The 72,089-nt window shown below is 44.6% G+C and overlaps 2 non-coding genes and 1 pseudogene across 2 annotated transcripts; all 3 read left to right on the forward strand.

Annotated features, from left to right (window-relative positions):
- The first annotated feature begins 25,904 nt into the window (after positions 1-25,904).
- On the forward strand, positions 25,905-26,077 carry LOC134346026 (U2 spliceosomal RNA; annotated as a pseudogene).
- A 14,518-nt stretch (positions 26,078-40,595) lies between these two features.
- LOC134346059 (U2 spliceosomal RNA) lies at positions 40,596-40,787 on the forward strand. Its single transcript, XR_010017820.1, has one exon. It is a non-coding gene; the product is annotated as a U2 spliceosomal RNA (small nuclear RNA).
- Positions 40,788-47,097: 6,310 nt separating this feature from the next.
- On the forward strand, positions 47,098-47,289 carry LOC134346023 (U2 spliceosomal RNA). The gene has a single exon (XR_010017794.1). It is a non-coding gene; the product is annotated as a U2 spliceosomal RNA (small nuclear RNA).
- The last annotated feature ends 24,800 nt before the right edge of the window (positions 47,290-72,089 follow it).

Genomic DNA, 72,089 nt, shown 5'->3' on the forward strand with positions numbered 1-72,089 from the left:
TATTCGCATGTGTGTTTGTGAGTCACTCTGACTGCAACTGGAGTGTGTAATGATCACCTCTCCCGTCTGTATGTGACTGATTGGGTTCTCTCCCCGGGTCATAGCACCCGACCTGGTTTTGAGCTTGTTACAATAAAAACAGTTGCTGAGTTAAACAAGCTTTCTCGTCTGTCGTCATGGATCAAATGCTCGCCACACTACTATTCCATTGGGTAGAGGGATGAAGATAACTCTCTGCCAAAGGAGGTGCAAGGTGTTCTTTCCCTCCACTAGCCCGCAGGTCATCCTTGGGCAAGGTGTAGCATCTGCTTAGTGCCGCACCCCGCCACCCACCCCGCCCCGCCAATCAGAGTCACATGAAACCTAGAGAGCAGGTAGTGGATGGTCGTATGAGCAGTTGGTGCATATTACAAGTCCTGGTTTTGCAACCACTGACACCAGGCAGACAATTTCTGAAGAATATTGATAACAGTTGGGGTCACCCGTCTTGGAAAGACACTGCCCAGAAGAAGGCAAAGGCAAACCACTTCTGTAGAAAAATTTGCAAGAATATTCATGGTTATGGAAAGACCATGATCACCCACACCATACGACACAAGGCATAGAGAACAAATGGACCATTCCCAGCCTACATAATGTACTGTACTAATAGTCAGAAAATGGAACAGCCAATGCACATCCCACTGATACCAATGTGCTCATTTCCCAGTATAAAACTCAAAGCATTCACAGCTTGGTGTCAAGACTTCCAGTAAACTAAGAATAGTTTTAATTGCCATTTCTCATGATTGACATACAAAATGCTGGAGTTTTGCTGAAGGGTCTCAGCCTGAAACGTCGACTGTACTCTTTTCCGTAGATGCTACCTGGCCTGCTGAGTTTCTCCAGCATTTTTTGAGTGTTGCTTGTATTTCCAGCATCTGCAGATTTTCTCTTGTATCTCATGTTTGACAGTCTACTTCAAATCACTTTGTAATGAATTGATCTGTATGGAATTTTCACTGTGCCTCTGTACATGTGACAATAATAAACCAATTCCAATTCCAAAAGGTGCAGACTGTGAGCTGTGACGCTAACAATGGCATTGTTAGGCAAAGGAGTGGCCATTGGAGTGGTTTGTGATCTGAAGAAAATTTGTAAGGATACCCAATATGCACTCTGTGGCCACTTTATTTTGTAGAGGAAGTACAAAGTTCATGGTTTTCCGCTGCTGTAGCCCATTCACTTCAGGATTCGATGTGTTGTGCATTCACTGATACTCTTCTGCACAATAATTTTACTATTTTGTCCCGCAATTAGGCTAGGGTTGTTGGTGGTGTGGTTCAAAGGGCCTATCTCAATAAATAAATAAATATTAAGTATACCTAGCTAGCCATAGGTATACCAACCTGATGACATGAGTATTGATTTCTCCAATATTCAGTAATTTCTTCCTCTGCCCCTTCCCTCTTCTTCATTACCTCACTCTGACCCCTTACCTCTTGTCCTCACCTGTCTATCACACCCCCGGTGCCCTTCCTCCTTCCCTTCCTCCCTTGACCACTCTGCTCTCTGATTAGATTCCTCCTTCTGCATTTTCTCTATCCCCCACCTATCACCTTCTAACTTGTACTTCTTCCCCTCCCACCACCTTTTTATTCTGCTTCCTTTCCAGTCTGGATGAAGGGCCTCGGTCTGAAATGTCAACCTATCACTTGCCAGTCCTGGCTCCACCCTTTCCTCCACTTCTTCTATTATTATGATTACGATTATGAGGACACACAGTCCCCGTTTATTGTCATTTAGTAATGCATGCATTAAGAAATGATAAAAATGTTTTTCCAGAACAATATCACCAAAACACATGACAAACCAACTTAAAAACTAACAAAAATCACATTATTATAACATAGTTACAACAATGCAAAGCAATACTGTAATTTGATAAGAACAGACCATGGTACAGTAAAAGTCTCAGAGTCTCTCAAAAGTCCCATCATCTCACGCAGACGGTAAACCTCCTGCGCCGCCAACTTGCCGATGCAGCATCCCGGAAGCATCCGAGAACAGTCCGACTCCAAGTCCGTCGGAAAAACTGCGAGCCTCTGACCACCTATTCAACACCGAGCACCGAGCACCATCTCTGCCAAGCGTTTCGACCCCGGCCCCGGCAACAGGCGATATGCAAAGCCGAGGATTTGGGGCCTTCCCCTCCGGAGATTCGATCGCAGAGTAGCAGCGGCAGCGAAGCAGGCATTTCGGAAGTTACTCCAGATGTTCCTCTGCGCTTCTTACGGCTGTCCCCTTCAAATCCGGATTGTGCACGGCAACCCTGGTTATACATATCGATATTCATTTGGAACGGCTGTGCGTGCTGCGTCGCGCCGCCATCTTCTCCTCCCTTAGCATCTCCCTTCTTTATTTCAGTATTGAGATGAAGGGTTTTGACCCAAAGTATCCCCTATCCACTTCCCTCCATAGATGCCACCTGACCTCCAGCATATGTTGCTCTGGATTTTGGCATCTGCAGTCTCTTGTGCCTTCATTCTTTGGTAGTTAGGCACCTCCAATTGCAGTCTGGTGAATGAGCAGTTAACGTTTTTTTCTGAATATTGATGGTATTTTGGCAAGGACACTGGGAAAGTTCACAGCTCCTCAAATAGCCCCATGGAATCTTTAACATCCACTTGTTTAGACAGATGTTTTTATAAAGTGAATGCTTTAGATCATTTCAGAGAATTTAGTAAGTTACATCCAATCTACAAAATGTAATAGCATCCCCAGTCATCTCAACACTCAGGACAGACTAACTCATAATAAAACTTTTGTTCTTGCAAGGTGAGAGAGAGACACACAACTTCCAATATTTTCCTGTGACATGGAAGGATGCCCATTGAGTTGATGCCAGATCACACAGCAATCCTATTCCGTATGAATATTCCCTGTAACGTATTCTTCCACATTCCCACCAATTCCTCCAGATTCTTCTACCCACCAACACACTAGGGGCAATTTAAAAGATCCAATCACCCTACACCTCTACTGTCTTAGAAGTTTGCACAGGTTTAACATGTCATCTAAAACTTTGAGAAATTTCAATAGTTGCCCAGTGGAGAGTATCCTGACTGGTTGCATCATAGCCTAATAGGGAAACACCAATGCCCAATGGACGGTCCAATCCATCTTGGGAAAAGACCTCATCACCATTGAGCACACCTACAAGGAAAGCTGCCAGAAGAAAGAAGCATCCATCTTCAAGCACCTCCCATCATCTAGGACATGCTCCCTTCTTACTTTTGCCATTGGGAAGGAGGTACAGGAGACATAGGTCCCACACCACCAGTTTCAAGAACAGTTATTACCTTTCAACCACCAGGCTCCTGAACCAGAGTGGATAACCTCACTCACCTCATCCCTGAACCGATTCCACAACCAATGGGCTCATTTTCAGTGTTTCTATAACTCATGTTCTCGATATTATTTATTTACCTATTTATATTTTTTATTTGCACAGTTTGACATCTTTTACATTTTGGTTTGTTTTTCACTCTTTCTTTCTGTGTAGTTTTTCATTGCTTTTATTGTATTGCTCTGTTCCACTGTGAATGCCTGAATCTCAGGGTAGTATATGGTGACATATGGTATATGTACTTTGATAATAATTTGCTTTGAACTTTGAAATAAGCCTGCATTTAAGATGTTTATCTTACTGAGATACAACACAGAATAGGCCCTTCCGGGCCCCTGGAGCTGTGCTGGGCATTTAGCAATCCCGCAACTTAGTCTGAGCCTAATCAGACAATCTACAATGAGCAATTAACCTACCGATCGGTGTGCCTTTCGACTGAGGGAGCCAACCAGAGCTCCTGGAGGAAATCCATGAGAGAACGTACTAACTTCTCACAGGCAGCGGCAGCAGCTGAACCCGGGTCGCTGATACGGTAACGTGCCTCGCTAACCACTGCACTACCGCGTCGCCCAAGAAGTAGCAGGAAACCCACAGGAAGAAGGTGTGGACTCCACAGACGCAGCACTGAATCTGGATCTGGGAGGCAGCAGGTCATCTCAGCCGCATCATTGTGCCAATCACCAAAATGAAATGTTCATCCTTTATAATGTTGGGGGTGGGACTGTCCGCTTTAATAACTCACAACTGGAAGCAGACTGAAAGTAAGAAAAGGAATAGTCACCTTAGCAGGTGATTCCTGATGAAGCGTCTTGGTTTGAAATGTCTTCTGTTTATTCCTTTCCATAGGTGCTGCCTGACCTGCTGAGTTCCTGCAGCATTGTACTCATAGTGCTGAAAGGGTCCTTTCGGCCCAACAAACCTCACTGCACTGCCTAGCAACTCGCCTTTGCTCAGTCACAGAGTTTAGAAAGACCAATTAACCTACTAAGTGGTACATCTTTGGATTACGGGATGATACTAGAGCACCCGAAGGAAACCGACGCACTCACGGGAAGAACGTACGTTCTTCTCACAGAAGGTGCCGGAATTGAACTCTGAACTCTGACGCCCCGAGCTGTAATAGCGCTGCACTAACCGCTATGCTGCCACGGTGCCCCTTTTGGTGTGTGTCGCTCTGTATTTCCTGCATCTTTAGAATCTCTTATGTTCACGATTCACCTTAACAACTTACTTGTATGTTGCATTTTTTAATGCAGCAAAACATCTAAGAGGGGTAGAACATGGAACACAGCACACACGAGAACAGGCCCTTCAGCCCATCACATTGTACTGAGCTAATTAAACTAGTCGTTAAAAAGCCCTATTGCCCTATTCAAAGTGTTGAAAGATTACAGGTCTATGAAACTTGAGAAGTCTGGCCAGGAGGGTGTGAAGAAGTTATGATATAAGAAAACGAAGGTTGAGGATCTCAGCAGAGATTAAACCAGGGATTGCCAAACTTTTTTATGTCATAGACCAATACCATTATGCAAGGGCTCCGTGTACACCAGGACAGGAACCCTTGGAGTAAAGCGAGACACCGCAGATTAGCACTGGGAAAAACACACAAAAGACTGAAGGAATTCAGAGGGTCAGGTGGCATCTATGGAGGGAAGTGGACATTGTAAATTGGGATCTTTCAGCTGGATTGGAGAGATTAAAGGAATACCTGTTGGTCTGCTATGACAGATTTGGGTAATCTAGGAACAAAATGAGATTTCATTAACTGATAATCAGAATCAGATTTATTTCAATATTTTGTGAAATTTGTTGTTTGCAGAGCAGCATGATGCTGAGATGCATCCTAGGATACGCTTGGACATATCATCAGTGATGTAACCTGGGGTCATCGGGTGTTTCAGGTCTTTTAACATCAGACCCCGGCTTGTGTCCTGCTGCACTGGTCCATGGGTTGCACCTACTCATTCATAGACATCTGGAGGCTCCCTCAGCAGCCTCTGTGACGGTCCTGATGGCTCTTTTCTTTGCAAGCCACCATAATGCCAAGGAGAGGGTAGGTTCTGTACAGCAAAACCTCTACACCTCATCTCTCTAGGCTCACTTTGTGCTTTCCACCCCTGTCTCTGGCATTGCTCTACTAGCCCCTGGTATTTGGCTTTCTTACACTCAAACGTGTCCTTAATCTGCTCTTTCAAAGGGACTGTCACGTCTACCATGACCAGCTACTTTGAGGTTTCTGACAAAATGACCATGTCAGGCCTCAGGGATGATAATGTGGTGAACACTAAAAATTACTATAAGTTACAATAAGAAATATATAAAAGATAAATAGTGTGAAAATGAGAAAAAAGTGTTTATGGGTTCATTGATCATTCAGAAATCTGATGGCAGTAGGGATGAAGCTGTTCCTAAAATACTGAGTGTGTGTCTTTAGGGTTCTGAGTCTCCTTCCTGAGCGTAGTTTTGAGAAGAGGGCATGTCCCGGAGGCTGAGCGTGCTTCATTGTGGATACTGCCTTCTCGTGGCATCTCCTTTTGAAGGTGTCTCCGATGCTGTGCCCATGAGGAAGCCAGTGGGGTCTCCAACCCTCTGCAACGGTTTCCAATCGTGTGCAATTGTTGCCTCCATGACAGATGGTGATGCATCCAGTCAGAATGCTTTCCACGGGACATCTGTAGAAATTTGCTAGCGGGGTTGGTGACATACCAAGTCTCTAAAACTCCCAATGAGGTATAGCTGCTGGCATGTCTTCGTTGTGATTGCATCATTTAATTTGTTTTTTTTTAAATTTTGGGGGCAAAGCATTTCCAACCCAATGATCAAGTGCCGCCCAATAACACCCATTTGACCAATTAACCTACTAACCTATACACACACCTTTGGAATATGGGAGGAAACCAGATCACCTGGAGGAAACCCATGTGGTCACAGGGACCACGTACAGTCAGCAGTGGGAATTGAACCAAGTCTTTGGTGCTGTAAAGCATTACATTAATTGCCACACCATGGTGCTGCCCCACACTACACTACCTGTAAAGGGGAAATAAGAGAGTTGTAGCTTTCTGAGGAGGAAATTTTGACTCAGCAGGTATTACTGAGCTGCAACTAGTGATGGAAGAGTCAACCATCACATAGGGGAAATGAGGGGAAGCAAACGCACTGGCTACAAGGGTAGAGATTGGTTGGGTTCCTCTGCTGCAAGTGTTCCCAACCTGGGGTTCACAGACTTCTTGCTTAATGGTATTAGTCCATGGCATAAAGGAAGGTTGGGAAGCCCTAATCTATGGATTGTTGAGATGTATAGACAGAGTCTGTAAAGGGAAGGCTGGTTTCCATGCTTTTTTCTGTTTTGCACACCTGTCTTTCGCACATTGGTTGTCAGTCTGTGTGTGTCTATAGTACTTTTCATTGATTCCATTGTCTTTATTTGCACCTGCTGAGAATGCCCACAAGAAAATGAATCACAGAGTAGTTTGTGGTGACATTTATGTACTTCGAACTTTGAACTTTCATGTATTGATCTGTGTCCACAACACTGCAGTTTCTTGCGGTCACAAGCAGAGCAGTTGATATAGCAAGTCATCATGCACCCAGACAGAATGCTTTCTATGGTGCATCGATAACATCTGGTGAGGGTCGATGGGATATATTGAAGGTACTGCTCTGTGCATATGTACCTGAGTGAATGTGATTAAAATCCTGTCACTTAACAAGCAGCCGAAGGGAACTAACACATAACCTGGAAGTGCAGCTTTAAGACGAATCGTGCTTCACCAAAACAAAAGGAAGATGTGGGCAGAGACAACAGCTTTCACAGATGGGGTAGGCTGCTCACACTGAATAATGTATCACCACTCAACCTTGGCCAGTGTCTTTGTGTTCCTCAGCATTCCCAGTCAATATTGTATAAACTTCTGTGACTAACACATTGGCACGTGGCACTGATGTGATTCTTTCAGTGTTCTCTGCAGCGTGATGCACTTGTGTTAGGATATTTTTTCTACCTTTTCCCGGGAGAGGGAGTTACAATTATCATTACTTCGCAGCCCCTCATGTGGGAGGACCGCATCTCCTTCATTAACAAAAAGGGTCGGCAGGGGATCTACTTCTTGCAGCAGATGGTAAGATTCCATCTCCCCACAACGTACTGGTGCAACTCTACACTGCCCTCACAGAGAACGTCCTCACATCAGCCATTACTGTCTGGTCTGGCACAGCATCCTCTCACAATACACAAAAACTACAGTGAACTGCCAGGACAGTAGGAAAGGACATTGGCTGTGGTTCACCATCACTGCAGGACTTGTGTGTGTCCAGGACAAAGAAGTGGGCGGGAAAAATTATTGCAGACGCCACTCACCCTGCAAACTGCCTTTTATAAAAGCGCTCTTCAGGAAAGCACAATAGGTCCATTAAAACAAACATCTCATGCCATCTTCAATTTTTCTTCCCCCAGGCAGTTAATCTAGTTACCCCCTCACCCCCCCATTACCTCAGTCATTGCACTGCACTAAAAACACTTCAAACCACATTTTATAATGCTGTTTACATAGTAATATATACTATTTATGTATTTATGCACATTATGCACATCTCCATACTTCTTTGTTTCTATATAATTCTTTATGATGTATAATTGCTGAATTGGTGTCAAAATGGTTGTTGTGATGCATCTAGTCTGGGAGTGTCGTGGGTAGTGCTTGTCACTCTCACTTTCAGCTTCCACTGCTGGTTAGCAGTCTTGTGAAAAGGAGAGCTGAATGAGTAAGTCTCTCCCTGCCAGTATAGAGCCTCTCCAGCAACAAGCCTCATGTAGTGCCTCCTCTCCGGAGAGCCATACGGAAACTGAACTCCTTTTGGACTCAGGATGAACTACCGAGCATGGGGAGGAGGTCTGGCCCCGCACACGTAGCACGCAAGCCCATTGGTGTGTGGACGTGCCCCTGGTGCTCGAGAGCCAGATCCCCAGCTACGGGTAAATGGCCCAATTGCCTTGTGGGCAGCCTTGGGAGAGATGAAGGCTAAGGGAGTAAACTCAGACAGCAAATCCAGAATGGATCCCCTAAGGCGGCTGGACGTCATTGAACATCCTTCCAGCAGCTCCTGCAGCCAAGCTGGTGCCAAACGTATTGCTTCATGAGCTTTCGTTTGGACTGCACTGGTGAGGCTAAGAGGGGGATCTTGAGGACTGGGCATCTCAGAACCTCCATACCTTCCACCCAGGCTCGTGATGATGATCAACATCACCCATTGTCCTTTGAACCAGATGGATGCCAACCATAACTGTTGAATTGTTGATTTTATTGCAAACACACCACAGGAAATTCTAATACGTGTAAATGTCTATGGCGAATAAAGTTGATCCTTGGTCTTTGTGAGGAATACGTATGTGTCTGCTGCCAGAATCTAGTCGGGGCTGCAGGGAGTTATAAAGGTCATTCTGTTGAATGCCAGCGCTGATGGGGAGCAAGGAGCGTCCCAGGAGAACTCTGTCTTTGTTTGGTCCAAGAGGAGAGAAGGTGAAAGCAGGCCTACAGGAAATAGAAGCAATGATTATAACAGAGGTGATGAGTGGATCTACAGAGAGCAACTTGCAATGAATTGCATGCTTCGGTGCCATATTAGTCAAGGACTTGGTCAGCTACGGTAAAGACAAAGCCATGGTTTAAAGAGGTGATTGGTGGAATCATCAGTCTGGTTACTCCACCAAGCACCCCCAGATAGCAAATCTCTCCAATTATTTCACTTTTTCTATGCCTTCTGTTTGTTCTTTTTGTCTTGTCTGTGTTATGGAAACTGCTGGAGCCTGTGACACACAATTTGGAACTTGATCAAAGGATCCAGCGTTGTTGTGTCCAAAGAAATGCCTCATGAAGATTAGAGACAGGTGGGGGGCCAAAAAGGACTGGGAATGCGAACTGACTCATGGAAAAGATCAGAGACAAAGTGCAGGGTCATGAATGACTGCATCTCGAAGCAGCAAGGAAGATTGAAGCGTTGAGGGGAATGCAGAGGGGGTCAGCGATGGCTCCCTACTTAGACGGTCAGCAGCCAGATTGGCTCATTAAGGCTTGGATCGGTGACATTCAGACCAGGCTCGGCAGTCACTCTTTATGGAAGGACTGAGTTTGTGTGGCAGCTCTCCTCTTATGGAGACAAAAAAGTTTCCAATATTCTGAGATCTATGTGATTATTGGACTGTACTTTATATTGGTTCCCTTCAGTTTTTTGGTGTTTTCTTTCTTGTGGCCAATTGGTGGGTGGGTGATCTGTTAATTTTTTGTGAGTAAGGTGGGGTGCTACTGTCGCTGTTCTTTTCTGCGAATGAGGGGGTTGGGGATTATTATTATCACTTTTTTTGCTGCGAGGAGGGGGGATTTTGGGGTCTGTGAGTTTTTCACTTTTTCGTGCCGGTGGGCGGGGGGTGGTTGATGTGTTTTCTTTCATCAACACCCAAGGTCTTTCTGTATTTAGTGGCTATCTGGAGTAGACAAATTTCAGAGTTGTATTGTACACGCATACTTTGACAATAAAATGAATCTTTGAACCTTGGACTCCTGCCTCACTGCTCCCTTTCTCTTCACTATACCAGTCATCACCCCTCTCCACTCTCAGTCCTGATACAGGGTTTTGACCCTAAACAGCGACAATCCCCCTTCCTCGCTTGACCCGCTGAGTTCTTGCAGCAGATTCTTTGTTGTTCCAGATTTCAGCACCTGCCATGTCTTGTGTCTCCCCTACTTGTAGACCATTCCTAGTTGTTCCTTTCCCACATCCATGCAGAACTCTGCACTTCCTTTCTTGACTTTCCCAAGTTCAAATTTTCTGCAGGGCAGGACTAAAATAGATCCTCTCTTTCCTTCCCTAAGCAGTTTAGACTCCCACAGGATTGGCAGGCTACAGGTCACTGAAATGACTAAATAAACCAGGGTCTTCAATTTCCAGAGAAATATCATTGGCACATAGCCTAAACCACAGGGCTGCTCTGGAGTCATAGAGTCATAGAAAGTACAGCTCAGAGACGGGCCCTTCAGCCCATCTAGACCATGCCGAACCATTTAAACTGCCTACTCCCATTGATCTGCACCGCGACCGTAGCCCTCCATGCCCCCACTGTCCATGTACCTATCCAAACTTCTCTTAAACATTGAAATCGAGCTCGCAAACACCACTTGCATTGACAGCTCGTTCCACAATCTCATGACCCTCTGAGTTTCCCCTCATGTTGCCTTAAACTTTTCACTTTTCACCCTTAACCCATGACCTCTAGTTGTAGAAACATAGAAAGCCTACAGAACAATACAGGCCCTTTGGCCCACAAAGCTGTGCCGAACATGTCCTTACCCTAGAACTACCTAGGCCTACCTATAGCCCTCGATTTTTCTAAGCTTCATGTACCTATCCAAAAGTCTCTTAAAAGACCCTATCGTTTCCGCCTCCACCGCCGCCGCCGGCAGTCCATTCCACGCACTCACCACTCTGCGTAAAAAAATTACCTTGACATCTCCTCTGTACCTGCTTCCAAGCACCTTAAAACTATGCCCTCTCATGCTAGCCATTTCAACCCTGGGAAAAAGCCTCTGACTATCCACATGATCAATGCCTCATGTTATCTTGTACACCTCTATCAGGTCTCCTCTCATCCTCCAAGGAGAAAAGGCCGAGTTCACTCAAACTATTCTCATAAGGCATGCTCCCCAATCCAGGCAACATCCTTGAAAATCTCCTCTGCACCCCGTCTATGGTTTCCACGTCCTTCCTGTAGTGAGGTGACCAGAACTGAGCACAGTCCTCCAAGTGAGGTCTGACCAGGGTCCTATATAGCTGCAACATTACCTCTCGGCTCTTAAACTCAATCCCACGGTTGATGAGGGCCAATGCACCGTATGCCTTCTTAACCACAGAGTCAACCTGCGTAGCAGCCTTGAGTGTCCTATGGATTCGGACCCCAAGATCCCTCTGATCCTTCACACTGCCAACAGTCTTGCCATTAATGCTATATTCTGCCATCGTATTTGACCTACCAAAATGAACCACCTCACACTTATCTGGGTTGAACTCCATCTGCCACTTCTCAGCCCAGTTTTGCATCCTATCAATGTCCCGTTGTAACCTCTGACAGCCCTCCACACTATTCTCAACACCCCCAACCTCTGTGTCATCAGCAAATTTACTAACCCATCCCTCCACTCCCTCATCCAGGTCATTTATAAAAATCACGAAGAGTAAGGGTCTCAGAACAGATCCCTGAGGCACACCACTGGTCACCGACCTCCATACAGAATATGACCTGTCTACAACCACTCTTTGCCTTCCGTGGGCAAGCCAGTTCTGGATCCACAAAGCAATGTCCCCTTGGATCCCATGCCTCCTTACTTTCTCAATAAGCCTTGTATGGGGTACCTTATCAAATGCCTTGCTGAAATTCATATACATTAAATCTATAGTTCTACCTTCATCAATGTGTTTAGTCACATCCTCAAAAAATTCAATCAAGCTCGTAAGGCATGACCTGCCTTTGACAAAGCCATGCTGACTATTCCTAATCATATTATGCCTCTCCAAATGTTCATAAATCCTGCTTCTCAGGATCTTCTCCATCAACTTACCAACCACTGAAGTAAGACTTACTGGCCTATAATTCTCTGGGCTATCCCTACTCCCTTTCTTGAATAAGGGAACAACATCCGCAACCCTCCAATCCTTCGGAACCTCTCCCGTCCTCACTGATGATGCAAAGATCATCACCAGAGGCACAGCAATCAACTTCCTTGCTTCCCACAATAGCCTGGGGAACATCCCATCTGGACCTGGTGATTTATCCAACTTGATGCTTTCCAAAAGCTCCAGCACCTCCTCTTCCATCTACATGCTCAAGCTTTTCAGTCCGCTGCAAGTCATCCCTACAATCACCAAGATCTTTTTCCGTAGTGAATACTGAAGCAGAGTAGTCATTAAGTGCCTCTGCGATCTCCTCCGGTTCCATACACACTTTTCCACTGTCACACTTGATTGGTCCCATCCAAACTCAGTGGAAAAAGCTTGTTTACATTTAACCTATCTATACCCCTCATTATGTTGTATACCTCCATCAAATCTCCCCTCAGTCTTCTATGTTCCAAGGAATAAAGTCCTAACCTATTCAATCTTTCCTCATAACTCAGGTTCTCCAGACCAGGCAACATCATTGTAACTTTTTTCTGCAGCCTTTCAACCTTCTTTACATCTTTCCTCGCAACAAGGAATTGAACACTCTTTGCAAATACTCGCATTTCCAAACCTGGATTAGCAAGTGTTTGTTGATCTGCAACTACAAAGATTTTCATGGTGATGTGTGCTTTTGTAGAAATGAAGGACGCTTTAGTCACATCCTATTACATCCTGTGTGATTGCCTCTCTGTGCTTAATCCCTCGGTTTCTGTAAGCCTAAATATAGGATCAAACAAAATGCCCACAGGACTGCATTAACCTATAATTAAAGCTTGGACTGATGTTTTCATTGAAGTGCAGGCAAGCAATACAATTTCACATTGATCTGTCACTCTGTGAGTAAGAATTGCTTGAGTCATTTACAGTACGACTGCTTGCAATTTAGAAAGGAAAGGCTGAAGACTCCTACAGAACGGAAGTGGACCACAGGCTGTCTGCCATTTCAAGTGCTGTATATGAGAAATGAAAGTTACACTCAGTGGCCAGTTTATTAGGTGCCTCCTATACACTTGCTTGTTAATGCAAATATATAATTAGCCAATCTTGTGGCAGCAACTCAATGCATAAAAGCATGCAGACAAGGTCAAGAGGTTCAGTTGTTGTTCAGACCAAGCATCAGAATGTGGAAGAAATGTGATCTAAGTGACTTTGACCGTGGAACGATTGTTGGTGTCAGACGGGACAGTTCGAGTATCTCAGCAACTGCTGATCTCCTGGGATTTTCACTCACAACAGTCTTAGAGTTTATAGAGAATGGTGCGAAAGAAACAAAAAACATCTACTGAGTGACAGTGCTATGGGCAAAAACATCTCATAATTGAGAGAGTTCAGAGGAGAATGGCCAGAGTGGTTCAGGCTGACAGTGACTGAAGTAACCATGCTTTACAACAGTGGTGTGAAGAAGAGCATCTCTGGATGCACAACACATCAAACCTTGAAGTGGATGGGCTACAGCTTCAGAAGACCAAAAACATGCACTCAGTGAACACTTTATTAGGTACCTAATACAGTGGCCACTGAGTGTATGTGCTCAGTGTGAACAGAGGGGGAAATTGAGTTAAGTATCTGGTCAATGACCTTCCTGAACAGCCCTCTCAATCTTCTTTGCTTGTTGATAGGGATCTACAAAAGAATATCAAATAATTCTGCCACGGCAAATGCCCAGAGCATAAAAAAAGTGATACTTGGGCATAAAACCAAAAAAAAAAAGGCTGAAATGTTAACTGTTCATTCTCTTCCATAGATGCCACCTGACCTGTTGAGTTCCTCCAGCATTTTGGGTGTGTTGATCCAAAGTTTCAGGATCTCCAGTCTCCCTCTTGTCTGATAATGCTTGGAAAGCTGTTGGTTGAGTGGTTGACGAGAGCAGCAGCCATCCGACTCCTGGATCAGCTGCACTCTCCTCAGCTCTGAACTGGCTCCATGGTGCTGGACTCATTTTCTGGGGACTCCTCGGTGTAGTAATTGTTTATTGTTCCATTGTCTTCACAATTGGTTCTTTTCTCGCATGTGTTTGACATTTTTGTTGTGTAGGGTTTTCCTGGATTCTAATGTGTTTCTTTGTTTTGTGGCTGCCTGCAAGAAGATGAATCTCACCGTTATATATGGTATACACTGAACTTTAAACAAAGCTCAAAGTAAAAGTTATTATCTGAGTAAAGTTTATTATTTACCACATACAACCCTGAGGTTCTTTTTGCTGCGGACATACCTAGCAAATCTATAGAACAATAACTGTAAACGGGATCAATGAGCAACAACCTGTGCAAATGCAAATACAAATAAATAGCAATAAATAATGAGTTTGAAATAACATGAAATGAAAGAGAATGAAATAACAAGTCCTTAGACTGAGACTATTGGTCGTGGGAACGCCAGAAATTGGATGAGTGTAGTTATCCTCTTTTGTTCAAGCACCTGATGGTTGAGGGGTAGTAACTGTTCTTGAACCTGGTGGTGTGAATCCTGAAACACCAGTACCTTCCACCTGATGGCAGCAGCGAGAAAAGAGCATAGCCAGGGCAGTGAGGACCTTTGATGGTGGATACTGCTTTCTACAGCAATGTTTCATGTAGAGGTTCTCAATGGTTGGGAGGGATTTACCCGTGGTGTACTGCACCAAATCCATTACATTCAGTAGAATTTTCCACTTAAAGGCAATGGTGTTGCCATACCAGGCCATAATTCTGCCAGTCAGCACACTTTCCACCACACATCTAGAGAAGATTGCCAAGATTTGACAAATCTCCACAGACTCCTGAGGAAGTCGAAGCACTGTTGTGCTTTCTTTGCAATTATATCTATAGGATGTGTCCAGGACAAGTCCTCTGAGATAGTGACACCCAGGAATTGAAAGTTTCTGACCCTCTCCACCTCTGATCCTCCGATGAGTACTGGCACGTGGGCCTCTGGTTTCCCTCTCCTGAAGTCTACAATCAGTTCCTTGGTCTCACTGACGTTGAGTGAGAGGTTGTTGTTATTACACCACTCAGCCAAATTTTCAGTCTCTCTCCTGTATGCTGATTCATCACCACCTTTGATACAGCTCACAAGAGTGATGTCGTCAGCAAACTTGGATATGGTGTTGGAACTGTGCTTAGCCATAGTCATAAGTGTAAAGCGAATAGAGCAGGGGTTAAGCACGTAGCCCTGTTATGCTCCTGTGCTGATGAAGATGGTGGAGATTGATGGAACTAGGATGAAAACAGAAAATGTAAATTCTTAGCGGGTCAGAAAATAACTGTGATAAAAAAAGAAACGGGTATTGGTCTAAATTAGAGACAAAAGATACTGTTGATACTGGAATCTGGAGCAACAAACAAAAATAAAGGATCTCAACTTGAAACCCAACTGTCCAGTTCATACCCCATGGAGGCTACCTGGCCTGCTGAGGTCCTCTCATAAAATGTTGCAGAAATTCAACAGGTCAGGCAGCATCTACGGAGGGAAATGAACAGTCGTCTTTTTCAGTCAACATTCAGGTTAAGTATTCATTTCCCTCCATAGATGCTGCCTGACCATTTGAGTTTCAGATTCAGATTTACTTATCATATGTAGATTGAAACAGGCAACGAAATGCGCCATTTGCTTTAACAACCAACACAAACTAAAGGTGTGCTGGGGACAGCCCACAAGTGTTGCCACACATTCTGGTACAGAATGCCTACCATGTTCAGAAGAACAACACAAGCAACAACAATATAAAACAAAACAACCCTTTCTTCCCCTCCCACCCACTCACTCATGTCAGGACCTCCGGTCCTCCCATCCTTGGTTTCTGCAGAATTTTTGTGAGTTGCTCCAAATTATCAGCATCTGCTGTCTCTCTTGTGTCTGAGCTCCTCCAGCAGATATTGTTTACTGTTGTTGTTTACAACTTAAAACATTGACTCTGTTTCTCTCTTCACAGCTGGTGCCTGACCTGTTGTGCATTTACATTTCCTGCTTTTACTTCAGATTTTGCTTTCTGAGTAGAGTCTATCATGATTCAGGAACCGCACGTATCTCAAACGGCCACTTCAAAAATGAATTAATTGAAAATTTCCAGTGGTTCCAAGATTGCCAGCGGCATGTGTAAAGGACAGGCCTCACATGTTAAAGCTGGTGGAAGTTTTGGAGAGGCAAGAAATAACTCCAAAAGGGGTTAGACACCATCAAGTCAAAAATAGAGGTTGGACACCATCAGGTCCAAACTAAAGGTCAAACAATCTCAGTGAGGAAAGAGGTCTGACACTATCAGGCCAAAATTATGTCAGACACCATCAGTGAGGAAAAATTTCTTGTGAGCTACAGAATTAGTTAGCATGGGGGAGTATTTTTCATTGTTGGTATTAACTAGACAAATTGCTAACCAATTCCTACCTGTAGGAACGATACCAATAAGAGTGCAGAGAAAATTTACAAGGATGTGTCCTTGAGAACCTGAATTATAGGAAAAGGTTGAATAGGTTAGGATTTCATTGCCTGGAGCGTAGGAGAATAAGGGGAGACTTGATAGAGGTATATCTAATTATGAGGGGTGAAAGCAAGTTGGCTCTTTCTGAGGTTGCGTGAAATGAAAACTTGTGGTCATAGGTTAAGGGTGAAAGGTGAAATGTTTAAGGGGAACGTGAAGGGATCACTCAAAGGATGGGCAGATGGGCAAATGAGCTGCCAGCAGATGTATTAGATGTCAACATTTCAAATGGTTCAAAAGGTTCCATTTAATATCAGAGAATGTACATAATTTACAACCTGAAATTCTTGCTTTTCATGGATATTCATGAAAAAACTGAAGACTACCCCAAAGAATGAGTGACAGTAAAAATGTTAGAACCCCAAAGCACCCTTCTACCCCCCCACACAGAAGCAGCAACATAGCATCAATCCTCCCCCACCTATCTCTGCAAAAACCATCAGCACCCACCACCTACCAAGCCCCAAAGACTTTGATCTACAGTACAACAAAAACTTATCGTTCACCCGAAATTTCAACATACCACAGCCTCCGTCTCTCCCTAATAAAGGGGCAGAGAGTTGCCACACAGCAAGAGGGAAGACCAGCAAAACAAAAAAAAAACTCACTGGTAACAATGTTAAAGTCCTCTGGGTCGTTTTTATTCCTAGTCCTCCGACTTGAGAATTGGCAGCAAGGGAGGGAGGGAGGGAGGGAGAGAGGGGGAGAGGGAGAGGGAGAGGGAGAGAGGGAGAGAGAGAGAGAGAGAGAGAGAGAGAGAGAGAGAGAGAGAGAGAGAGACAGAGACAGAAAGAGAGAGAGAGAGAGAGAGAGAGAGAGACAGAGAGAGAGAGACAGAGACAGAGACACAAATCTGGGTACAGAGGCCTCCGATAGCCGTTTTCGTTTTCCGTTTTCTGCAGTGATGCTTCATTCAGCAACACCGGCATGGAATTGGCCTGTCAACAGGGCCACAGGGCCTCAGGACCCTGAAGGCATGCATTTCTTCCAGGCTGTGTCCTTGGTCGGTAAACTCTGGGAATGGGAACCACCACTGTAAAGAATCACAGTTTGAGTGCAGATGTGGATCTCCCTCTCCAAGAGGCACCCATCCACCTACTGAAGGGAAAAAGAGACATTAAAGGGAAGAAATTAAACTGTGTTCACAGACAAAGAAGCTGCTCACTGGTGATATTTTATCTTTTAAGAGAAGTTTGGATACGTACTTATATGGTAGGGATATGCAAAACAACACCCAGGTGCAGGATGATGGGACTAGGCAGAATAGGTTTGTCATGGACTAGATGGACTGAAGGACCTGCTCCTGTGCTGTGGGTACATGGGTACGAACAATTTAGAAGGTCTGGCTCAGATGGACACCTTGGTTGGAAGGATGAATAGGGTTAAAGAGCCTGTCCATGATTATAATTCCAGAAATCCATGATGCTGCCACTTGCTTCAGATTTCCAGAAACTGCAGTTTTCCTGTAAAAGCCACTCAATGCAGAGTGTTGAAGGCAGTCACTGGAAAACGGGAGAAGGGTCAGGAAGCTAGTGGACTGTGAATGAGGATCCGGGATCCTACAGAAACACAGGGAGCTATTTCGGTGGCCAGAGAATGTTGGCATGATGTGTGGGGCCTGACAGGTACTGGGGTGAGAGTCATTGCTTTTGTACAAAAGTGTCTCAACACATTAGTGGATGTCAGTGTCACATTGCAGTATCACAGATAAGAAGAACAATAAAGTGGACGTGGAAAGGATGTTTCCCATTGTGGGAGACATCTAGGGTTAGAGGGCACAGCCTCAGAATAGAAAGACATCCTTTTAGGACGGAGATGAGGAAGGATTTCTATAGCCAGAGGGTGGTGAACCTGTGGAATTCATTGCCACAGGTGACTCTGAGTATATTTAAGGCAGAGGTTGATAGGTTCTTGATTAGTAAGGGCATCAAAGTTTACTGGCAGAAGACAGGAAAATGGGATTGAGGGGAGTAATAAATCAGTCATGATTGAATGGTGGAGCAGATTCAATGGGCTGAATGGCCTAATTCTGCTCCGATATCTTACGGTCTTAAGCTAAGCCAAGGCAAAGCCATTAAAGAACACATCCATGGAGAGTATTTTTTTGCAAAAAGATTAACTAATCAAGACTGTTTCTATTGCCGGCAGACACAGATCCCAGTAGCGCAGGGGATGCTTTGTCACCAGTTAATGGTGTTGGACTAATTCACCCTGTGGCATTAAAAGTACTGACTATCGGGTTATTCCAGTTGCAGTAATCTTATTTATGTTACATTGATGTTTGACACTTAATTAATTGTGGTAGGCTGTAAGGCAGCTTACATTGGCCGCAAGTAATTCACTCCATTTTACTCCATCACTGAGTAAATTATTTAGAACTTAGCGCAATTGTAGAAATCCTATTCTGTTCAGCACAGCCATATTTATGCAGATATTAAAACTCTTCTAATACGCCATAGGTTGTAACAGATAATACTGGAAATACTCAGCGAGCCTGGCAACTTCTTTGGGTAGAAAAACTGAGTTCAAGAATTCAAAATTCAAAGTAAATTTATTATCAAAGTACATATATGCCACCGTATGCAATCCCAAGATTCATTTTCTTGTGGGCATACTCAATAAATTCATTGAATAATAACCATAACAGAATCAATAATAGACTGCACTGGTGAACCAGTGTGCAAAAGACAACAAACTGTGCAAATACAAAAAGAAATAAATAATAATAATAAATAATCAAGCAATAAATATTGAGAACATGAGATGAAGAGTCCTTGAAAGTGAGTTCATAGGTTGTGGGAATGTTTCAATTCTGGTGCAAGTGAAGTTGATTTATTCCCTGTAGTTCAAGAGCCTGATGGTTGAGAGGTAATAACTGTTCCTGAACCTGGTGGTGTGAGTCCTGAAGCTCCTGTACCTTCTTCCTGATGGTAGCAGTGAGAAGAGAACATGTCCTGGGTGGTGATGATGGCAGCTGCTTTCCTGCGACAGCATTTTGTGCAGATGTGCCCATGGTGAGGCGGGCTTTACTTGTGATGGACTGGGCTGTATCCAATACTTATTGCAGGATGTTCAAAGTTCAAAGTAAATTGATCATGAAAGTGCATACAGTATATGTTACCACACACTACTCTGAGATTTATTTTCTTGTGGGCATCCACAGTAAAACAAAGAAATGCAATAGAATCAATGAAAAAACACTCAAAAACAAAGGCTGACAAACAACCAATTTGAAAAAGACAAACTGTGCAAACAGAAAAAAAAGTAAATAAATAATATTGAGAACATGAGTTAACATTTGAGGACAAAGCTGAGGCTGAGGAGAGCTGACGGAGTTCTTTTTAAAATAAACTTTATTCATAATGAAAAAAAATATTTCCAGGAATAACCGTGTAGTGCCTTTTCATCCTCACATTGATACAGTAGTTAATGCTTTCAGTACTGTTCTATTACATTCCTACACATCAGTAACACTGCCGCCACGCGAGGGGCCCCAGAGGTGGTATACTAAGGCAGGGGTCCCCAACCTTCTTTGCACCGCGAACCAGTTTAATATTGACGATATTCTTGTGGACCAGCCGGTGGTGGGGGGTGTTCAAGTACGGTTGTCAACTTTCTCACTCCCAAATAAGAGACAAAAGTAGCAGTCAGATACGGGACACTTGTGTTTACCCCGAGAAAGACTACTATGACCATGAAGCCTTGCGTGGGCACCTGTGTGCCCATGCGTGACGTGCACATACATGGCATGCGCATGCATGTACGTGCCGATTTTTTTCTACAAATCGGTTTTGGCTTAATCTTCCCGATTCTGTTAAGTGAACTACACTGTACATACATTATTTCTATTTTATATAGGCTGTGTATTTATCATATCATTCCTGCTTTTATTATATGTTAGTGTTATTTTAGGTTTTATGTGATATTTGGTATGATTTGGTAGGTTATTTCAAGTTCAACAGTGCGTGACAGGGAGTGAGGAAAGGTGCAGCTGACTCATATCGTTTCATATCGCCAAATCATATCGTTTCCTCACGGCCCGGTACCGGTCCATGGCCCGGTGGTTGGGGACCACTGTATTAAGGTCCTCTGGTCAGAGTTAAGGCAGCATGATATGGAGAGCAAACTGTTGCCCATGTAGCAAGCTCCCCATCTCCATGCAGCCGATGATTACAAAAGAATGGCATAGACCCATACAGTTTGTAGGATCTTCAGGAGTTGCCGGTCAGCATTGAACTCACTGTCGTTGTTGACTCATGGCAACCCAACAAGGTTTTCATGGCAAGCTACAGCTACACACGCACACACACACACACACATACATACACACACACACACACACACACACACACACACACATACATACACACGCACACACACACACACACACATACACATGCACACACACATACACACACACACACACACACACACATACATACACACACACACACACACACATACACACACACACACACACACACACACACATACATACATACACACACACACAGTGGCCACTTTATTAGGTAGAGGAGTCATGATCTTCTGCTGCCTTAAGGTTTGACATGTTGTGCATTCAGAGATGCTCCTCCATACAATGAAAGCGGGAAAAAAGAGTAATGTCTGGGGCGGGTGGCGTCTTTGATTGAGGTAAATTGTCAGTGCACAGATGAGTGCTTCATGTGGGAAAAATGAAATGGGTTTCAGAAGGATTAGTGGAAATGGTGTTTGATAGTTATTGGAGTCATGATAGCATTCGGGACTCGAGACTCGTGTGTGAGGAGAGGAGAAGATGGCTGTGTGATGCAGCTCGCAGCAGCCACTCCAGTGGTGATGTCTGTATCTGTCAAGTACGATGCCGTGCACAATCCTGATTTGATGGAGACGGACGTGAGAGCACTAAGGAACATCTGGTGAAACTTCTGAAATGCCTGTTTCACTGCTGCCGCTACTGTGTGATCCAGAATCTCCAGAGGGGAAGGCCCCGAGTCCTTGGCTTTGCTTGTTGCTTGGCCACCGGGGAGGGGACGAAGTGCTCGGCAGAGGATGGTGCTCGGAGAGGCTGTGTCGGAGGGCTGGTCGGAAGCTCGAATTTTTTGGACGGACTCAGAGTCCGCTGTGGTCGGGTGCTTCCAATGGTGCGGCATCGGCAAGTTTGAGGTGCTTGGAGGTTCATGGCAGGAAGAATTTCTCCCTTCTACCGTCTGCGTGAGATGATGAGGCTATCGGGACTTTGAGACTTATTTTTACCTTGCCAATGGTCTGCTCTTTATCAAATTATGGTATTGCTTTGCACTGTTGTAACTATATGATAATTATGTGATTTTGTCAGTTTTAGTTTTGGTTTGTCCTATGCTTCTTGTGATATCATTCTGGAGGAACATCGTATCATTTTTTAATGCATGCATTTCTAAATGACAATAAACGAGGACTGAGTGTCCTCATAATCTTAAAAAAAAATCCCAGGAGATTGGCAGTTTCTGATAAACTTGAACTACACTGTCTGGCGCCAACAATCATTCCACAGTCAATGTCATTTAGATCACATTTCTTCCCCATTCTGATGTTTGCTCTGAACAACAATTGAACCATTTGACCACATCTACATTGAGTTGCTGGCACACGACTGGCTGATTAGATATTTACATTAAGGAGCAGATGTAAAAGCACACCTAATAAAGTGGCCATTTAATGGTATAGCATTTACTTGGATATGTAACTTTGTTCAATAGCCTGACAGCTGAAGGGTAGGAACTGTTCTTGAACCTGATGGTGTGAGTCCTGAAGCTCTTGTACCTTCTACCTGATGGCAGCAGTGAGAAAAGAGCAGGGCCTGGGTGGTGTGGATCTTTAGTAATGGATGACGCATTTTTTTTACAATGTTTTGTGTATTGTAGGTGTTCTCAATTGTTGGGAGGGACTTTACCCATGATGTACTGGGCCAAATCCACTACCTTTTGTAGGACAGGAAAGGTGTAGCAGGATATGTGCCTAACGCAGGCAAGTGGAGTCGGCTCGGGCGGGCATGGATACGTTTGGAATATTACTCTACGGCTCTTAATAGAGTAGAACTATGGATCATAAAAGAGATTCATTCCAGGATAATTCTTGTAAAATACCTCTAGACGTTCTCTGCCAGCACATTCTTTATAAGATATGAGGCTCAAAACTGCTCAAAATACTCCACGTTCCTCCCCTTTCTCTCTGCCTCCACCTCTGGAGACAAACTGCCAACCAACATCTTTTATAAAACTACCCATTCCCACAGTTAGCTCAACTATACCTCGTCCCAGCCTATCTCCTGTAAAAATGCCATTTCCTTTTCCCAGTTTCTGCACCTCTATCACATCTGTTCCCAGGATATGGCTATTGATTCCAGGACATTAGAGATGCCCTCTTTCTTCAAAGAACAGGATTTCCCTTCCTCCACTATTGATACTGCCCTCACCCACATCTCTGCCATTTCCCGAACACCCCATCCTCCTGTTGCCCTCATAGTTATAGAGTTCCTTTTTTCCTTCCCTACCACCTCATGAGACTCTTTATCCAACTCATCATTCTCTTCGTTTTCTGTAGGGATCACTCCCTCCGTGATTCACTTGTCCATTCGTCCCTCCAGCATTTATCCCTGTGAGCAACCCAAGTACTACACCTGCTCATTCACCTCCTCCCTCACCTCCATTCAGATCCTCAACAGCCCTCCCAGGTGAGGCAGCACTTTAGCTGCAAATCCACTGGAGTCGTCTGTCGTGTCCGGTGCCTCCGATGCAGCCTCCTCTGCATTGGTGAGATTCAGTGTAAATTGGGGACCGCTTCGTTCAGCACCTCCACTCCATCCGCCAAAAGGGAACTTCCCAGTGGCCAAGGTGAGGCATCCCTCAGGGTCCAGTATCAACACCTTGTATTCCATTTGGGTAGCCTCCAGCCTAAAAGTATTTCCCTACCCCTCCTCTCTTCTATTTCCCACTCTAGACTCTCACTTCTTCTCACCTGCCTACCACTTCCTCCAGATCTCCTCCACTGTTCCTTTCTCCTATGGCCCACTTTCCTCTCCTATCAGATTTCTTCCTCTCCTCTGTGCCTACAAAGACTTGCTGTACATTCCCAAACCAAAAGCCGTGGATGAACCAGGAGGTATGTCATCTGCTGAAGGCCAGATCTGTGGCATTCAAGGCTGGCAACCCAGGTCTGTACCAGAAAACCAGGTATGACTTGCGGAGGGCTATTTCAAGGACGAAGAGACAATTTTGAATGAAGTTGGTGGCGACATCTGATGTACAACAACTCTGGCGGGGTTTGCAAGACATTACTTCCTACAAAACGAAACCCAATAGCATGAACGCTTCACTACCAGATGAACTCAAAACCTTCTATGCCTGCTTTGAAAGGGAGAATATAACTAGAGCTGTGAAGATCCCTGCTGTTTATGGGGAGAAGGCAGTATTATGGTGCTGAGAAGGAAAATATATCAGCTATGATCAAATGGCTGAGCAGACTCGATGGGCCGAATTGCCTAACAGTGCTTATGGAACATTGATCTTTTAGAAGGGGGAAAGGGAGGACATTAAAAATTGGAGGCCCATATCACTCCTGAATGTGAACTACAAGATCCTGTCCAAGGTTATCGCCCACAGGGACTGCTCTGGGACAGGTGATTCACCCAGACCAAACCTGTGCTGTACCGCCATCAAGTCTGGAGTCAGGCAGGGCTGCCCTCTCTCCCGTCTAGTTTGTGTGCTGCATAGAACCCTTTGCTGATGCCATCAGGAAGGTTGAGGGCATAACAGGGGTGACGCTGCCAGGCAGTGGAGGTACCCAAGTCAACACCTCCCTGTACATGGACAACATCTCCATCTTCTGCTCTGATCCGAGGTCAGTTCACAGGCTTTTTAGCTTCTGCGAACAGTTTGAGCAGGCGTCGGGGGCCATGGTCAACCGCACGAAGAGCGAAGTCATGCTCTTCGGCAACTGGCCCAACCGATCTGGTGTCTCCTTCACCATCAGGTCTGATCACCTGAAGGTGTTGGGGATCTGGTTCGGAGGGGCCAAGGCGTGCAGGAAGAACTGGCTGGAGTGGACTGCCAAGGTGAAAAGGAAACTGGAACTGTGGGGAGGGCGCTCCCTGTCGATAACCGGCAAGAACCTCGTCATCAGGTGTGAGGTGCTCTTAGGGCTGCTGTACTTGGCACAGGTGTGGCCCGTCCCCCGCTCCTGCAGCTCAGAAATCACCCGAGCCATCTTCAGATTTGTCCCCAATTTCGTCCTCATCCTGATGGCCAACTTCGTGTGTGGCTGCACCAGGTTGTGCGTGGATCCCAGATACGTGGGCACTAAGTACCGCTGTGTTCCCAGGTTCTACCTGTTGCCCTGGCTGTGAAGGATGGGTCTGGCCCCTTTCCCGTGCAATGCCCCAGTCAGCTGGTCGTTGCCGCCATACCTGTCCTTCGTAGGAAAGTTCTTCCAGGTCAATGCCTTTGACCACAGGGCCCCAGTCAGCTGGTCGTTGCCGCCATACCTGTCCTTTGGAGAAAAGTTCTTCCAGGTCAATGCCTTTGACCACAGGGCCATCAGGCAGTAATGTCCTGCAGGCGAAGGACGAGATAGACACAGTGGGGTGGTTCCCTAAGCAGACCGTCCAGTACGTCTGGCAAAATGCCTCATCGCCAGACCTCACCAACGGGCACCAGGATCTCGCCTGGCTGGCGGTGAGAGGGGCCCTCCCTGTCAGATCCTTCCTGTACGCCTGGAACGTTGTCTCCAACCCTGCTGCCCACGGGAGGACTGCAATGAGGCGGAGTCGGTGACCCACCTCTTTGTACATTGTGGGTTCGCGAAGAAGGTGTGGAGGAGGATGGATGGGCTAGTGTCACGTTTCATCCCCAGCAGCTGCGTAACCGAGGACTCTCTGATCTACGGGCTGTTCCCGGGGACGCACACGGAGACCAACATCCGGTGCTGCTGGCAGATCATCAACTCGGTGAAAGACGCTCTTTGGTCGGCCCGAAACTTGATGATCTACCAGCACATGGAGATGTCCGTGGGAGAATGCTGCCGACTGGCACATTCTCGGCTGCAGGAGTACGTGCTGAGGGACGCACTGAAACTCGGTGCAGCCACCGCAAGGGCCCGGTGGGGAAGGAGCACAGTTTAGGGTTCTTCTCCTGTGGGAATGGGAGGGGTCGGGTGGTGGGGAGTATACCTCTCAACAATGATGTGGAAAGATGAAACAACAGAGTGCCACGTGAGTGGCTAAAAGTGTGGAAACGTATAGAATACAGTGGAAGTGTCTGTAAAGGATTGAGAGTTATTGAATGGTTTATTCTACATAATTTTATTTTTGAATAAAGTATATTTTGTTAATAAAAAAGTTTGTTCTTACCTGTTTAATACCTTGTACGTTCCTTACGTGGGAACAGTGTATTAAACTGATTTTTGCAACAGGGAGTTGGACTAGGATCTTGCTCTGTCCTCTCCAATCATCTGCCTAGTATTGCAGTACTTGTGGGAATGGTGCAATTTCCCTTTGGGGAATTTAAAAATACTTGAAAATTAGATGTTTGAAGTAATACACAAAAGGTGCAGGAGGATCTCAGCCGGGCAGGTAGTATCTATGAACGTGTTAACCAGAGAGTTCTTCCAGCAGATTTTTGGATCATTGCATTCTCATGGGACCTGTACAAAAGGGACAGTTTGCTCCTGAATTGGAAGGGGACTAATATCCGAGCAACTGAGGCCTTAAGACTACAGTTACAGGGGGATAGGAACCCGAGTGCCAAAATATGTGCCTCACTGCTGGCTGGTATTTTGCAGCACCTTTACAATCTGAGACTCAGTCACGAAAAGATACTGGTGCTATGGAACATTTCCTGCTCCCTCCCCTCTGCTGAGTGGTTTGTGTTCCAACGACCCACTCCACCTCCCCCCCCAGACTTGGAGTATCCTGTCTCCATGGGGTTGACCACCCTCCTCTGTCTGACTGTGACTGCCGGTCATGCTGGGAGACAGCTTACCTGGAGAGACTACATCAAGGCAAGGCACTCACATAGGTCCCCGCTATGCCTGCCTGTTTGTCAGCTACGCGGAACAGTCTATGTTTCAAGCCTACACTGGTCTCTGTCCCTGTTCCCCACTTTATCTCTGCTACGTCGACGTCTGCAACGCACATGCTTCCTGCACCCGTGCTGAACTTGTCAACTCGACTTCATAGACTTTGCCTCCAACTTCCACTTTGCCCTCAAATTCACCCCGTTCATTTCCGACACCTCCCATCCCTTTCTCGATCTCCCTGTATCTATCTCCGGAGATAGCTTATCCACCGATGTCTCTTACAAACCCACGGACTCTCACAGACACCTGGACTATACCTCATCCCACCCTGCTACTTGTAAAAACGCCATCCCCTTCTCTCAACTCCTCCATCTCCACCGCATCTGCTCTCAGGATGAGGCTTTTTATTCTTGAACAAAGGAGATGGCCTCCTTTTTCAAAGAAAAGGGCTTCCCTTCCTCCACCACCAATGCTGCCATCAACCACATCTACCACCCCTCCAGCCTCCACGTCCAGCATATAATTCTCCGAATCTTACGGAATTTGCGGAGAGTTATGTGTTGGACTCGGAGTCTGGTGGGGTTGTAGGTTCATTCCAGAATGAAAGAGGGGTCCTCCTTTTTCAAAGAATTATCCGCAGACTTCTGCCATCTCCACCACCAAGCACATCTTTCCCTCCCCCACCCCCCAGCTTCCTGCTTCCTGCTTTCTGTAGGGATCGCTCCCTACGCGACTCCATTGTCCATTCTCCCTCCTGGCACTTATCCTTGAAAGCAGAACAAGTGTTACACCAGCATCTACACCACCTCCCTCACTACCATTCAGGGCACTAAACAGTTCTTCCAGGTGAGGCGGCACTTAACCTGTGAGTCGGTTGGGGTCATTTACCGTGTTCTGTGCTACCAGTGTGTCCTCCTGTATATCGGTAAGAACATAAGAAATAGGAGCAGGAGTGGGCCATTCAGCCCATCGAACCTGCCCCGCCATTCAATAAGATCATGGCTGATCTGTTGGTAAACTCAGCTCCATCGACCTGCCTTTCCCCCAGAACCCTTTATTCCCTTACTATGTAAAAACCTATCTAACTGTTTCTTAAATATATTTAGTGAAGAAGCCTCAACTGCTTCCCTGAGCAGAGAATTCCACAGATTCACCACTCTCTGGGAAAAACAGTTTCTCCTCATCTCCATCCTAAACCTTCTCCCCCGAATATTGAGGCAATGTCCCCTAGTTCTAGTCTCACCTACCAATGGAAACAACTTTCCAACTTCTATCTTACCTATCCTTTTCAAAATTTTGTATGTTTCTATAAGATCCCCTCTCATTCTTCTGAACTCCAGAGAGTATAGTCCCAGGCGACTCAATCTCTCCTCATAGGTTAACCCCTTCATCCCTGGAATCAAACTGGTGAACCTCCTCTGCACTGCCTCCAAAGCCAGTATATCCTTCCTCAAGTACGGAGACCAGAACTGCACGCAGTACTCCAGGTGCAGCCTCACCAGTACCCTGTATAGTTGCAGCATGACCTCCCTGCTCTCGAATTCAATCCCTCTAGCAATGAAGGGCAAAATTCCATTTGCCTTCTTAATAACCTGTCATACCTGCAAGCCAACTTTTTGTGATCAACAAGCACTCCCGAGTCCCTCTGCACAACAGCACGCTGCAATCTTTCACCATTTGAATAATAATCTGCTCTTCTATTATTCCTTCCAAAGTGGATGATCTTGCATTTACCAACATTGTATTCCATCTGCCAGGCCTTGGCCCACTCACTTAACCTATCTATATCCCGCTGCAGACTCTCCACATCCTCCGTACAATTTGCTTTTCCACTCAGTTTAGTGTCATCAGCAAATTTTGCTATGCTACACTCAGTCCCCTCTTCCAAATCATCAATGTAAATGGTAAACAGCTGCGAGCCCAGAACCAACCCCTGCATCACCCCACTCACCACCGACTGCCAAGCAGAGAAATACCCATTTACATAGAAACATAGAAACATAGAAAATAGGTGCAGGAGTAGGCCATTCGGCCCTTCGAGCCTGCACCGCCATTTATTATGATCATGGCTGATCATCCAACTCAGAACCCCACCCCAGCCTTCCCTCCATACCCCCTGACCCCTGTAGCCACAAGGGCCATATCTAACTCCCTCTTAAACATAGCCAATGAACTGGCCTCAACAGTTTCCTGTGGCAGAGAATTCCACAGATTCACCACTCTCTGTGTGAAGAAGTTTTTCCTAATCTCGGTCCTAAAAGGCTTCCCCTCTATCCTCAAACTGTGACCCCTCGTTCTGGACTTCCCCAACATCGGGAACAATCTTCCTGCATCTAGCCTGTCCAACCCCTTTAGGATCTTATACGTTTCAATCAGATCCCCCCTCAATCTTCTAAATTCCAACGAGTACAAGCCCAGTTCATCCAGTCTTTCTTCATATGAAAGTCCTGCCATCCCAGGAATCAATCTGGTGAACCTTCTTTGTACTCCCTCTATGGCAAAGATGTCTTTCCTCAGATTAGGGGACCAAAACTGCACACAATACTCCAGGTGTGGTCTCACCAAGGCCTTGTACAACTGCAGTAGTACCTCCCTGCTCCTGTACTCGAATCCTCTCGCTATAAATGCCAGCATACCATTCGCCTTTTTCACCGCCTGCTTTACCTGCATGCCCACTTTCAATGACTGGTGTATAATGACACCCAGGTCTCGTTGCACCTCCCCTTTTCCTAATCGGCCACCATTCAGATAATAATCTGTTTTCCTATTTTTGCCACCAAAGTGGATAACTTCACATTTATCCACATTAAATTGCATCTGCCATGAGTTTGCCCACTCACCCAACCTATCCAAGTCACCCTGCATCCTCTTAGCATCCTCCTCACTGCTAACACTGCCACCCAGCTTCGTGTCATCCGCAAACTTGGAGATGCTGCATTTAATTCCCTCATCCAAGTCATTAATATATATTGTAAACAACTGGGGTCCCAGCACTGAGCCTTGCGGTACCCCACTAGTTACCGCCTGCCATTCTGAAAAGGTCCCGTTTATTCCCACTCTTTGCTTCCTGTCTGCTAACCAATTCTCCACCCACACCAATACCTTACCCCCAATACCGTGTGCTTTAAGTTTGCACACTAATCTCCTGTGTGGGACCTTGTCAAAAGCCTTTTGAAAATCCAAATATACAACATCCACTGGTTCTCCCCTATCCACTCTACTAGTTACATCCTCAAAAAATTCTATGAGATTCGTCAGACATGATTTTCCTTTACAAATCCATGCTGACTTTGTCCGATCATTTCACCGCTTTCCAAATGTGCTGTTATCACATCCTTGATAACTGACTCCAGCAGTTTCCCCACCACCGACGTTAGGCTAATTCCCCGGTTTCTCTCTCCCTCCTTTTTTAAAAAGTGGGGTTACATTAGCCACCCTCCAATCCTCAGGAACTAGTCCAGAATCTAACGAGTTTTGAAAAATTAACACTAATGCATCCACTATTTCTTGGGCTACTTCCTTAAGCACTCTAGGATGCAGACCATCTGGCCCTGGGGATTTATCTGCCTTCAATCCCTTCAATTTACCTAACACCACTTCCCTACTAACATGTATTTCACTCAGTTCCTCCATCTCACTGGACCCTCTGTCCCTTACTATTTCTGGAAGATTATTTATGTCCTCCTTAGTGAAGACAGAACCAAAGTAATTATTCAATTGGTCTGCCATGTCCTTGCTCCCCATAATCAATTCACCTGTTTCTGTCTGCAGGGGACCTACATTTGTCTTTACCAGTCTTTTCCTTTTTACATATCTATAAAAGCTTTTACAGTCCGTTTTTATGTTCCCCGCCAGTTTTCTCTCATAATCTTTTTTCCCCTTCCTAATTAAGCCCTTTGTCCTCCTCTGCTGAACTCTGAATTTCTCCCAGTCCTCAGGTGAGCCACTTTCTCTGGCTAATTTGTATGCTACTTCTTTGGAATTGATACTATCCCTAATTTCTCTTGTCAGCCACGGGTGCACTACCTTCCTTGATTTATTCTTTTGCCAAACTGGGATGAACAATTGTTGTAGTTCATCCATGCAACCTTCAAATGCTTGCCATTGCATATCCACCGTCAATCCTTTAAGTGTCATTTGCCAGTCTATCTTAGCTAATTCACGTCTCATACCTTCAAAGTTACCCCTCTTTAAGTTCAGAACCTTTGTTTCTGAATTAACTATGTCACTCTCCATATTAATGAAGAATTCCACCATATTATGGTCACTCTTACCCAAGGGGCCTCTCACGACAAGATCGCTAATTAACCCTTCCTCATTGCTCAAAACCCAATCCAGAATAGCCTGCTCTCTAGTTGGTTCCTCGACATGTTGGTTCAAAAAACCATCCCGCATACATTCCAAGAAATCCTCTTCCTCAGCACCCTTACCAATTTGGTTCACCCAGTCTACATGTAGATTGAAGTCACCCATTATAACTGCTGTTCCTTTATTGCACACATTTCTAATTTCCTGTTTAATACCATCTCCGACCTCACTACTACTGTTAGGTGGCCTGTACACAACTCCCACCAGCGTCTTCTGCCCCTCAGTGTTACGCAGCTCTACCCATATCGATTCCACATCTTCCCGGCTTATGTCCTTCCTTTCTATTGCATTAATCTCTTCTTTAACCAGCAATGCCACCCCACCTCCCCTTCCTTCATGTCTATCCCTCCTGAATATTGAATATCCCTGAACGTTGAGCTCCCATCCCTACCAACTTTATACCAACTCTCTGCCTTCTATTGGTTAACCAATCCTCTATCCATGCCAATACATTTCCTCCAACTCCATGTGTCCGTATCTTATTTATAAGTCTCTTGTGCAGCACCTTATCAAACGCCTTCTGGAAATCTAAGTATACGACATCCACCTGTTCCCCTCTATCCACTGCACTCATGTCCTCAAAGAACTCCAGTAAGTTTGTCAAACAGGACCTGCCCTTTCTGAATCCATGCTGTGTCTAATGGAACCACTCCTTTCTAAATGTTTTGCTATTTCTTCCTTATTGACAGCTTCAAGCATCTTTCCGACTACAGATGTTAAGCTAACTGGTCTATAGTTGCCCGTCTTTTGCCTACATACTTTTTTAAAAAGTGGTGTGACATTTGCTGTCTTCCTATCCACCAGGACCTGCCCAGAGTCTAGAGAGTTTTGGTAAATTATTACCAACGCGTCTACAATAACCTCTGTCAATTCCCTCGGCACCCTGGGATGCATCCCATCAGGACTGGGGGACTTATCTACCTTCAGGCCCTCTAGTTTGCTCATCACTATAGCTTTAGTGACAGTGATTTTATCGAGGTCCTCACCTCCTATTTCATCCATAACATCATTCTTTGGCATATTAGACATGTCCTCCACCATGAAGACCGACACAAAATAGTTGTTCAATGCCTCAGCCATTTCCTTATCACCCAATATCAATTTCCCCTTCTCGTCTTCCAAGGGACCTACGTTGACTTTAACCACCCTCTTCTGCTTTATATATTTATAAAAACTTTTGCTATCTGTTTTTATGCTAATTTTGTGCTAATTTACTTTCAATACCATATTTTCCCTTTCCTTATTTCTCATTTAGTTGTTCTTTGTTGCTTTTTAAAGTTTTCCAAATCCTCCAGTCTCCCATTACTCTTTGCGACTTTGTACAAATGAGCTTTTAATTTGACACTATCTTTTATCTCGTTAGTTATCCAAGACTGGCTCTCCCCACACTTACTGTCCTTACTTTTCAGTGGAATATACTTTTGTTGAGCACTGTGAAAAATCTCTTTGAAAGTATTCCACTGTTCCTCAACTGTCCTACCAAATAGCCTGTGCTCCCACCCCCCTTCACCATTTCCCATCCTTTTTTCCCCTCTCTCACCCTATCTCCTCACCTGCTCACCCCTTTTTTTTCTTCTATGGCCTTCTGTCTCTTTCACCGGTCAGCTTCTGAGCTCTTTACTTCATCCCTTCCTTTCTCAGGAAAAGAAAGGTGACTCCACCTGGACTTAATAACTACAGACCAATTGCCCTCACATCTCAGGTGATGAATATGCTGCCGAGGCTGGTCCTGACTTACCTTGGACTGTAGGGGATATCTTCACTGGACTCTCTACAGTTTACCTACAAACCTCATGGGGGGGTGGATGATGCCATCATTTACCTTTTGTAGCGAACTCACTCCACCGGGATGATACTGGTGGCATTGTGAGAATTACATTTTTTTGATTTCTCTAGTGCCTTCCATACAATCCAGCCACTTCTGAGTGAGAAGCTGCAAAGGATGGGCGTAGACAAATCCACTACCTCCTGGATTACTGACTAGTTGACAGGTAGACACCAGTTTGTACAGCTGGGTAGTTCTCTGCCTGAGATGATGGTGAGTAGCACTGGGATTAAAGGTTAACTCCTCTCTCCTGGGCACCAGAGCCCTTTGCTGTTCTGTCGTTGGGTCAATTTAAAAGCCAGCCTAGTTAGACTGAAAAGACAGGGACGAGAGCCAATTTTGTTCGTTCACCGCAATGGTCATCTCCATGGTACTGAGGCTATGAAGACTGTCCCAGCTGCTGTGCTCTGTGCCTGCTAATATGATGAACTGATAAGTGAAGCTTTGGGCCTGCTCCAAGCTGGTCCAGGGTTCAGACCTGAGGACGCATCTTTAGTTCGAAATGCTATTGTTTGCTTCAGTTGTTTACCTGTGAGCAAGCAAATCTCAGGGTTGTATAATTTATACTTTCTTTGATAATAAATGAATCTTGAAGCCTGAACCTTAACCAAGGGAAGAATGATTCTGACTAACTAATAACCTGTATGTTCTTGGAGAGCACAGTAGCATGCCACCGTGATGCCGTTACAGAGCCAACGACCTGGATACAGTTCACACCACTGTCTGGAAGGAGATTGAGCTTTCTTCTCGTGACCAAGTAGGTTTCCTCCAGGTGCTGTGGTTTCCTCCCATACTCCAATGGCATTCAGGTTAGCAGGTTAATTGGTCACATGTTTGTAATCGCTAAGTGCGTGCTCATTGAGTTGGAAGGCTTGTTACTGTGCCGAATCGCTAAAAAAATCATTAGTTGTCACAAATCCACTAATAACTCATTTCACAGAGGTTTGAAAATCCTCTGAAGAAAAGTTAAATGTTTTCTTGTAACTTCAATTCCTGATAACCATGATCACCATGTTTTGCTCCCTATGGTACCCCTCAAGGACAACAATACTTGTCCTATTGGGTAATCAGACTGAGCTTTCAGTACAGTCTGACTGTTGCTGAAACGCAAATAACTCAAATGTAGAACTGTTTGCACTTTTCCCACCTTCCAAAGCTGTCTATCACTTCCACACCGTTTAACAAGGCTGCCGAAATTCCAGTCAAAAGCAATAGTACTTCAAGACTTCAGCAGTATTTGCTGAGCTGCTGTTTGAGTCATCCATATGAAGGATGAAAGCTGGCACCAGAATACTCCATTCTCTTGAGCACCAAGTGTTGCTATTAATCTATGACCAAATCTACCACATATCATACAGTAATGTCTCTGTGACCAGCAATTACTCTTAAAATTATTAACACATCACACAATGCAGAGGAGGGTATCTTTCACTTATTACTTTGTTATTTTCAGAGATACTGCATGGTACCAGGCCCTTCCATCCCAACAACTCCGCAGGAAGTCTGCAGATGTTGGAAACACATACAAAATGCTGGAGGAACTCAGCCCCTACGGTCAGACAGTGTCTATGGAAATGAATAAACGTTCGATGTCTCGGACCGAGACCCTCCATCAGGACTGAAAAGTAAGGGGAATGAAACCAGAATAAAAAGGTGGGGGGAGGGGAAGGAGACGAGCTGGAAGGTGATAGGTGAAGCCAGGTGGGTGTGAAAGAATCAGAGTCGGGTTTATTATCATCGGCATGTGTCGTGAAATTTGTTAACTTAGCAGCAGCAGTTCAATGCAATACATGATATAGAAGGAAAAAAAACAAAAAAAGTAATAATAAGTAAATCAATTACAGTATATGTATATTGAATAGATTAAAAATCATGCAAAAAAACCCCAGAAATAATATATATTAAGAAAGTGAGGTAGTGGCCGAGGGATCAATATCTTTTTAGGAATCAGATAACAGAAGGGAAAAAAACTGTTCCTGAATCGCAGTGTGTGTGCCTTCAGGCTTCTGTATCTCTAACATGATGGTAACAGTGAGAAAAGGGCATGTCCTGTGTGCTGGAGGTCCTTAATAATGCTCGCTGCCTTTCTGAAACACCATTCCTTGCAGATGTCCTGGAAAATTTGTAAGCTAGTACCCAAGATGGAGCTGACTAATGTTACGACCCTCTGCAGCTTCTTTCAGTCCTGTGCAGTAAGCCCCCGCCCCACGTATACCAAAGAGTGATGCAGCCTGTCAGAATGCTCTCCATGGTACATCTTTCAAAGTTTTTGAGTGTTTTTGTTGAAATACTAAATCTCCTCAAACTCCCAATGAAGTTTAGCCGCTGTCTTGCCTTCTTCATAGCTGCATCAATATGTTGGGATCAGGTTAGATCCTCAGAGATCATTACACCCAGGAACTTGAAATTGCTCACCCTCTCCACTTCTGATCCTGTTAGTACCTCCAGTTGAACTCTGTCTTTTTGTGTGTTTCCCCCTAGCTGTCAGACTGTGGTTTTGTATTGCTATGTGCTCCTGTTCCCGTTCCTGCTCTACTCCTGCCCCTGTATTACTGAGTACTCCGTCTCTCACCTGTTTCTCATTATTACCTGTATTGCTGACACCTGTGTCTCATTGTGCTCCACCTATCATCTGCCTCTCTGTTTATTGCTCAGTGTATTTCAGTCCTGTGTTTTCACCTGTTTGTTGCCAGATTGTGCCAGTGAGTTTTCCTGAGCCTTTCCAGCATTCGTATCTGTACTCTGTCTGTCTGTCTGTCTCCCGATTCTGATTTTTGGATTTCTCCGGATGTTTTGATCTCTGCCTAAACTTTGACACTGACTTTATTTGCAACTTGGGATTTGTTACTCAACTACTATCACTGTGTGCACAGTACTGGGTCTGCGATTGGATCCCTGCTCCAGCATCCTGACAGATCCTCTGTGAGGACTGGTATGTGTTCCTTTGTCTTGCCCTTCCTGAAGTCCACAATCAGCTCTTTTGTCCTACTGATGTTGAGTGCAAGGTTGTTGCTGTGACAGCACTCCACTAGTTAACATATTTCGCTCCTGTATGTCCTCTTACTTACATCTGAGATTGTACCAACAATGGTTATATTGTCAGCAAATTTATAGATGGTATTTGAGCTATGCCTAGCCATACAGTCATGTGTATAGAGAGAGTAGAGCACACACTAAGAACAAACCCGAGATGTACCAGTGTTGATTGTCAGCGAGGAGGAGATGCTATCAGTAATCCGCACAGATTGTGGTCTTCCAGTCAGGAAATCGAAGATCCAATTGCATAGGGAGATATCCTATGCATAGAGGCCCAGGTTCCATAACTTATCAATCAGGATTGTGGAAATAGTTGAACAGCATCCTGACAGGTGTTTGTATTGTCCAGGTGGTCTAAGGCTAAGTGAAGAGGTATTGAGATTGCCTCTGCTGTTGACCTATTGTGGCGATAGGCAAATTGCAGTGAGTTGAAGTCTTGCTGAGGCAGAATCTCAGTCTCATCATGACCAACCTCTCAATGCATTTCATCACTGTAGATGTGAGTGCTACTGGGTGACAGTCATTAAGGCAACTCATATTATTCTTCTTACATACTGGTATAATTGTTGCATTTTTTTACGCAAGTGGGAAATTGCACCCGTAGTAGTGAGGGGTTGAAAATGTCCTTGAATACCCCCGCTAGTTGGTTGGCACAAGTTTTCAGAGCCTTACCAGGTACTCCATCGGGGCCTCCTGCCTTGCAAGGGTTCACCCTCTAAAGACAGCCTAACATCGCTTTTGAGATAGTGATCTCAGGGTCACCGGGTACAGCAGAGATCTTAACAGCTGTAGTTATATTTTCCCTTTCAAAGAAGGCATAGAGTTCATCTGGTAGTGAAGCATTGCCGCCATTCATGCTATTGGGTTTTGCTTTGTAGGAAGTGATGTCTTGCAAACCCTGTCAGAGTTGTCGTACACGGATGTCGACTCCAACCTCATTCAAAATTGTCTCTTCGCCTTTGAAATAGTCCTCCGCAAATCATACCTGGTTTTCTGGTATAGACATGGGTCGCTAGCCTTGATTGCCACAGATCTGGCCTTCAGCAGATGACATACCTCCTGGTTCATCCACGGTTTTTGGTCTGGGAATGTACAGCAAGTCTTTGTAGGCACAAAGGAGAGGAAGGAATCTGATGGGAGAGGAAAGTGGACCATAGGAGAAAGGAAAAGAAACATGGAAAACCTACAGCACAATACAGGCCCTTCAGCCCACAAAGCTGTGCCAAACATGTCGTTACCTTAGGACTACCTTGGCTTACCCATAGCCCTCTATTTTTCTGAGCTCCATGTACCTATCCAGGAGTCTCTTAAAAGACCCTATCGTTTCCGTCTCCACTGCTGCCAGCAGCCCATTCCACGCACTCACCACTCTCTGCATTTGTGTGTTTTTCTTTACATAAACTTATCACTGATATCTCCTCTGTACCTACTTCCAAGCTCCTTAAAACTATGCTCTCTTGTGCTAGCCATTTCAGCCCTGGGGGAAAAAAGGCTCTGATTGTCCACACGATTAATGCCTTTCATCATCTTATACACCTCTGTAGGTCACCTCTCATCCTCCGTCGCTCCAAGGAGAAAAGGCCGAGTTCACTCAACCTATTCTCATAAGGCATGCTCCCCAATCCAGACAACATCCTTGTAAATCTCCTCTGCACCCTTTCTATAGTTTCCACATCCTTCCTATAGTGAGGCAACCAGAATTGAGTACAGTACTTCAAATGGGGTCTGATCAGTGTCCTATATAGCGGCAACATTACCTCTCAGCTCTTAAACTGAATCTCAAGGTTGATGAAGGCCAATACACCATATGCCTTTTTAATCACACAGTCATCCTCTGTAGCAGCTTTGAGTGTCCTATGGACTCAGACCCCAAGATCCCTCTGAGCCTCCACACTGCCAAGAGTCTTACTATTAATGCTAAAAGAGGAGAAGATCTGGGGGAGTGGTAGGCAGGTGAGAAGAATTGAGAGTTCAGAGTGGGGAATAGAAGAGGGAAGGGGGTAGGGAAATATTTTCAGGCTGGAGGCTACCCAGACAGAATACAAGGTGTTGATCCTGGACCCTGAGGGTGGCCTCACCTTGGCTACTGGGAAGTTCCCCTTTTGGCGGATGGAGTGGAGGTGCTGAACATGTCATAAGGTGGGTGCTGGGAGCGGACCCAAATGCAAGACACAGACACTAAAGTACAAGGAACAGGATTTGACAAGAGACCTGGGACAAGAACACAGACCTGGGCTAGGACATTGGCTAGGCAAGCGAGACCAGGACAAGGAAATGGGAACGAGGAGCCTGGACTTGGACTCAGAGCTGGGGACTGGACAAGGACCCAGAAATTGGGTCTTGACTCGGGCTCAGACCCCGGAACTAGGTAAGGGCATGACGAGGCCGGGCTCCCGCAAGGCGAGGGCATGATGAGGCCGGGCTCCCGCAAGGCGAGGGCATGACGAGGCTTGGCTTCTGACTCTGAGCCAGAGACTGGACAAGGACCCAGAACCTAGGTCTTGACTTGGGCTCAGACTCCGGAACAAGGTGAAGACATGACATGGTCGTGGGAGACAGGACTAGGCGAGGCTACAGGACAAAACAAGAGACTCCCAGGCAAGACGAGGGAACTCCAGCACAGCATGAGGGAACTTCAGAAACAGAGCCTTGGTAATCTTGGGAGACAGGAACATAGAACACAGAGCCTTGGTCTTGCGAGAGACAGGAACATGGAACACAGAGTCAGGACCCCTCCTTGGAAACAGGACGTAGGGCCAGGACTTATACATAGAACACTGAGAGACAGATCTCCACTCAAGGTAGCAGCAAATGGCCAGACCCTACCCAGCAGAGGCAAGGGCATAAAGAGACGATCCCTAACACAAGGTAGTGGCAAATGGCCAGACCTACCTAGCAAAGGCATGGACACAAACAGTTCCTAACACCAGGTAGCGGCAAACAGCCAGACCTACCTAGTAAAGACGTGGACACAGAGACAGTTCAAAACAATGATAGACAGTTCCTTATCTTGCTCCAGTGGTTGAACTTGACAGCAGTGCAGGCAAAGGTTACAGGCAAGGCAAGGCTTCAGACACTGGTTGCAGGGCAAGGCTTCAGGAGGGCAGGGCAGAGAAGGGATTCAGACAGGGGGTTTAGACAGGAACAATCCAACAACTGAAGCTGAACCAAGGAGCTATTTATATAACCAGCTCAAAATGTGAATCAGCTGCCTCAATGAGAGCACCCAACAGAGAAAGAGAAAATCTGGAATAAGGAACAATGGACTGGAATCCAGACTTCACGGACCGGACCATGACAGAACGAAGCGTTCCCCAATTTGTGACAAATCTCACCAATGTAGCGGAGGCTGCATTAGGAGCACTGGACACAACAGACGACTCCAGTGGATTCGCAGCTCAAGTGTTGCCTCACCTGGAAGGGCTGTTGAGGATCTGACTGGAGGTGAGGGAGGAGGTGAATGGGCAGGTGAGGCACTTGGGCAGCTCACAGGGATAAATGAATGCCAGAGGGACGAATGGACAAGTGAATCACAGAGGGAGTGATCCCTGTGGAAAGCAGAGAGAAGTGGTGGAATTAAAGATGTGTTTAGTGGTATGATCCCTTTGGAGATGGCAGAGGTTATGGAGGATGAGGAGTTGAATAGAGAGTCTCATGGGGTGGTAGGGAAGGACAAGAGGAACTCTAACACTATTAGGGCGACAGGAGGATGGGGTGTTTGGGAAATGGCGGAGATGCGGGTGAAGGCAGCATCAATAGTGGAGGAAGGGATATCCTGTTCTTTGTAGAAAGAGGGCATCTCTGATGTTCTGGAATTGATGACCACCTCATGGGAACAAATGCGACAGAGGTGAAGGAACTGAAATGGGAATGGCATTTTTACAGGAGATAGGCTGGGATGAGGTACAGTTGAGCTCACTGTGGGAATCGGTAGGTTTATAAAAGACGTTGGTTGACAGTTTGTCTTCAGAGATGGAGACAGAGACTGAAAAAGGGGTCGGAGGTGAGTATTGTGAGCAGTTTGGAGCCCTGTGTCTGAGAAAGAATGTGCTGGCAGAGAAAGCCCAGAAGTGCTGTACAAGAATTATCCTGGGATGAAAGTGATGATGTCTAGGGAGTGCTTAATGGCCCAAGATAGATTCTTGATTAGTAAAAGCATCAAAGATTATGGGGAGAAGGCAGCGTTATGGTGTTGAGAAGGAAAACAAATCAGCCATGATCAATATCAGGGCAGACTCGATGGGCTGAATTGCCTAACAGTGCTCCTATGTCTTATGGAAAATTGATCTTTTAGAGTGCCATGCCGTGATGTTTAGTAGTTACAAAATAAAATATAATCTCAGAATAAAAAGCTGGAAAAGAACTATCTACCACACGGGAACGTGGCAGTGACACAGTAGATTCTGCAGATGCTGAAATCCTGAGCACCACACACAAAATGCAGCAGAGACTGAGCAAGTCAGACAGTATCGATGGCGGGGGAGAAACAGTCGATTTCAGGCTGAAACCCTTCATCACCTGGACAGTGACGGATGTGCCGATGTCTCTCATCTGATTGGTGGAAAGCTAACAATTTTACTTGTCAATAAAGACATTACTTTGAAAAGGGGAACACTGCTACATATCTGCAACTAAAATAAGAAATCGCACCAAATTTATGGGTAGGTAGAAAAGCTATTGCGGAAATAGATCTCTTCATGCGGTCAGACTGATCTAAAAGAGTATAGGAAAACAGGATCCGAAAGTGTCCCGGCAAATCTTTTATCGCTTCTCGGCCTTTTGGCTCAGATCAAGTGTAGTTTCTGTTCTTACCAGTTTAATACCTGGTACGTCCTTTACGTGGGGACAATGTATTAAACTGATTTTTGGAACAGGGAGTTTGGACTAGGAGCTTGCTCTGTCCTCTCCAAGCATCAACCTAGTATTGCAGTACTTCTGGGAATGGTGCAATTTCCCCTTGGGGAATTTTAAAGTATTTGAAAAGTAGATCTGTAAGAAAAAGCGGGCGTAACTCGGCAGGCTGGACGGTACCTGATGGAAACGGTGAAGACAGCCAAGCTGCGCGACGCCTTTGGCACCCCCACGGGTGGAGCACAGCCACAAGCCACCGGGACACGATCGGACGGCTCAGCCCACTCCTGGATCGGCTTCCCCTTCCTCTCAGAGTCCCTCACGGTCAGATCCACCGCCGTCACGCCGGTGTTCTTCTCTGACCACTGCCTTCTGCGAGCCGCCTGTCACCTACGGGCGGCCCGGAAGGCAGGTAGGCGAACATGGAAACTGAACGTAAAGCTGCCGACCCCAGAGAACATCGAGGAACTAGGTGCCTTTTATTTTCCTTTTATATTTTATCTCTATTAATTATATAGTTCCAGTAATATTATTTCCCTCGGGATCAATAAAGTATGACTACGACTAATATCTATTAACTGTAATTCATTTAATCGTATATAGTGTATTTTCTGTTACTTGGCGGGGTGGGGTACATCACGCAGCATCCACACAAACTTAATTCAGCTCCGCTATCACAAGGATGGTTTCTACCAAATGCAATAAGCATATACAACAGTTCATCTCTGTGCGACACATCATAGTACAAAATAATAAAGCAGAGACTATTGTACTATGTACACTGCATCGGTACACTACTTTTATATTACTATTTTTTGCAGTACTATTATTCTGTATTTAGTATTAGTTAAGCACATTGCTATGTGTGTTTTTAAATGTTACCGCTGTAACAAAAGAATTTCCCACTCGGGATCAATGAAGTTTATTATTATTATTAAAGGTCAGTTTTGGTGATATCAGAAATGATCTGGCAAGTTGGATTGGCGGTAAGAAAAGCGAATGCTATGTTGGCATTCATTGCAAGAGGAATAGTGTATAAGAGTGAGCAGGTGTTGGTGAGGCTCTATGGGGCATTCGTGAGACCTCATTTGGAATACTGTGTGCAGTTTTGGGCCCCCTATCTTAGAAAGGATGTACTGATGTTGGAGAGAGTTCAGAGAAGATTTACGAGGATGATTCCTGGAATGCAGGGGCTAACATATGAGGAGCATCTGTCGGCTCTTGGATTGTATTCATTAGAGTATAGAAGAATGAGAGGGGATCTCATAGAAATGTTTCGAATGTTGAAAGGGTTAGACAGAGTAGATGTGGAAAGGTTGTTTCCCTTGGTGGGTGAGCCCGGGACAAGAGGCCATAGTCTTAGAATCAGAGGGTACCCAGTTAAAACAGAGATGAGGAGAATTTTTTTTAGCCAGAAGGCCGTGGATTTGTGGAATTCGTTGTCACATATGGCTGTGGAGGCCCGATCATTGAGGGTGTTTAAGGAGGAGATTGACAGGTATCTAATTAGTCAGGGTATCAAGGGATATTGGGAAAAAGCTGGAAATTGGAACTAGATGGGTGAATAGTTTAGCTCATGGGGGAGCTGCAGAGCAGACTCTATGGGCCGAATGGCCTACTTCTGCTCCTTTGTCTTGTGATCTTGTGAAGTATGGTTTGGGACAGGTTGTTTTCTGGCAAAGCAGTATTTGGTAAGTGGGAGACCTTCAAATATCAACTTTTGAGAGTACAAGAACAAATTAGGTAATCCCAGGAGATCGGCATTTTTTGAGATTCTCAAACCATACTGTCATTCCACTTAGATCACGTCACTTAGATCACGTTTCTTCCCCATTCTGATGTTTGCTCTGATCAACAACTGAACCTCTTGACCACATTTGCATGCTTTTATGCATTGGGTTGCTGGCACACGATTGGCTGATTGGATATTTACATTAATGAACAGATGTACAAGTGCTCCAAATAAAGTGGCCTTTTAGTGCTACAGCATTTACTTGGAAAAGTTCGAAGTTCAAACTAAAATTGATTATCAGAGTACATACATGTCACTACATAAAACCCTGAGATTCTTTTTCCTGCTGGCATACTTAGCAAATCTATAGAACAGTAACTGCAAAAACGATCAATGAACAATAAACTGCAAATGCAAATATAAATAAATAGCAATAATAATTCATACTTGTTGTTAACAAGTAAAGAGTCCTCAAAGTGAGACCATCAGTTGTGAGAACACCAGAAGTAGAATGAGTGTAGTTTTCCCCCTTTGTTCAAGAGCCTGATAGTTGAGGGGTAGTAACTGTTCCTGAACCTGGTGGTGTGAGTCCTGAGACTCTTGTACCTTCTACCTAACGGCAGCAGTGAGTAAAGAGCAGGGCCTGGGTGGTGAGGACCTTTGGTGATGAACGCTGCTTTTATTTTACAATGTTTTGTGTATTGTAGATGTGCTCAGTGGTTGGGGAGGCTTTACCCGTGATGTACTGGGCCGAATCCACTACCTTTTGTAGGACAGGAAAAGTTTAGCAGGATATGTGCCTAACGCAGGCAAGTGGAGTCTGCTCGGGCTGGCATGGATACGTCTGGAATATTACTCTACGACTCTGACTAGATTAGAACTACGGAGAATAAAAGAAAAAGATTTGAAGACTAGCTTTGTTTGTCACATATACATTGAAACATAAAAGGGGATGCATCATTGTGTCAATGACCAGCACAGCGTGCTGAGGTCAGCCCACAAGTGTTGCCATGCTTCTGGCACCGATATAGCATGCCCACAACTTACTAGGCCGAACCCAAATGTGCAAGGAAACTGGAGTAGCCGAAGGAAGCCCATGTGGGTCACAGGAAGAACGTACAAACTTATTACAGACAGCAGCGGGAATTCAACCCTGTACAGTGTTACACTATCATGCCAAAAAGAACAAGAGTTTGGCTCAGTAGAATTGATCCAACCCTTACTGATTTTCACTACTGTTATTGGGGTTCTCTGCCCTGAAGCTGTAAATAGTCAGTCAGTCACTGGTGAAATTGAGAGTTTTATCAGGGCCTATGTAGCATAGCGGTTAGCGCGATCTTATTACAGCTCGTGGCGTGGGAGCCTGGAATTCAGTCCCAGCGTACTCTGTAGGGAGTCTTGGTACATCCTGCCCATTGAATGCATGGGTTTTACCCAGGAGATCCGGCTTCCTCCCACAGTCCAAAGACGTACAAGGTGCGGTAATTGTCATTGTAAATTGTCCCATGGGTTAGGTTAGGGTTAAATTGGGGTTGTCGGGGATTGCAGGGGTAGCATGACTCAAAGGGCCGGAAGGACTGTATCACCGAATACAGAAGTAAAAAGCAAAGATGCAATGATGAGGCTCCATAAGGTGTTGGTCAGACCAGATTGGGAATAGTGTGAACACTAGGAAGTCTGCAGATGTTGGAAACAGATTCAAAATGTTGGAGGAACTCAGCAGCTCAGGCAGCATCTATAGAAATGAAGAAACATTTAGTGTTTCGCACCGAGACCCTCCATCACGACTGAAAAGTAAGAGGAATGACACCAGAATGAAAAGGTGGGGGGAGGGGAAGGATGCTAGCTGGAAGGTGATAGGTGAAGCCAGGTGGGTGCGAAGGAATCAGAATCAGGTTTATTATCATCGGCATGCGAAGTGAAACCTGTTAACTTAGCAGCAGCAGTTCAATGCAATACATAATATAGAAGAAGTTAAAAAAAATACATAAATAAAGTACATATACATTGAATAGATTTTAAATTGTGCAAAAAAAGAAATAATATATGCTAAAAAAAAGTGAGGAAATGTTCACAGATTCAATGTCTATTTAGGAATCAGATGGCAGAGGGGATGAAACTGTTCCCGAATTGCTGAGTGTGTGCCTTCAGGCTTCTGTACCTCCTACCTGATGGTAACAGTGAGAACTGAGCATGCCCTGGGTGCTGTCTTTCTGAGACACAAAATGTTCTGGGTACTTTGTAGGCTAATACGCAAGATGGAGCTAATTAAATTTATGACCCTCTGCAGTTTCTTTCGGTCCTGTGCAATAGCCCCACCCCCCATACCAGACAGGGATGCAGCCTGTCAGAATGCTCTCCATGGTACATCTATAGAAGTTTTTGAATGTATTTGTTGACATATCAAATTTCATCAAACTCCCAATAAAGTATCGTCACTGTCTTGCCTTCTTTATAGCTGCATCTATACGTTGGGACCAGTTTAGATTCTCAGAGATCTTGAGACCCAGGAACTTGAAGCTGCTCACTCTCTCCACTTCTGATCCCTCTATGAGGATTGGTATGTGCTCCTTCATCTTACCTTTCCCGAAGTCCACAATCAGCTCTTTCATCCTATTGCTGCAACAACATTCCACTAGTTGGCATATCTCTCTCTAGTATGCCTTCTCATCACTACCTTTGATTCTACCAACAATGGTTGTATCGTCAGCAAATTTATAGATGGTATTTGAGCTCTGCCTAACCACACAGTCATGTGTATATAGAGCAGTGGGCTAAGCACACACCCCTGAGGTGCGACAGTGTTGATTGTCAGTGAGGAGGAGATGTTATCACCAATCCACACGAATTGTGGTCTTTCGGTTAGGAAGTCAAGGATCCAATTGCAGAGGAGGTACAGAGGCCCAGGTTCTGTAACTTATCAATCAGGATTGTGGGAATGGTGGTGTTAGATACTGAGCTGTAGTCGATGAACAGCTTCCTGAGATAGGTGTTTGTGTTGTCCAGGTGGTCTAAGGCCGAGTGAAGAGCCATTGAGATTGCATCTACCATTGACCTATTGTGGTGATGGGCAAGTTGCAGTTGGTCCAGTCCTTGCTGAGGCAGGAGTTCAGTCTAATCATGACCAACCTCTCAAAGCATTTCTTCACTGTAGATGTGAGTTCTACTGGGCGATAGTCATTAAGGCAGCTCACATTATTCTTTTTAGGCACTGGTATAATTGTTGCCTTTTGGAAGGATGTGGGAACTTCTTCCCATAGCAGTGAGAGGTTGAGAATGTCCTTGAATACTCCAGCCAGTTGGTTGGCACAGGTTTTCAGAGCCTTACCAGGTACTCCATCGGAACCTTCGCTTTGCGAGGGCTCACTCTCTTTAAAGATGGCCTAACATTGGCCTCTGCGACAGAGATCTCAGGGTCACAGGGTACGGCAGGGATCGTCACAGCTGTTGTCATATTCTCCCTTTCAATGCGGGCATAGAAGGGTTTGAGTTCACCTGGTAGTGAAGCATCACTGCCATTCATGCTATTGGGTTTCGCTTTGTAGGAAGTAATGTCTTGCAAACCCTACCAGAGGCTCATGGGGTGGTAGGGAATGACAAGAGGAACTCTACCACTGTTAAGGTGACAGGAGGATGGGGTGTTCTGGAAATGGCAGAGATACGGGTGAGGGCAGCATCAATAGTGGAGGAAGGGAAATCCTGTTCTTTGAAGAAAGATGGCATCTCTGATGATCCTGGAATTAATAGCCACATTGTGGGAACAGATGTGGAGAAACTGAGAAAAGGGAATGGCATTTTTACAGGAGATTAGGCTGGGATGAGGTACAGTTGAGCTAACTGTGGGAATCTGTAGGTTTGTAAAAGACATTGGTTGACAGTTTGTCTCCAGAGGTGGAGACAGAGACTGAGAAAGGGGTTGGTGGTGAGTATTGTGAGCAGTTTGGAGCCCTGTGTCTGAGAAAGAATGTGCTGGCAGAGAAAGCCCAGAGATGCTGTACAAGAATTATCCTGGGATGAAAGCAATGATGTCTAGGGAGTGCTTAATGGCCCAAGATAGATTCTTTATTACTAAAAGCATCAAAGATTATGGGGAGAAGGCAGCGTTATGGTGTTGAAAAGGAAAATAAAACAGCCATGATCAATGTCAGGGCAGACTCGATGGGCCGAATTGCCTAACAGTGCTTCGATGTCTTATGGAAAATTGATCTTTTAGAGTGCCATGCCGTGATGTTTAGTAGTTACAAAATAAGATATAAACTCAGAATAAAAAGCTGGAAAAGAACTATCTACCACACGGGAACGTGGCAGTGACACAGCAGATTCTGCAGATGCTGAAATCCTGAGCACCACACACAAAATGCAGCAGAGACTGAGCAAGTCAGACAGTATCGATGGCGGGAGAGAAACAGTCGATTTCAGGCTGAAACCCTTCATCACCTGGACAGTGACGGATGTGCCGATGTCTCTCATCTGATTGGTGGAAAGCTAACAATTTTACATGTCAATAAAGACATTACATTGAAAAGGGGAACAGTGCAATATATATGCAACTAAAATTAGAAATCGTTCCAAATTCATGAGTAGATAGAAAGGATATTGTGGAAATGGATCTCTTCATGCGGTTTGCCTGATCTAAAAGAGTACAGGAAAACAGGATCCAAAAATCTCCCTACCAATATGTTATCGCTTCTCGGCCTTTTGGCTCAGATCAAGTGTAGTTTCTGTTCTTACCAGTTTAATACCTGGTATGTCCCTTACGTGGGGACAATGTACTAAACTGATTTTTGGAACAGGGAGTTTGGACTAGGAGCTTGCTCTGTCCTCTCCAAGCATCAACCTAGTATTGCAGTACTTCTGGGAATGGTGCAATTTCCCCTTGGGGAATTTTAAAGTATTTGAAAAGTAGATACTTAAGTAACATGCGCGAAATGTTGGAGGAAATCAGCAGACCAGGTAGCATTTATGAACGTGGTAACCAGAGCGTCAGTTCTTCCAGCAGATTTTTGGATCATTGCATTGACCTGTACAAAAAGGACAGTTTGCACCTGAATTGGAGGGGGGAGACTACATCAAGGCAAGGCACTCACGTAGGTCCCCGTTACGCCTGCCTGTTTGTCGGCTACGCGGAACAGTCTATGTTCCAAGCCTACACTGGTCTCTGTCTCTGCCCCCCACTTTATCTCCGCTACATCGACGACTGCAATGCACCCTGCACCCGTGCTGAACTCGTCAACTTCACAGACTTTGCCTCCAGCTTCCCTGCCGTCAAATTCACCCGGTCCATTTCTGACACTTCCCTTCTCTTTCCCGACCGCTTTGTATCTGTCTCTGGAGATAGCTTATCCACCGACGTCTATTTCAAGCCCCCGGACTCTCACAGCTAGCTACCCAGCTACTTGCAAAAACGCCGCCCCCTTCGCTCAAGTCCTTCGTTTCCGCCGCATCTGCTCTCAGGATGATTCTTTTCATTCTAAAACGAAGGAGACGTCTAGTTTTTTTTCAAATAAAGGGGCTTCCCTTCCTCCACCATCAGCCCTGCCCTCAACCGCATCTCTTCCATTTCACGCACGTCTGCTCTTCCTTACCCCATCCTCCCGTCACCCTACCAGGGATAGAGTTCCTCTTCTCCTCACCTACCACCCCTCCAGCCTCCGCGTCTGGTACATAATTTTCCGAAACTTCCGCCGCCTCCAACGGGATCCCAAGTACCAAACACATCTCCCTCGAACCCCCACCCCCACCCCCAACACTTCCTGCTTTCCACAGGGATCGCTCCCTACGCGACTCCCATGTCCATTCTTCCCTCTCCACTGATCTCCCTCCTGGCGCTTATCCTTGCAAGCAGAATAAGTGCGTCATCTGCCCCCACACCTCCTCCCTCACTACCATTCAGGGCCCCAAACTGTCCTTCCAGGTGAGGCGAAGCTTCACCTGTGAATCTGTTGGGGTCAGTTTCTGTGTTCGGTGTTCCCGGTGTGGTCTCCTGTATAACGATGAGACTTGACGTAGACTGGGAGACAACTTCACTGAGCATCAATCCACCCTCTTCCAGGTTTCACCTATCACCTGGTCTTTCTTTCTCCCATCCCCCCACTTTTTAAAATCTACTCCTCAGCTTTTTTTCTCCAGTCCTGCCGAAGGGTTTCAGACCGGAACATCGACTGTATTTTTTTTTCGATAGATGCTGTCTGGCCTGATGAGTTCCTTCAGCATTTTGTGCGTGTTGCTCCGATTTCCAGCGTCTGCAGACTTTCTCTTGTTTGTGATCAAGGCAGGCTTACTGGCCCAGACCGTATCAGCCCCAGGGTACTGAAGACTGTGAGACAGCTGTCTGTAATTTCGCATCAGTTTTACAATCTGAGTCACAGATAGGAAAAGATACTGGTGCTGCGGAAGACATCCTGCTTGGTTCCTGTACCTAAGAATGTGACTCCATCTGGATTTAATGACTACAGACCAATTGCCCTCAGCTCTCATGTGACGAAGATCACATTTTTTGATCTCTCTAGTGCCTTCAATACAATCCAGCCACTTCTTCTGAGTGAGAAACTGCAAAGGATGGGCGTCAACATATCCACTATCTCCTGGGATTACAAACTAGCTGATAGGTAGACCCCAGTTTTGGCATAAATCAGGAGTGGGGATGTTATGTTGAAATTGTATAAGACATTGGTAAGACCTAATTTGGAGTATTATGTGCAGTTTTGGTCACCTGCCTACAGGAAAGATGTAAATAAGATTGAAAGATTCCAGAGAAAAACTTGTAAAGATATTGTCAGCACCCCAGGACCTGAGTTATTGTATATGGAAAGTTTGAATATCTGAGAACTTTATTCCCTAGATTGTAGAAGAATGAGGGGAGATTTAACAGAGGTGTGCAAAATTATGAGGGCTATAGATAGGGTAAGTGCAAGCAGGCCTTTTCTACTGAGATTTTGTGAGACTACAACTGGAGGTCATGGGTTAGGATGAAAGGTGTAATGTTTAAGGAGAACATGAGGGGAAACATCTTCACTCAGGGTGTCATCAAAGTGTGAAACAAGCTGCTAGCACAAGGGGTCGATTTCAATATTTGGGAGAAATCTGGATAGGTACATGAATGGAAGGGTTATGGAGGATTATGGTCTGGGCGCTGGTTGATGGGACTAAGCAGATTATTGGTTCAGCACAGACGAGATAGGCCAAAAGGCCTGTTTCTGTGCTGTTCTGCTCTTTGACTGTATGACTCTATTTTTTTTGCTCCAGATTCCAGCAGCTGTAGTCTCTTATGTTATTATTACTTAGACCCATGCCGAGAAAATAAGCACACAAAGCACAAAATACATTTAATACTATTTTTAAAAATGTATCCATCAGGAGGCTTAGGTAGCCTTACTGCTCTCTGAGCGATTTCAATATCTAACTCAACTCATAGTATAGCATTATCCTCTACTAAAGCCTCAATGATTTCTCTAAGCCTACAAATCCTTCTTATTTCACTCGGACTAGATCCATTCCACAGAGTCAAACATTTTTGTGCCAAGGCACTTCGTGAGGATTAGAAGTTCAAAGTAAATTTATTATCAAAATACTTTTCCAGCATGTCACCACATGCCACCCTGAGGTTCATTTTCTATAGAAGTGAGGCTGCCCAGATCTTATATGAAGTGTTGCTCCTCCATCCTGAGAGGGTCTCATTGTGGCAGTCGAGGAGGCCATGGACCGACAGGTCGGAATGGGAAGTGGAATTAATATAGGTGTCCACCAGGAAATCCTGCTTGTTGTGCTTGACTTGACAAGTGGTCCCCTAATCCACCACAGGTCTCCCGATGTGGAGGACGCCACACTGGGAGCACCGGAATCAGAAGCAAATGGGGTTGGGGTATGAGAGGTGGTCGCTGGAAGGACCTATGGGTGAACTGTGTCTCTGCATTGGTAAGGATTGCAGTTTTCAAGCTCTGGGTTCCTGTGAACCCAATCTGTTTTATGGACAATCTGGTAGCTTCTTGGTCTTTATTAGTTGCAAAAGCTGTTTGTTTTGGGTTAATTTATCTGGCTGAATTTTAGTTCCCCAGTTGCCATGGAGATGGATGGACTCCAGTTTTTATCCATGCTTTGGTGGACTTGACCTGTAAATTAGCAACAATGCCAGCCTGCCCCTTAATATTCTTAGTTAATAAAAAAAATCAATTTATGTTAGTTTTAAAACTAACCAGAGATGGGACACAATTGTCATTTGGGGAAAAGTTAAAGAAGCAGTTTAAACATATAGTAAAATGCTTTAGATATTCCAGTCAATTTAAAAATATTTCTTAATATACCTCAGTATTTTGACATTGTTTCTCTAATCAAATACTTGCGTAAAATTATACAGCAGATACATTTTCCATTTCTCATTTTGTTTTGTCGTTTCAGCTCTTCTCCTTACCTGCCCATCACCTCTCCTCTTTCCCCTCCACTCTCCTCTCCTATCAGATTCCTTCTTCTTCAGCCCTTTACTTTTTCCACCAATCACCTCCCAGCTTCTCACTTCATCCTCCCTCCCCAACCCAGCCAGCTTCCCCCGTCACCTGATCTCACCTATCACCTGTCAGCTTGTACTCCTTCCCCTCCCTGCTCCCAATCCTAGCTTCTGACCACTCCCTCTCCAATCTTAAAGGATCTCAGCCCAAAACATTGACTGTTTATTTCCCTCCATAGAGGCTGCCTGACCTGGTGAGTTCCTTCAGCATTTTGTGTGTGTGTGTGTTGTTTATGGATTTATTTCATATTTATTCAGTGTGAAGTGGGGCCTTCCAGCTCTTTGAGCCATGCTGCCTAACTTAATTTTGGGACAATTTGCAACGACCAATTAACCTACTTGGTACACCTTTGGACTGTGGGAGGAAACCAGAGCACCTGGGGAAAACCCACATAATCCACAGTGAACATGTACAGAGACTCCTTATAGAATGACACCGGAATTGAATGCCAAACTGTGGATTTCCCTGAACTGTGTTAGCGTTGCATTAAGCGCAATGTTACTGTCACACCCAGTAAGGTCACATCACAGAGCCGGTTCAATGAAAACTAACGATTCAAATAAATGCATACGTTTATTATCAAAGTCTGCACACAGAACACGTCTCTGAGATTTGTCCTCCTGCACACAGCCACGAAACAAAGAAACACCACGGAACCTGTACAAAGAAAATATCAAACACCCGACGCACGGAAAAAAAAACAAATTGCGCAAATGGCAAAAAGCAACTAACCAACACATAGAATATCAAGTTCAAAGCAGGAGTCCGTTAGTATTCAGCTTAATTCAGTTCAGCAGCATGTCTCCTAGCCCAGTGCAAGGTGGAAGGCCATTCTTTGCTCAAGCACTCCAGTCTGCATTGATCCCCCTGACCAAAAATCTCAAAAAGAGTAACCAGATCCAGGAAGACATGCAACCTGAACCTCAAAGTCCCTAAAAATGAGCTTGCAACCTCCCTGATCAATCCTTGGAACTAAAGTCAAAATGTTCAGAAGGAGATGGACCCGTTGGAAACTAGGACTGAGAAATGGCTGAGATGGAGTTTAATCTGGACAACTATGAGTTGTTACACACTGGGAGGTAAGAGGAAAGTACACAGATTTGGCAGGAGCCTTAGGAACATTGATGTACAGAGCTTTCTGAAAGTAACAACACAAGTCGATGGACCATAAGACCATTAGATATAGGAGCAGAATTAGGCCATTTGACCTGTCGAGTCTGCTCCGCCATTTCAACGCACCTGATCCAATTTTCCTCTCAGCCCCAGTCTCCTGCCTTCTCCCCATCTCCCTTCATGCCATGGCCAATCAAGGATCTATCAGCCTTGGCCTTAAATATACATAAATTGCCGGGGGCCTAGCAGAGATATTTAAATCATCCTTAGTCACAGGTGAAGTACCAGAGGATTGGAAGATAGTCAATGCTGTTCCACTGTTTAAGAAAGGCTCTAAAATTAAACCAGGAAGTTGTAGGCCAGTGAGCAGGACATCAACAGCAGGAAAGTTATTGGAAGATATTCTGATGGACTGGATATATATGTAAGTACTTAAATAGACATGGACTGATTAATAATAGTCAGCATGACTTTGTGCGTGGTAGGTCATATCTAATCAACCTTTTAGAGTTTTTTTCAGGAAATTATCAAGGAAGTGGATGAAGGGCAGGCAGTGGATGATATCTACATGGACTTCAGCAAAACATTAGACAGGGTCCCACTTTGGAGGTTGGTGAAGAAGGTTCAGTTGCTCGGCATTCAAGATGAGGTAGTAAATTGGATTAGACATAGGTTTTTTGGGAGAAGCCAGAGAGTGGTAGCTGATGGTTACCTCACTGACTGGAGGCCTGTGTCTAGTGCAGTGCTGCAAGGACTGGTGCTGGGTCCTTCCATTGTTGGTTGTCATCTAGATCAAAGATCTAGACCGAATGGCCTACTCCTGCACCTATTTTCTATGTTTCTATGTTTCTATAATGTGGTTAGCTGGATCAGCAAATTTGCACGATCAGTGGTGTAGTGGCCAGCAAGAAAGACTATTGGAGCTTGCAGTGGGATCTGGACCAGCTGGAAAAATGGGCTGAAAAATGGCAGATGGAAATTAATGCAGACAAGTGTGAAGTTTTTGCACTTCAGTATAACCAATCAGGGTAGGTTTTATCCAGTGAACAGCAGGACACTGAGGTCTGCTGTACCACAAAGGGATCTGGAAATACAGTTCCATAATTCATTAGTGTGACAGGTAGATAGGGTTGTAAAGAAAGCTTTTGGTACATTGGCCTTCATAAATCAATGTACTGAGCACAGGAGATGAGATGTTATGTTGAAGTTGTATAAGACATTGGTGAGGACTAATTTAGTGCATTGTCTACAATTTTTGTCACCTACCTTCAGGAAAGATTTAAATCAGTTTGAAAGAGTACAGGAAAAAATATACAAGGATGTTGCTGGGACAGGGGGACCTGAGTTATAAGGAAAGATTGAATGGGTTAGGAACCTACAAAGGGAAAATACTATCTTAGATTTAGTCCTGTGCAATGAGACAGGTAAGATTAACGAACTTGTAGTCAGGGATCCTCTTGGAAAGAGTGATCATAGTGTGATTGAATTTCACATTCAGATGGAGGATGAAATAGTTAGATCCAAAACTAGTGGACTATGCTTGAACAAGGGAGACTACAACGGGATGAGGGAGGAGTTGGCTAATGTGGATTGGGAGCACAGGCTATTTGGTAGGACAGTTGAGGAACAGTGGAATACTTTCAGAGAGGTTTTTCACGGTGCTCAACAAAAGTACATTCCAGTCAAAAGTAAAGACAGTGAGTGTAGGGACAGCCAGCCTTGGATAACTTCGGAAATAAAAGACAGTATCAAATTAAAAGCTCATGTGTACAGAGTCGCAAAGAATAGTGGGAGACTGGAGGATTGGAAAAACTTTAAAAAGCAACAGAGAACAACTAAGCAAGAAATAAGGAAAGGAAAGATAGAGCATGAAAGTAAATTAGCACAAAATATAAAAGCAGATAGCAAAAGTTTTTATAAATACATAAAGCAGAAGAGGGTGGCTAAAGTCAACATAGGTCCCTTGGAAGACGAGAAGGGGAAATTGATATTGGCTGATAAGGAAACGGCTGAGGCATTGAACGACTATTTTGTGTCAGTCTTCATGGTGGAGGACACGTCTAATATGCCAAAGAATGATGTTATGGACGAAATGAGAGGTGAGGACCTCGATAAAATCACTGTAACTAAAGAGATAGTGATGAGCAAACTAGAGGGCCTGAAGGTAGACAAGTCCCCTGGTCCTGATGGGATGCATCCCAGGGTGCTGAGGGAATTGGCGGAGGTTATAGTAGACACGAAGGTAATCATTTATTCAAACTCTCGAGACTCTGGGCAGGTCCCGGCGGATTGGAAGACAGCAAATATCACGCCACTTTTTTAAAAAGGATGTAGGCAAAAGATGGGCAACTATAGGCCAGTTAGCTTAACATCTGTAGTTGGGAAAATGCTTGAAGCTGTCACTAAGGAAGAAATAGCGAAACATTTCGAAAGGAGTGGTTCCATTAGACAGACACAGCATGGATTCAGAAAGGGCAGGTCCTGTTTGACAAACTTACTGGAGTTCTTTGAGGATGTAATGAGTGTAGTGGATAGAGGGGAACAGGTGGATGTTGTATATTTGGATTTCCAGAAGGTGTTCGATAAGGTGCAACACAAGAGACATATAAATAAGATACGGACACATGGAGTTGGAGGAAATGTATTGGTATGGATAGTGGATTGGTTAACCAATAGAAGGCAGAGAGTTGGTATAAATGGGTATTTCTCTGCTTGGCAGTTGGTGGTGAGTGGGGTGTCGCAGGGGTTGGTGCTGGGCCCGCAGCTGTTTACCATTTACATTGATGATTTGGAAGAGGGGACTGAGTGTAGCATAGCAAAATTTGCTGATGACACTAAACTGAGTGGAAAAACAAATTGTACAGAGGATGTGGAGAGTGTGCAGAGGGATATAGATAGGTTAAGTGAGTGGGCCAAGGTCTAGCAGATGGAATACAATGCTGGTAAATGCGAGATCATCTACTTTGGAAGGAATAATAGAAGAGCAGATTATTATTTAAATGGTGAAAGATTGCAGCTTGCTGTTGTGCAGAGGGATTTGGGAGTGCTTGTTCATGAATCACAAAAAGTTGGCTTGCAGGTACAACAGGTTATTAAGAAGGCAAATGGAATGTTGGCCTTCATTGCTAGAGGGATTGAATTCGAGAGCAGGGAGGTCATGCTGCAATTATACAGGGTACTGGTGAGGATGCACCTGGAGTACTGCGTGCATTTCTGGTCTCCGTACTTGAGGAAGGATATACTGGCTTTGGAGGCAGTGCAGAGGAGGTTCACCAGGTTGATTCCAGGGATGAAGGAGTTAACCTATGAGGAGAGATTGAGTCGCCCGGGACTATACTCTCTGGAGTTCAAAAGAATGAGAGGGGATCTTATAAAAACATACAAAATTTTGAAATGGATAGATAAGATAGAAGTAGAAAAGTTGTTTCCATTGGTAGGTGAGACTAGAACTAGGGGACATTGCCTCAAGATTCAGGGGAGAGGATTTAGGATAGAGATGAGGAGAAACTGTTTTTCCCAGAGAGTGGTGAATCTGTGGAATTCTCTGCCCAAGGAAGTAGTTGAGGCTTCTTCACTAAATATATTTAAGAAACAGTTAGATAGGTTTTTACATAGTAAGGGAATTAAGGGTTATGTGGAAAGGGCAGGTAGATGGAGCTGAGTTTACGGACAGATCAGCCATGGTCTTTTTGAATGCTGGGGCAGGCTCGATGGGCCGGCTGGCCTACTCCTGCTCCTATTTCTTATGTTCTTATGTTCCTTGGAACGTAGACGATTGAGAGGAAATTTGATAGAGGTATACAAAATTATGAGGGGTATAGATAGAGTGAATGCAAGCAGGCTTTCCCCACTGAGGTTTGGTGAGACTACAACCAAAGGTCATGGGTTAAGGGTGAAAGATGAAAAGTTTAAGGGGAACATGAGGGGAAACCTCTTCACTCAGAGCGTGGAATGAACTGCCCGCACAAGTGTTGCCTGCAAGCTTGATTTCTACATTTAATGGAAATTTCGATAGGTGCATAGGTAGTAGGGGTATAGAGGGTTATGTTCCCTGTGCAGGTTGATGGGAGTAGGCAGTTTAAATGGCTTGGCACAGATTAGATAGGCCAAAGGGATGTTTTCTGTGCTGATTTTTCTGTGACTCTATGACTCTAAAATGTGAAAGATTTTCTTTTTGTGCAGTATTTCATTATCCCCTTCAATTATTAAAAAAAACAAAATTTATGTGATTTTTTTTTCAGTTTTCATTCTAAATATTCGTAGTATACATATTACAAAAAATAAAGAACCATGCAGTTTTTAGGCCAGTGTAAAAAAAATTCCTGCATAGAGCCATAGTCGATTTGCGCAGCATTAGAGGGAATGTTGCTGTTGAGTCTGTCCCATTGAAATTATACAGGGGAGACAATAGGTGACCCTAATGACCATCTCCAACATTAACACATTGTTTAATGCGCACTTTAAAACAGATCTGTTTGGTCATTTAAATTTCTGTTAGTATATTGATAGAGCCAATCCTTTAACACTAGAACAATAGGGGTCTATTTAGAGTGTTTGGAATTCCTGCTCAGAAACCTTTGGAACAGATACAGTATTGAATCACAAACAAGAGAAAATCTGCAGATGTTGGAAATCCAAGCAACACGCACAAAATGCTGGAGGAACTCAGCGGGCCAGACAGCATTTTGTGTGTGTTGCTTAACAGTATTGAATACTTGAAAGGGTTCTACCAGTTGGGATGTGCCACCATTGTAACAAAGTAATTCTGTGAAGTTACCTGGCCATTGAAACTGTAGCTAATCGTTTCTTGTTACCTTAGTGCTGAAAAGATGGGAAACCTTGTGTCAAGAGAGTGAACAACAGGAATTCTGCAGATGCTGGAAATTCAAGCAACACACATCAAAGTTGCTGGTGAACGCAGCAGGCCAGGCAGCATCTATAGGAAGAGGCGCAGCCTGAAACGTCGACTGCGCCTCTTCCTATAGATGCTGCCTGGCATGCTGCGTTCACCAGCAACTTTGATGTGTGTCAAGAGAGTGAAACTCTTAGGCTACGTCTACACTACGCCGGATATTAAGCGTTTTCAGATTTATTCACTCTGGAGAGTGTTTTCGAAAATCTCCGTTTTCGGGGGCTGGGAACGCCGGCTCAGTGTGGACGGGAGGGCAAAACGAAGAGAAAAAGCATCGTTTTCAAAATTATCCGGCGTAGTGTGGACGTACCCTTAGATTCTCACTCCAGAGGATGTGCTGCATGAATAAAGATTTTAATATTTTACATTTAGAGCTTTCGTGTTGTTCAGATTAGTCAGTCACAGCAAGGGCACTAATCAGTAACTGAGATGTTGCAACATCCAAACGGCTGAGTTACTAAGGGATAGTTTAAATTCAAATCTTCAAACATAAAACAAACTACGAATCAGCAGCTCTGACCAAGGAGAATTTCACCAATTTTCAAAGTTCAAAGTAAATTTATTATCAAAGTACATCTATGTCACCGTATACAACCCTGAGATTTATTTTCTTGTGGGCATACTTAATATATTCAACAACCATAATAGAATCAACGAAAGACCGCACTAACAGGGTGGACAGCCAGTGTGCATAAGACAAGAAAACTGCAAATATAAAAAAAGAAATAATAAAAAATAAATAAATAAGCAATAAATATCGAGAACATGAGACGAAGAGTCCTTGAAAGTTAGTCCATAGGTTGTGCAAACATTTCAGTGATGGGGCAAGAGAAGTTGAGTGAAATTGTCCCCTTTGGTTCGAGAGCCTGGTGACTGAAAGTTAATAACAGTTCCTGAAACTGGTGGTGTGAGTCCAGAGGCTCCTGTACCTTTTTCCTTCTTCCTCATTGTGTGCTTCTAAAGTCATTCCCAAATCTCCTCTTTCTAAGCTTTAGACAATACCTCCGCTGCTTAATTCACCCCCATATTCTCCCCACCCCCACATTCAGCAGGGATAATTTACATCTAAACCTTTAGTTCCCCATCAAATCCTAAAAATTTCATTTAAGTTTCTTCAGCAACACACACAAAATGCTGGAGGTACTCTGCAGGTCAGGCAGCATCTACGGAAATGAATAAACATGACATTTTGGGCCAAGACCCTTCATCAGGACTGGAAAGGAAGGGGCAAAGATGCCAGAATGAAAAGGTGGGAGAGGGGAAGCAGGATAGCTGGAAGTTGACAGGTGAAGCCGGGTAGCTGGGACAGGTCAGGGGCTGGAGAATAAGGAATCTGAGGGGAGAGGAGAGTGGGCCATGGGTGAAAGGGAAGGAGGAGAAGTACCAGGTGATAGGTAGGTGAGGAGAAGAGGTACGAGGCCAGAGTGGGGGATATAAGAAGAGAGGAAAACGATGTTCATGCCATTAGGTTGGAAGCTACCTAGTCAGTATCTGAGGTGATATTCCTTGACCCTGGGGATAGCCTCATCGTGGATAAAGAGAAGGCATGGACTGACATGGTGGAATGGGAATGGAGATAGGAATAAAAATGGTTAGCCACCAGGAAATTCCACTTCTGGTGGATGGAGCAGAGATACTTGACAAAGCGGTCCCTTAATTTGCATCAGGTCTCATCGACGTAGAGGAGGCTGCATCAGGAGCATCGGCTATAAGAAACCACCCCAACAGATTGAAATCTCCTTCAACCTTTTTAATGTTCTAGGGAACATTGGTCATACTGTATTCTCTTCTCATAGTGTAACATATAGAGTCTACACATTATATACATATCAATGCCTACGGTATATATCCTCCCTAAGGATGGTGCTAAGAAATATTCACACGACAGCTAGCTGGTTGAACCAGAGCTTTGTACACTTGTAACACAATTTCTATCCACCGGCACTAAAGGTTAAAGGTATATTTATTATCAAAGTATGTACGTAGTACATAACCTTGAGATTGTCTGTGCCAGACAGCCACAAAACAAATAATATCATGGAAGCTGATTAAAGGAGAACACGAACCCCTCCACACACAAAAAACAAATCGCGCAAATGGCAATGAGAACAACAACCCCACCCCCGGGCAAAAAAGTAGTGTAAATGGCAACAAGAACATCAAACTCTCCCCACGTGCAAACCAAGTTGTGCAAACGGCAACACGAAAGAATTGGTGAATACTCCAGCCCTCTAGATAAAAACAAGAGCAACACAATACAACTTTAAACTTTAATTACCCTAGACATCGTGGGCTTACCAACGAAACGTCAAAGAAGGAGGGTGCCCACCTGATGACCCCAATGATGTACCTACCCTCCCTCCTTGTCAGCACTCCAAACTCACTGCCAACATCGAGAGTGCCAACTTACCACAGGGATTGAAACATCAAGTCCTAGTAGCTCTACTAATGTGTAGGTCCCTGAATCTCTCTGGACTTTTTGTTATTTTATATTTATTTAGAGGTATAGCATAGTAACAGGACCTTCTGTATTGCACCCGTGGGTCCAATTAACCTACTAAAGTTTGTTGTTGGGATGTGGGAGGCAACTGGAGCATCTGTATGTTTACTTGGTATCTGATATGTGTTCTATCTGCCTTGACTTGCTGGTACTGTGTCTTGGAGGAACACTGTTTCATTTGGCTGTCTTTGTGGGCATTCATGTATGGTTGAATGGTAACTAAACTTGAACTATCTGAACTTGAACCTGGAGGAAACACAAGTGGTTACGAGGAGAACAGGCAAACATCCATTTTTATGGACAAAGGTGGAATCGAACCCAGGTCACTGGCATTGTAATAGTGTTATACTATCTGCTAAACTAATAAAATAAATCACTAACAAATAAATAAATAAAACTACTGAGCTGTTTCATTACTATGCCCCTTCTCTGTTTCTGGTATTTACTGTAAAGAGAGTACTTGTGTTTCGTCCATATTTAATCCAATGCTGATCATCCCATTTGCTCATGTTAAAATATGCATAAAGCTATCTTTTTTTCCCTCTGTGCTGGTATTTCAATGTATTTCTGCCAATAATCCCCTACAAATGCAGAAGTCCCAAGGTTGTAGTTGATTGCACTTCAAAAACAGTGAATCCAGCCCAGTCCATCGCAGTCAAAGCCCTCTCCACCACTGAGCACATCTGCATGGAGCACTGCCACAAGAGAGTACCCTTCATCATCAAGGACCCCCACCATGCTCTCTTCTCCCTGCTGTCATCAGGAAGAGGTTACCAGAGTCTTCAGTCCCACACCACTGGGTTCAGTAACAGTTATTATTCTTCAGCCATCGGGCTCCTGAACCAGCGTGAATCACTTCACTCACCTCGACACTGATCTGATTCCACAATCTATGGGCTCGCTTTCAAGGACGCTGCAATTAATGTTTTCAGTATTATCTATTATTAATATTTTTTGTATTTGCACAGTTTGTCTTCTTTTGTGCATTAGTTGCTCGTCAATCTTTGTGTGTAGTTTTTCATTGATTCTTCTGTATTTCTCTGTTCTGAGTGAATGTGTGCCTGCAAGAAAATGAATCTCAGGGTAGTATATGGTGACGTACTGTGTATGTACTTTGAAAATTAATTGTCTTTGAACTTTGAAGATTAATACTTCTGCAAATGAGTGTAAAGGAGTACAACATTTTTATTACTCCATATTTATCTCTATTTTCATGCCTATTCTGTTTTTTTTATGCAGCATCAAAGCATAAAAACATATGAAACACCTTGGTTTTCTTGGCTACGTAAGTCTAGGGGAGACAACATCCCGCCTTGCCAAGCTCGTGAGATTGAGGTGCGCTCGATCCCACCCCAACCCCAGTTTGTGTGGATGCCGTGTCATTTGCTGCCATGTTACAAATTAATGCCATAAAGTAACAGCCAGTACACTGCACACAATTAAAGGAATTATATTTATGAATCTTAACTAAAGGGTTAGTAAAGAATAACAAAAAGAAAAGGGCCCATTTTAATTAAACAGTGAAATGTGCACAAGTTTGAGTTCATCTTCATCTTCTCTGTCACTCACGCACTGGGCCCCTGTCAGCGTGAACGCCCACACCACCTTCGAACGCCACTCACAATCCATCTCGTACAAACTGGTCTCCCACCAGATCGTATGCTGCGACTGGTTCTCCCCAGTGTCTTCTCTCTTCCTCTCCTCTCGAACAAAAGCCCCAAGCCCAAGCTCAGTGTCCTTCACCCGAGAAATCTCCCCTTAATCCTAAGGATGGCACCAGGGTGTTTCGTATGTTTTTATGCTTATTGTATTTTTTATGATGCTGCACCCATCCTAATTGGATGGCATATGTTTCTCCTCTATCCTACCTTCAACAGTAACCCAAACAAACATGAAAACAGAACAGACTGCTCGTACAGAACTGCCAAAATAAAATACATACAGCATAACAGTAAAATATGAACCAGGGCATTACACATAAAAATTATAAATATAAGAGCAATCCTATAAACACAGGTTACAAGTGATTGCTGACTGTGGCCGTACATATACATATATAAGATTAGCTTATATACATAAATTGATTGGATATACATAAAGTGGTGCTAGGCGCAGGAGTATCTGTACCTAAGATAATTCTGACAAGAAACGATAAAGTGACCAAGTAACTCTTGGCAAGGAGAAACTCCACTAGGTAACAGCAAGTCATATGAAAACACGGTTGGACAGTGACAGTGTCAGCGTAGATAGAGCTGTGAAGTGGAAAGTGGAAGATCAAGGCGGGATGAAGGGTGCTGAGGGCTGTGGAGAGGAGTGACTGATGTAGATGTTGTGGTGGTGGGATGGTCAATAAGACCATAAGACATAGATATAGGAGCAGAATTAGGCCACGTGGCCCACTGAGTCTGTTCCGCCATTCCATCATGGCTGATCTAATTTTCTTCTCAGCCCCAATCTCTTGTCATATCCCTTCATGCCCTGACCAATCAAGAATCTATCAACCTCTGCCTTAAATATTCATAAAGACTTAGCCTCCCCAGCTGCCTGTGGCAAAGAATTCCACAGATTTACCACTCTCTGTCTAAAAAAATTCTTCCTCATCTCCATTCTAAAAGGATGCCCCTCTATTCTGAGGCTGTGACCTCTGGTCTTAGACTCTCGCACCACAGGAAACATCCTCTCCACATCCACTCGATCAAGGCCTTTCACCATTCAATAGTTGTCAATTAGGTCATTCTTCATTCTTCTGAATTCTAGTGAATACAAGCTCAGAGCCATCAAACGCTCTTCAACTGACAAACAATTTAATCCTGGAATCATTTTTGTGAACCTCCTTTGAACCCTGTCCAATTTTAGCACATCCTTTCTAAGATAAGAATTGCTTATAATATTCCAAGTGAGGCCTCACCAGTTGCAACATTACATCCTTGCTTTTATATTCTAGGGTGGAAATTAATGGGCGGAAGTTACTAAACAATAATCCCACCAGTTCCCCTCTACTACCACTCTCCTCCAAATAGCGGAACTGGTCCTCACCCTCAATAGTTTCTCCTTTAGCTCCTCCCACTTCCTTCACACCAAAGGTTTAGCCGTGGGCACTCGCATGGGTCCCAGCTATACCTGCCTTTTCGTTGGCTACGTGGAACAGTCCGTTTTCCAAGCCTACACCGGTATTGCTCCTCAACTCTTCATATGCTACATCAACAAATACATTGGTGCTGCCTCCTGCAACCCCGTTGAGCTCATTGACTTCATCAGACTTGCCTTCAACTTCCATCCTGCCCTCAGATCTACTTAGTGCATTTCCAACACCTCTTCCCCCTTTCTCGATTTCACTGCCTCCATCTCTGGAGACAGTCTATCTACTGATACTTTTATAAATTCACTGGCTCCCATAGCTATCTGGACTATACCACTTTCCACTTTGTCACTTGTAAAAATGCCACCATCTTCCCTCAGTTCCTCTGTCTCTGCCACATCTGCTCTCAGGATGAGACTTGTCATTCCAGAACAACTGAGGCGTCTTTCTTCTTCAAAGAAAGTGGGTTCCCTTCCTCCACCATCAACGCTGCCCCCACATGCATCTTTTCCATTTTGGGTACATCTGCCCTCATCCCATCCTCCCACCGCCATCTCCAACAGGATTCCACCACTAAGTACATCTTTCCCTTCCCCCACTTTCTGCTTTCTGCAGGGATTGCTCCCCCCGTGACTGCCTCCACATTTCCCTCCATACTGATCTCCCTCTTGGTACTTACCTTTGCAAGTAGAACAAGTGCTACACCTGCCCTCACACCTGAACTGAATTGACTTTATTTCTTACATCCTTCACATACATGAGGAGTAAAAATCTTTATGTCATGCCGCTGTCTATATGTGCAATATGCAATCATAGTAATTTATAATAAATAGAACAGTCAACATAACATAAAAATACACTCAAATCAGCACGAGCTAATCAGTCTGATGACCTGGTGGAAGAAACTGTCCTGGAGCTTGTTGGTCCTGGCTTTTATGCTGCGGTACTGTTTCCCAGATGGTAGCAGATGGAATAGACTATGGTTGGGGAGACTTTGGTACCCAATGATCCTTTGGGCCCTTTTTTCACATCTGTCTTTGTAAGTGTCCTGAATCGTGTGAAGTTCACAACTACAGATGCGCTGGGCTGTCCGCACCACTCTCTGCAGAGTCCTGTGATTGAGGGAAATACAGTTTCCATACCAGGCAGTGATGCAGCCAGTCAGGATGCTCTCAATTGTGCCCCTGTAGAAAGTTCTTAGGATTTGGGGGCCCATACCAAACTTCCTCAACCGTCTGAGGTGAAAGAGGCGCTGTTGTGCCTTTTTCACCACACAGCCAGTACGTACAGATCACGTGAGATCCTCAGTGATGTGGATGCCAAGGAACTTAAAGTTGTTCACTCTTTCAACCCCAGATCCATTGATGTCAATAGAGGTGAGCCTGTCTCCCTTCCTCCTGTAATCCACAACCAGCTCCTTTGTTTTTGTGACATTGAGGGAGAGGTTGTTTTCTTGACCACCACTGTGTCAGAGAGATAACTTCTTCCCTGTAGGCAACCTCGTTATTGTTTGAGATCAGGCCAATCAACGTAGTGTTGTCAGCAAATTTAATTAGCAGATTAGAGCTGTGGGTGGCAACACAGTCATGGGTATACAAGGGAGTAGAGGAGGGGACTTAGTACACAGCCCTGAGGGGCTCTTCTGTTGAGAGTCAGGGGGGTGAAGGTGAGGGAGCCCACTCCTACCACCTGCTGGAGATCTGACCGGAAGTCCAGGATCCAGCTGCAGAAGGCAGGTTCAAGGTTGATGTCTCTGAGCTTCCTGTCAAGCCTGGATGGAATTTATGGTGCTGAATGCTGAACATGAACAGCATTCTCACATAAGCATCCTTTTTCTCCAGATGTGTAAGGACGGTATGTAGAGCAGTGGCTATTGCGTCATCTATCGATCGATTGTGTCGGTAGGTAAATTGTACAGGGTCCAGCTTGGGTAGTAGCAAGCTGCAGTTGTAGTCCTCGATCAGCCTCTCAAAGCATCTGCTTATTATTGAGTTGAGTGCGACAGGACACCAGTCATTTACGCACGTTACCTTGGTCTTTTTTTGTACAGGGACAATGGTGGTTAATTTGAAGCAGGAGGGCACTCTACACTGGGAGAGGGAGATATTAAAAATGTCCGTAAACACACCCGCCAGTTGTGCTGTGCACATCCTGAGTACTCGCCCTGGGATGCTGTCTGGTCTCGCAGCCCTGCGACTGTCCACACGTTGGAAACATCTGCATACCTTAGCCTCAGAGATGACCAGGTTGCAGGTTGTAGCGGTGGCTTTCCTCGGAGGTTCAGAGTTAGTGACATCGAACTGGGCGTAAAAGCGATTGAGTTCATCCGGGAGAGAGGCTGCGATGTTGGCGGCGCCACTACGTCTGGCTTTGAAATCTGCGATGGTCTGCAGCCCTTGTCACGAGTCACGTGTGCTATTCGTTGTGAATCTTGACTCAGTATTGTCCCTGTATTGTTGTTTTGCAGCCTTGATAGCTTTGCACAGATCGTAGCTGCCTTTCTTGAGTTCTTGCTGATTGCTAGCAGCATAAGCTTTATGTTGCGCAGCAAGTGCTGCTCGCATGGAACTATTGATCCAGGGCTTCTCGTTCAGGAAAACTCTGACCAACTTCTGGGGGACAGCATCATCGATGAACTTCCGGATGAAGCACGTGACTCCATCTGTGAACTCAGAGATGTCCTTAAGATGGAAGACGTTCCAGCCGACGTCATCAAAGCAGTCCTGTAGCATGGAGACCGATTGGTTGGACCAACAGTGGACGGTTTTAACTATGGCCGCCTCTTGTTTCAGCTTCTGCCTGTACGTCAGCAAAAGCAGGATCGAAGAGTGGCCTGATTTTCCAAAAGCTGGGTGCAGGAGAGCTTTGTAAGCATTGCGGAAGGGAGTGTAGCAGTGATCCTCCCTCACTACCACTTAGGGTCCCAAACAGTCCTTCCAGATAAGGCAACTCTTCAGCTGCGAGTTTGTTGTGGTCATATACTGTGCCTGGTGCTCCCGGTGTGGCCTCCTGTATATCAGTGAGACCTGACGTAGATTGGGAGTCTGCTTCGCTGGGCACCTTCACCTGATCTATCACAAAAAGCGAGATCTCCCAGTAGCTATCCATTTCCATTCCGACATGTCTATCCATGGTCCCCTCTACTCTCATGATGAGGCAACACTCAGGTTGGAGGAACAACACCTTACGTTCCGTCTGGGTAGTCTCCAACCTAATGGCATGAACATCGATTTCTCGAACTTCTGGTAAACCCTGCCCCCCGTTCGCCATTCCTCGTTCTTGTTTCCATCTTTCACCTTATCTCCTTACCTACTGAAGCACCTTCAATTACTCCAAAAGACTGAGGTTTGGTAAAATACTGAAAGGCTTTCATTCGCTGTACAATACGACCTCCACAGTGAGTGTCTGCCCCCGGACTGAGGGGGAGGGGCAAGGCGAACCCCTTTATACAGGACTCTGGGAGGAGCCACAGGGGCAGTCAGCAGAGGGGTGTGTCCAGACAGGTAACCGAATTACAACATAGATACATGGTTTACCACACCTACCCATCACCTCCCTCTGGTGCGGCTCCCTCTTCTCTTTCTTCCATGGTCTTTTTTCCTCTCCTGCCAGACCCTCTCTTCTCCAGCTCTTCATCTCTTTCACCAATCAACTTTCCAGTTCTTTATTGCACCCCTCCCCCTCTTTCGGTTTCACCTATCATCTGCCACCTTGTACCTCTTCCTCCCCTTCTTAGTCTAACTTCTCTCCTTCCCTTTGAGTCCTGAAGAAGAGTTTTGGCCTGAAACATCGACTGTGTATTCATTTCCATAGATGCTGCCTGGCCTGCTGAGTTCCTCCAGCATTTTGTGTGTGCTGCTTTGGATTTCCAGCATCTGCAGACTGTCTTGTGTTTGTAGTGGGTGGAGGTGTTGATCGCCCTGTTGGCTTGGTAGGAGTAACTGATTTTGAGCCTGGTGGTTCTAGTGTGGATGTTACTCCTTGATGGGAGTGGAACAAACAGTCCATAGGCAGGGTGGGAGGGATCCTTTCTGATATTGTTGCCCTTGTTCCACCACCTTTCTCTAAGTATGTCTTTGATGGTGGGTAGACTGGTGCTGGTGGTGCATTGGATGGTTCTAACCACCTGTTGTAGAGCCCTCCTGTCCACCGCTGTGCAGTTTCTGTACCACATAGTGATGCAGCATGTTAGGATGCTCTCATTTGTGCGTCTCTAGAAGGTCATGAGTATTGACATGAATATTGATGTGTACTTACTGTGTTGAATCCTTCTAATTTGGGCCTGGCACACGGGCAGTCTTCCTATTGATTTCACTAAGAGTAAAAGGCTTTGGCAAACCTTAGACTGTGGTTTTTAAAATGTTTTTAAATGCATTATCAGTTTTAATAGATTGAGTAGGCTTTACTTGATTGTTCTGTTTTCCCTTCCATTATCTCTGTATTTATTGCTTCTGGATCATTGCTCACAATTTGCCTGTCTATACGCTCAGGCAAACTCAGATAATGTGGCTACATGCACCTTCATTTAATTTCTAATAAATTCAATGTAGCAGTCACAAAACAGATCCTCAGAGACTTCACTGCCACATCCTGCCAAACCGAGTGACAGCCCGTTATCTTTGCCCAGTCTCCAGCATTGATAAAGACCTCACATGCAGTCTCTTCTTCAGAATCAGCATCAGGTTTATTATCCCGAACAGATAAGGAATTTGCTGTTCTGTGGGTAGCAGCACAGTGCAATGCATGAATAAGTAAATATCTAAAAGATGATTTAATAACTTGTGTAAAATGAGAGCAAAAATAGTGAGATAGTGTACATGGGTTCATGGTCCATTCAGAAATCTGATGGTGGAGACAGATAAGCTGTTCCAAAAAGGCTGAGTGTTGGTCTTCGGGCTCCTGTAGATTCTCATTGATGGTAGCAGTGAGAAGAGGACATATCCGGGGTGATGGGGGTCCTTAATAATGGACGCCACCTTTTTGGGGCATCGCCGTTTGAAGATGTGTGAATGATGGAGCTGGCTGAGTTACAACCCTCTTCATTCTGAGAACTGGTCTTGATTATACTTCATACTTCATTGTCGCCAAACAATTGATACTAGAACGTACAATCATCACAGCGATGTTTGATTCTGCACTTGGAGCTCTCTGGAGTACAAATTGATAGTAAATATTAAATTATAAATCATGAATAGAAAATAGAAAAGGGAAAGTAAGGTAGTGCAAAAAATCCGAGAAGCAGGTCCAGATATTTGGAGGGTACGGCCCAGATCCGGATCAGGATCCGTTCAGCAGTCTTATCACAGTTGGAAAGAAGCTGATCCCAAATCTGGCCGTACGAGTCTTCAAGCTCCTGAGCCTTCTCTCGGAGGGAAGAGGGACGAAAAGTGTGTTGGCTGGATTATTCATTAAAGATAGTCTCTTTCATGGAGCAGAAAGCAGCTGTTATAAAAAAACCAATTTGATTGGAGTGTAAGAACACAGGTACTTAAATGTGGAATTGACACAGTGCTTGTCATTCAATTGCCATGGACGCTTCCGTCTGTTTAAGTTTGGTAGGTGTGGCTGCATCAGGCCGTGTGTGGGACCTATGTATACTGGCACCACTATTGAGGGTCTGCCTGTCCGTGGTGTTGTGAAGGAGTGGTCTGGCCTTGTGGCCACCTAACAGCCTAGTCAGATGGACAGTGGTGCTCACCTATCCTTCCTGGAGGAGTTCTTCTGCATTAACACCTTTGACCACAAGTCCGTCAGGCAGTGCTCAGCGTGGAACATCATGCAGGCACTGCAGGAGAAGGAACCAACCATCTGGCAGAATGCCTCATCACCAGGCACCAAGATTTTGCCTGGCCAGTGGTGAGAGAGGGCCTCCCAGTCAGACCCTTGCTACATGCCCGCAGCGTCATCCCCGCAACCGGCTGCCCGCTGGATGACTATTGTGGGGACGAGGCGGTGCGGTTGCTCGTGTCTCTGTAGACTGTGGGTTTGCAAAGAGGGCTTGGAGAAAGAGACAAGGGCCTGTGTTGGATTTCATACTGAGCAGCTGTGTGACATAGGGTTCTCTGACCTATGGGCTGCTCCCAGGGACGCTCACAGGGATGAACAGCAAGTGCTGCTGATAGATCATTGGCTCAGTGAAAGACGCCCTTTGGTTGGCCCGAAACTTGTTAGTCTGCCAGCACATCAAAATGTGCTTAAGGGAATGCTGCCAGTTGTCACATTCCAGGCTGCAGGAGAACGTGCTGAGGGACACTGTGAAGCTTGGTGTAGACACTACAAAGGCTCGGTACGGAAGAACCCACAGTATAGAGTTCTTTCACTACTGGATCATGAGAAGCTGGGTTGCATTAAAAACCTCTCAATTATTGTAGTAGTACCTCCCCAGGGGGTCACAAGAGTAGCAACAATCCTATTGGTTTTGAGAAATGTAATTTAACACTAAACACATTGTCTACGTTGACCATTCATCAACAGAACCAGGTTAGGAAACTCACTATGCAATTCATAATTGATCGAATTTTAGTATCTCTGCACAAACCACAACATAATTATGCTGACCCCAGGCCAATAAATTAAACGTGAATTCCATTGTTCCCTTTGTACCAATACCTACTCAGACCAGTTATCCAATTTATAACACTGAAATAGGGGATCTCCCGCTGGCCAGACGATCAATCATTTCTTCTTCCAGTCCCTGGCATGGGGGTTCTTCCTAGCGATGATGAGTCTCTGCCAGCACACTTGAAACAACTGCTTTTATATTCATTTCTTACCAATTCAAATGTTGCATTTCAGTGTTATTGGTCACCTGTCTGACTCTAAGCACGTTCTTATTGGCTCCGATTCAAGCCAGCATCCATTTATTGTCCTTCTTTCTTCAAGTGACAGCTAGCAATTTATGTCTCTTTGTTCTCTTCAGTAACCAGCTCAAATCATTCAGGGCAGGCACAGACCCCAACATTCACATATATATTATATCAAAGAACACCTCACAAATAACTTCTTATTTGGAAACGATCTCTAGTCTGGCAGATTACCTGAAGCATTATTTTGTCTACTTTAAAGCACTGATCAAGCCAAGCAACTTTAGTTCACAAAATGGAGGATACAACCGTTTCACAAAATGGCAGCACCATCTCCTTTGATCACATGGCAAGAACAAAGACAACTGGCCTGTCTGCTTCCACTGTCGTTTATATGTCCTTGAATTCACTGATTTGTAGTCTAGTTCTTTCTGGCCTACAGTTAATGAATGTCAGAAGGCATGGGCATTGCATTGCTTATTCTTGTAAATATTTTTGTTATGAATAAAACAATATTCATATATGGTGTGACACAGAACAGTAGCAATTAGTATAATGCTATTACTGCACCAGTGACATGGGTTCAATTTCCACTGCTGTCCCTAAGGAGTTTGTACTTACTCCCTGTTAACATGTGGATTTACTCTGGGTGCTCTGGTTTCCTCCCACATTCCTGAAACATATGGGTTAGTAGGCTAGTAGGTCAAATTGGAGTAATTGGACAGCATGGGACTCAGTAGGCTAGGAAGGTCTGTTAGTGATTTTTATCTCTAAATAAAAAAAAAACAATAAAGTTTCTTTTCATATTAAAATATGGTAATTGCCAGCTTAATTAGAAGTGAACCTGTGAGTAATATGTTATACTATGACAGAGAAGGCAAGGAGATATATATCAAATAAATGAGCACACTTACTACCCTGAAAATGCGCAAATGCAGCAGAGTTTGACTTTATTTTTATTGATTGATGGCATTGTGGTCATTTTTTTAAATCATATCCCTTTTTAATTAAACTCAGATTCGAGAAATATTGGAATGCATTCAATTCTGTGAGTCCGAAATAGGACACCACAATATTAGGTTTTGATTTGCTTTTCTTCTAAGCTTGCTTCATGATCATTCCAAAGTTGAGCAGTTCGTAACTATTGGGATTTTTAATGATGGGATTGTAGCGATGTGCTACACACAGCGCTAGAATAACCACACGGAGTCGGTGAGTTAGAGTTGCGATGAAAGAGATTTATTCAAACTTCACGGCCCGCTTTAAAGCCTTCCCGTTCCCGCCCTCCCTGGGCGGGATTTTCCCCCTGCTGGTGAAGATGGCCTGGCGCCCTTTTTGGGGCCGGCCCTCTGCCTACGCGCGCTGTTGTGAGCCGGTTCGTGTGTGCCAGAAAGTGGGTTGCCACAGGATATCAATAAGTGTCCGACTACTTGTGGTAGTCGGTGAAGTCACAGTTGTTGTAGCGTGGATGAAATCATCGGAGGGACAGAGTCACTGGTAGATACAAAGCAGCTTCTTTATTCGACACAACAAGCAGGCATCATATGGACGGAGATGCTTTCGGGAGAAAGGGCTGCTAGCTCAATATGGGCTTGATATTTATATGCTAAACACAAACGCAATCGCTACTTAAAAAGTTATAGACAATGCTTCCTATTGAAGCTACATACAAACATCACACCTTCAGATTTCATCCTTTCCTTCCGATGCCAACATGCCTGGGTTGGTATCCTCAGCCTTTAGTTAAATCCACAATACATTTATTTGGCATTTTATGTGCTAACATAGAAGACAATTAATATTTATAATGTATAGATAATACTGTCTTCGAAGCTACAGCATCTGGTCAAACTACGACGCCAGAAGCATCTGGTATTCACACCTTTTTAGGAAGCGCATTGTTGTGGACTCAATCCACAGTACTTTGTCAAATAGAAGTCTGGTGGCCAAAGTCATTTAAGTGTAAACAAATCATCTATCCAAAAAAATTCACTCTAACAACAGTAACATTGTTCTTGATGACATAGTTTATTGATCTGTGAGGTGCTTGTAGAACAAGCTCTTAAAGTGAGAGTTGTAGAACAGTGGGACCTACGATAACAGGCACATGGTTCCCTGAAAGTGGAATCTCAGGGTGGTGAAGAAAGCTTTTTGGCACACTGGGCAATACAGGGCATGAACATGTAAACTGGGAGTTCATGGCGCTGTGTTCTAAAAGGGGAGGAGGAATAACTCTGGGATTTGTAGACTAGTGAGTTTTACTTCAGTGGTGAAGATGAACTGAATAAAATTGACTTTATTTCTTACATCCTTCACATACGTGAAGAGTAAAACTCTTTACATTACGACTGCATCTGAATGTGCAAATTATAGTAATTTGTAAAAAATAGTATGTACAGTAAAGTATAAAACAGAATTGTCAATATAGCTTAGAAATACAGTTTGTGTCAGCATGAATTAATCGGCCGGATGGCCTGGTGGAAGAAGCTGTACTGGAGCCTGTTGGTCCTGGCTTTAGTGCTGTGGTACCGTTTCCCAGATGGCAGCAGCTGGAACAGTTTGTGGTTGTGGTGACTGTCTCTGTAAATGTCCTGAATAGTGGGAAGTTCACATCCACAGATTCTTAGAGACAACAATTACGAGTATTTGGAGAAGCGTAGTTGATTAAGGAGCGTCATCATTGCTTTGTGAGGAGCGGGTCATGCCTCACGAGTCTGATTCAATTCTTTGAAGATGTGACAAAGCTCATTGATGAAGTTGATGCAG

The sequence above is a fragment of the Mobula hypostoma genome, chromosome 4 (genome assembly GCF_963921235.1).
Source record: "Mobula hypostoma chromosome 4, sMobHyp1.1, whole genome shotgun sequence".
NCBI classification, from domain to species: domain Eukaryota; kingdom Metazoa; phylum Chordata; class Chondrichthyes; order Myliobatiformes; family Myliobatidae; genus Mobula; species Mobula hypostoma.